The sequence below is a fragment of the Adiantum capillus-veneris genome, chromosome 2 (assembly GCF_014529385.1).
Source record: "Adiantum capillus-veneris isolate H3 chromosome 2, ASM1452938v2, whole genome shotgun sequence".
In the NCBI taxonomy this organism is placed as follows: Eukaryota; Viridiplantae; Streptophyta; class Polypodiopsida; order Polypodiales; family Pteridaceae; genus Adiantum; species Adiantum capillus-veneris.
In genome coordinates, this window is record NC_140932.1 from 105,608,934 (window position 1) to 105,681,022 (window position 72,089).

The 72,089-nt window shown below is 42.8% G+C and overlaps 1 protein-coding gene and 1 long non-coding RNA gene across 5 annotated transcripts; one reads left to right on the plus strand and one right to left on the minus strand.

Annotated features, from left to right (window-relative positions):
* Positions 1–5,158: 5,158 nt before the first annotated feature.
* On the minus strand, positions 5,159–32,786 carry LOC147463328 (calmodulin-binding receptor-like cytoplasmic kinase 2). 4 transcript variants are annotated; one of them, XM_086488089.1, is made up of 7 exons: positions 32,629–32,786; positions 31,556–31,760; positions 31,246–31,478; positions 30,779–30,947; positions 30,533–30,589; positions 5,794–6,092; positions 5,159–5,720 (listed from the first exon to the last, which is right to left on the minus strand). In XM_086488089.1, exons 2-7 carry the CDS (start codon positions 31,638–31,640, stop codon positions 5,496–5,498), a joined length of 1,068 nt encoding a protein of 355 aa, XP_086344215.1. In that variant the 5' UTR covers positions 31,641–31,760; positions 32,629–32,786; the 3' UTR covers positions 5,159–5,495. The 4 variants fall into 4 exon arrangements, with proteins under 4 accessions (XP_086344215.1, XP_086344211.1, XP_086344198.1 ...); XM_086488085.1 differs by lacking the exon at positions 30,533–30,589 and adding an exon at positions 30,590–30,679; XM_086488072.1 differs by having other exon boundaries at positions 30,533–30,679.
* A 31,079-nt stretch (positions 32,787–63,865) lies between these two features.
* LOC147463329 (uncharacterized) lies at positions 63,866–65,133 on the plus strand. The gene is made up of 5 exons (XR_015190190.1): positions 63,866–64,059; positions 64,591–64,670; positions 64,748–64,836; positions 64,933–65,007; positions 65,088–65,133. It is a non-coding gene; the product is annotated as an uncharacterized LOC147463329 (long non-coding RNA).
* The last annotated feature ends 6,956 nt before the right edge of the window (positions 65,134–72,089 follow it).

Consider the following 72,089-nt stretch of genomic DNA (forward strand, 5'->3'; position numbering starts at 1 on the left):
AGAGCTCTTGTGTGATTTTTGTCTGTTAGGTTTGTACCGCCGAGTGCAAAATGGAAAAGGAAAGAGAGAAGAAGCCCCTTGTTTGCAACGCCAAGTAAACACTTTATGGTCTTCAAGTCCCTGCTTAGGTGCCGCTCCACATCAAAGCTACCAAAATCCTCAACCTCCAACTTCTCAATTGCAAGTTGGAAGTGTATTACTTCTGTGATCCATGGAGTTCTCTCAAAATTCCATGAAAATACTTCATTAGTCTCTTTGGGCATCTCAATAGCACCCAACTACCAAATATCTTTCTTTGGTTGCACACAAAAAGATGGGGTGGGAGATGGGTCGACTGAATCTCTTTGTTTGGTTTGCTATAGAGCTTCATTCATAGAGTGACATTGAGCCTCTCTAACCTTTGACCTTTCACTATTTGACACTCATCGAGTTTCAGTGCAAAAGTGACCTTTGTGCCAAGCACTGCAAAATAAGTAGAGGCAAGACCTTAGACTTCAAAGTCTACGATAAGAAGAACACAACCAAAAGAAAAAAGTATATTGTGCACCTTCTTCTGGTAGCTCGTAGAATCTACGCATAGCTTTTTGAAGCCTTCTAAGGTCCACAAAAATATTGTTCCACACTGTGTAAGGGAAGCCCTTCCCCGAAGATCTTATGGAGTTTTTCCTACCTTTTTTCTTGCCTTTGATGTGCATGAAGCATAAAGCGAAGCTAGCATTGTGTCCTCAATGTGTAGGTATGTCCCAATGTGGGAACATACATATATTTTTTTTGTCTTCTATGCAAGGTTGACCTTGTGCGGAACGGAAAATAAGTTCTCCACAATGCCACGCTCTTTGAGGGCATCCTTTAGGGGTTAAAAAATAGCCTTGTAGGCTTTGGTGTTGATCCCAGCTTTATCACAAGCTTGTTGCGTGTCAACTTTACTAACCATATTTCTCAATTTGTGCATAACTTCCTTGGTGATTGCATCCCTAATATGCTTCCCCCCAGGTGATTGTAAGATAGAAATCACATCATGGATATTGAGACAACTAGTGAGAAGGTTGACTCGATCATCTTGGCTTGTTCCACCACATGCCTCCTGGATGAAGTTTCTAGCAACCAATAAGATAATGTTAGCGAATAATGTAAAGTAAAAATGTATCTTACAAGTGAAGAACAAACAACCTTATGGTTATCACTCGTCGTTTGCGTACTCGACCCCAATGTGAAAGGGTTTCGATGGATGAAAACGTACGCTTGCACTCCCTTACACCAAGGGGTGTTTCTTTCAAATATGTGATGGTGTTGGCAAGCTTCACTGTATTGACTTGAAGAGCTTGACAGTCGTGCATTCACAAATGCAAAGAACCACATGCATCCATACACAACTGCTTGCAATAGCCTAACAAGCTTGCTTCTCTCCTCCCAAGATATTGAAGAAACTTTGAAAGGCTATTAAATGATGGATGAAAACCTCTTATACGATCATAACAGTACAAATGGCAATCCCACCCGAATGTCAACATTCGTCTCACCGACGGGAGAACGTTCCTGTGAAGACCTTTGCTCACCCTCTTGTGCAGCCTTAAGTGCAAACGCCATCAGTAAGCAAATATGTATGCTTTTGGTGTGCGGAGAATGTGATGGTGGAAGCAGATGAGTTGTGATTCCGTAAGCACCATGGCAACTGTTGCGTGAGAAAGCAAAGGATGAAAAGAGAGAGGGGGGAGGGAGGGACATGAGAGGAGAGAAGGGGACGGGAGAGAGGGAGACAAAGGGTAGGAGGAGGAGAGAAGGAGACAGGGAGGGAGAGGATCAGAGAACAACGGGTTTTTTTTTTTAAGGGGGGTTCAAAAAAGTGGAATTTCAATGCTTGTAGGTTTTTTAAAAAAAGGTCAAAAAAATATTTTCTTGATATGTATATATGTTGGGAGAAGTTTTAAGTCAAAAATAAGTAAAAATGACTTTTCTGAAAAAAAGTCAAATGTTGGCCCTTAATGACCTACCTTTCTGTTGATGTGGCCACACTCCTTTACTCCCTTCACTTTCAAAAAGCTAGAGAGAGAAAGTGACCTCCTATGTCCACATCCTATATGTGTCTTAAAAAAGGCTAGAAAAGCCTACTGAATGTCCTTGTCCACTTAACGCTACACAACATAGCTTTAATCCCTAAAAATTAGGATTCATTACAAGGCCCATGGAAAGTCCATATTTCTCCTAATGGTGTACATTTAGTGATACGTATTCTTATGATTTTCTTGTCCATGATGCATGTATGTCAGTTTGTTGTAGAGTCACATGTTTGACACTTTGATAGTAGTGCTACAAAAAACATCACTTAGCATCATGGTTTGTTTACCTATGTCGAGGCTATCCCTCAAGAAATACAGTCACTTGTGCCAACAATGTCAGGTCAAGGGAGTTGGAAAGATTGTGTTAACTGCTACGAATAGCAATCCTTTCACACTTGTTGATGCACTTTATATATCAGGGATAAAAAAGAACCTTTTGTCTGTATTTGCACTTGAAAGACTTGGTCATGTTGCCAGATTTGTGCATGACAGATATACAGTACATTATCTCAGTTTTGGTGATGAAATTGTTGCATCTAGAATTTTGTGTCGTGGGTTGTATAAGATCACTTTGTATGAAAAGTGTGGATAGAATTTTACAAATGCAGTTGTGGATTCAAAGGTTGTTTCAGATGCCAAACCTTGGCATGCACATTTGGAACGCGAATTTGGCAAGTTTGTTGCGTTTGTAAAAATTTGATATGATTGTTTCTTTGATGCTTCTTGAAGCATCTTCTAAACATGTTCATGAAGGCTGTATTTTGGGTAAGATATAGTGTTCAAAGTTTCCAAAGGATGGTTCATTAAGGGCTACATGTAGGTACTTGTGCATATTGATGTTTGTGGACTGGCCTATGTAAACTCCATCCTCAGGTAATTACATGTACTTCGTAACTTTTACATGTACTTCGTAACTTTCATTGATGATTTCTCAGGCATACATAGGTGTATCTGCTTAAAGCTAAGTCTGAAGTGTTCATGTGTTTCAAGCAATTTTTTATTATGGCTGAAAATGTCTTTAACTGTACTATAGGCACCCTCAATTCAAATCGGGGGGGAATGTATATGTCTCATAAATTTAATGCAATTTTGGCTAGTCATGGGATAAAACACCAGTATACAATGCCGTAAAACATCAGCAAAATGATGTTTCTAAAAGGAAAAGAATATATTTTACATAGATGGCACGATCTATAGTCAAAAGAAAAGGTTTACCACAAGTGTTTAGGCTTTAGACTCTCATGTGTGCTACTTATATATAACATATGTCCTATCAAAACCTTGCAATCTATTACTCCTTATTATGAAGCATGGCATGATAAGAATCCATCTATTGATCACACGTGCGTTTTTCGTTGTTTAGCTTATGATTTGATGCCATAAACGTAGTACAAAACATTGGATGATAAAACTATCGAATACATTTTTATTGGTTACGATCCTGAAAGTAAATATTAGAGGTTATACCATCCACAAACAAAACATATTTTGGTTTCACAAGATGTTCTATTTGTGGAAGATTCTGTTTAGCCTTGATCAAAGAGAGTGATATGAGCTCATGTGACATTTACGACACTTTGTTGCCTCTTTTTAATGGTGGAAACTTGAATGTAAGTTCTAATGAGGCACATGTATAACCTATGGGGGTTTTTGAAATGTTACAGATCGGCATGTTTTTAATGCAGATGTATTGATGTACTTCATGTGGAAAGGGGTGAGAATGAAGACGCTAGGGGTATGCCAAAATGGCTAGTGCATACTTTGCATGATAGTAAATTGGATGCACCTATGTCTAATAGTACTCCTTCAAGTTCTTGCCATGCATCATAAGCGTGTTATGCTTTGGATGTTTCCAGTTTATGTGATGAAGAGGAGCCTCTTTTTTTTATGAACCAAAAAACTCAAAAAATTGGATGACTGCAATGCAATCAAAATATGATGCATTGATAAAGAACAAAACATGGACTTTATGTGATTTTCCACTAGCAAAAAGACCATTCGTACAAAGTGCATTTAGAACTATATGTAAATCGATGGTGAGATTGCTCATTGCAAGGTTAAGACCTGTTGCAAAAGGTTATGCACAACACAAAAAGGCATTGACAATGAAGAGACTTTTGCTCCCACTTCTTGTTGAACCGTTGTTCATTTTCTACGTGCATTGGCAACTCATTTTGGATGGAATGTAGATCAATCTGCTTTCTTGAATGGTGATATATCTAAGTAAGTAAATGTAACGCAGCCTCATCATTTTGTCAAGAAAGGACAAGAAAGAAAGCTTTGTATGGGCTGAAGCAGTCTCCTCATGCTTGGTATGAGAAAGCTGACACTCTTTACATAACATGTGAGCAATCAAAGATGAAACTTGCTACAATAGAGTTCCATGGATTCAAGAGGGTTGACCTTTCACCTCTATTTTCAGTCGAAAACAAGAGTATTTCTCACGAGCCAATTTCTGCCATAGACCCAATCAAGGAAGAGCTGAAACAAGACCTCTTGTAAATAATCATGATTGTTGAGTGGAAATTACCTCCTCCCTATGTGGGAATGTGCAACTAGTGATCTACAACAATGCGAAAGAAATAAGAGCCAATATTCAAAAAGCCAAAAGACAATTTAAACATAAAAAGATTGGATGCTACGCGCAGCGAATTGTAATGAACAATTTGAAAACCGAAAATTTATGATAAGCAATGAGCTGCAATAATACCAAACATGCAAATAATCGTTGAATGATGCCATTGATCTCATACAGGAAGTACGCCTCGAAAACAATCTATTCGAAGTAATATTGCAAATGTAGTTGTCATCAACCTTTCTTTGTCCTCATGGAGTCCTATTTCAAATAATTACATGAGCAAAATTCAGGAATCTTCATTAAATTTATGAAAAACTCAAAAACTGAGCAAAAGCTTTACTATATCCAACATATCTTTGAAACTAGCAATGCAACCAAATTAGAAAATTCAAATGCATGTAAAATTAATCTATTAATCGAAAGACATAGATGATAATTGTCAATCACAAACTCTTAAACTGCAGAGGGTTCCAGCCTAGCACTAAGAGAGTAAAAAGTGAAGCGTAAGTACAGGATAACCATAAACAGAAACAGAAGTTTTCTCTGATTATTTTAAAGCTTTCTGACGTGTTGCTAGCCAGATACAACAATAACAAGCAGAAATTTCTATTGCTTATTGAAAGTGCTACAATATATCACACATATAAACACCCAGAAATGCACAGATCAATAAAAGAATCAATATGATGTGAAAATTGGTTGTCTCACTTATCATCTCCAACTAGCCCTACACTAAGGCCTAAACAAGCATTATGCTTTTTTTTGCTTTGTCTTACAAAGTATGATCTCTTCAGTCTTCAATAAGTTGTTCAAACCCCGTTAGAGCCCAACTAAGACGGAGTGATTGGAAGCACAAACACTCAGCCCCTCCTGGATCCGCCGTTCTGTGATCGCTGACAATCCTTGCGAACCATCCATAGAAATTCAGAAACCTTTTTCATCGTTGGTCTCTCCTGCCTCGTCGGTGCTACACATTGAAATGCCACCTCAAACATTTTCTCAACAGCAAAAAGAGCATCTGTAGAGACGTCCATTCTAGGGTCCACAAGCTCTTCGACTCTACCTTTTTGAAACTTCCCATAAGCCTGCACATACGTAAAATTGTAATTAGGCACCACTCCAGTAATCAGCTCTTTGGAGTATCCTAGAAATACTAACCCAGCGGAGAGTAATCCTTTCATCAATATGCCTGTCATGCTCAATCGGCCTTCTGCCAGTAAGAAGCTCTATCATTAGGACACCGAAGGCATACACATCGGACTTCGATGATAGTTTATAAGTTTTCAGGTACTCAGGATCCAAATATCCAGCTGTTCCTTTTACTTGAGTTACCACATGTGTGGCTCCTGAATCCAAAGGCCCAATTCTGGAGAATCCAAAATCTGCAACTTTGGCCCTGACACTGTCCGTCAGCAAAATATTCGAGGCCTTCACGTCTCTGTGAATAATGGGTTCACCTATAAAATGTCAATCTCTCTCTCTCTCTCTCTCTCTCTCTCTCTCTCTCTCTCTCTCTCTCTCTCTCTCTCTCTCTCTCGGGCCTATGGGACTACACTCAAAGTTGCTACCTGGAATTGTAATGGATCTATGTGTCTTGATGTAGGTGCTTTTGAGGAGAGTTTTTCCGGGAGAGACATCATCTTCGGGCCCCTGGGCAGTCTATGCCTCACATTAGTGGATACAGATGGGAGACAGCCTGTAGACAAGAGACACGATCGGAGCACAGCGGGCGGGGCTCGGGAGGAGTGGCAGTGTTATTCAGGGAGGAGTTGCAGCCATTGATACATATAGCTCACAGGGATGAGCAAGCTACGTACATGTGGGTGAGATTGAGAGCAAAGACAGGCAGATATCTTTACATTGCTATTTGCTACTTTCCCCCGAGTACGTCAGTATATGCACCACCTAAAGGACAATCCCCCTTTTCTATCTTGGATGATGACGTATGGGAGTTCTCTAGAGATGGTGACATTATCATTCGAGGGGACTTCAATGCTAGGATTGCCCATCATCAGACAGTGTTTTATGATACCTCAGACGAGATGCTGAGAGAGTTGGATGTGGTGGAGACGGGCCTATCTAGACTATCGCAGGATGGGGAATATACTGAATATGGACAGCACTTGATAGACATGGGGACTGCACATGGATTGGCCATCTTGAATGGCCTACAGAGATTTCCCGCTGCGGGAGGTTTCACATACTTTCCACACAAACACGGAGCCAGCACAGTGGATTATGTCATGGCACAACCGAGCCTCATCTCTAGTATCCAGGATCTCACTATTGGGCCCAGACCTGTTGGGGTGGCAGTGGATCATGCTCTTGTGTCGTTGACCATCTCTTTCCAGTTCAGTGTAGCACACAGGCCACGCGCTACACCTTCACGCGGGAGACGGACTCTGTATACATAGATGGGATATACAGACGCTTGTGCACTGAGGAGCCAAGACGACCTCTGGAGGAGCTTACTACTATACTGACACAGACTTTACATGATGCAGCAGCAAAGGCATACCCACACACTCAGCCTGAGCAGAGACGCCGTTCTGGGAGCATGCCCCAGAACAGCTGGTATGATGCGGAATGAAACCGGCCTGTTCAATTCAAAAAGGGCGGTAGACTTTAAACTTAAACCTTATTTGCTTTCACCCATTTAATTTGTCGTCCACTTTACCTGTACTTTCAAGACACAACACGGGGGAAAGGGATACAGGCTGCTAGAATGCACCTGTATGAGAAGACCGACACCAGATTGGCCCCTAACTTAGGCGCCCCTTTCGGTATTTCTTTATTGTTCAACAGAGGGAATAAACGTTGTGGTTCCCTACAAGCTGCCCCGCACACACTTGGCTGAATTTCAACTGTTCCGGCCCGATTTCGACAGCATAACTGTACTAGGACCCTTCACAGTTAGTATTCCCACGCATTGACCGACTCTCCCGACGCATACGGGCACTTTGCAAAACCTGGCGAGAATCTGCAGCACACTGAATTCTCTGTTTTCAGCCCCGAAAATGCGCCAGATCACCTGTACAGCGGTCCCCTCGCGTCCCCGAACCTCCTGGGGATATTAGGGACAACAGGCTGTAATTTACTGTTTCGGGCTCCGTTTCGCCTGCTGGTTGTTGCCAAATTGGCTTTATCTGACAGAAAAATAATTCTAAATGAATTATTGGATTTATAAGTGAGAGGGTTTTCTCGCTTGGAACACCAAGGAAAAATAAGTCTAAATGAATTATTGGAATTTTAAGTGAGAGAGTTTTTCTCACTGGAGACATCCGAGTACAGAATATTCCTAGTGCGTCATTCAGAGTAATGACGGGAGCACTATGAAAGGGAATATCTATAAGGCCACCAGGAACGGGTACTTCTGATGCGTCACATCGGATGGGTGACAGGGAGCATCGGAAAGAAGTATTCGACCATCCGGGAACGGACATCTCTGATGTGTCATAGGATGGGTGACATAGAGCATCGTGAAGGAGATTGTACCGTAAGTTCGGTAGAAAAGGACTAGGTGATGGGTATTCTTGATGCGTCACAAGGTGGGTGACAGGTGCATCGGAAAGGGAATATCCATAGTCGGGAGGAAATTCCGAACTGTGTTAGAATTGTGCACAAGGAAAAGCAAGCACTTGAATGAAGATGGGTTCAGAGGAAACTTTGAGGAAAAACACATGCTTTCTGAGAAAGCGAGATTGCTTTTCGGGAAAGCAGATGCTTTCCCGCGAGGAAGTCTTTGCCTGCATTGCAACTGTGCATGTGATTGCATCCAGGGACGCCTGGGAAGTGTTGTGAAAGCATTGTTTTTAACTTATACGGTTTTATTGAGTTTTTGGGCAGGTTCAGACTATTTTTAAAATACGCCGGCCGCCCACTTAATAAGTGGGCAGCCATCTGATAAATAAGGCAACAGATCAGCCAGCGTTTTCTCTCTCTCTTTTTCTGGCAGAACGGGAAAAAAAAAAAATTTAAAAAAAAAAAAACGGCCGCGATCTCTACGCGAGCAGCTATTCGTGCCTGTGGCTAGGAGCTATAAAAGCATCACATGCCCTCACTCAGAGAGGAGGACCAATCTTTGCAAGGAGGAGATGCTACTGCAGATTTCAGCCATAAAGAAGACGTTGCCAGTGATGCCCATGGCTGCCCCAAGTGTACCAGATGTCGCCAAGACCCAGTGCACGAGTTCCCTCGCGAAGAAGTGCCTACGAACCGTGTTTCCATCGCGACAAGTTGCTGTTTTTCTCTGTTTTCAGCCCATAAACGTCGTAGACGGGGCTGATTTACGAGAAGGAACCCGAGAACACACCTCTTTTGTGTGTAGGATTGGAAGAGAGGATTTTTCTATGTAAAGATCTCTTCCGGGGAATTTCTTTTCGAGAACGGAGTTGCGTTTCGAGCGTCGAGACTTTGAAGGTAACGTTTTTTCATGTTATGATCTTTGAGTATTTGATTGCAGGTGTACTTCCTCTTCGTGAGGGAGTAGGAGCAGAGGAAGGCATGAGCCTCTACAGGAGAAAAGCGCTCTGAGGAACTAGAGCCAGATCAGCCCAAGGGTTTCGTACTCGAGTTTGGGAAGAAGATCCACGGATCGGAGAGAGGTAGTCTCTCAAGTTGCGATCCGGAAGTTGGGATTCCCAAGTAAGGACTTCGTGTCTGGGAAAGCAGAGTTGTTCTGCGGGAAGAGGACTCTGGAAAGAGAGTTAGAAAGAGTTGCAGGGATGTCATGCCCTGAGTCTGGAAGGTGAGATCCAGAGGCGAGAACCTTGGTTCTCAAGGATTTGGAATAAGGAACGGAAGTTCCTTGGAATAGGGTTTTGCCCTAGGAATCGGAAGCTGTGGCTTCCGGGAACCATCAAGTCTTATTCTAGAACGAACGTGGTAATACGTTCGGTTCAAGTGCTTGTATAGACTTCTCCTCAGTAATAAAGATACTATTACGGGGGGGGACCAGCCCATCTTCTAGTCCCCAGTACTGTGTCGATCTTCTCACTCTCTATCTCTCTCTCTATTTATTTCTCTCTATATCCTCTGGCTTCAATAATAAGTGATAAATCCTATTTATCCGAATGTATTTTATATTGTTATGCGCTCCCGTTTGTGACACCGGTCGCATCCGTAGCAAGTCCTCGAGCTCCCGCACCTGTAGGGCTACTTGCCCTTTGAATCGGACGAGATTTCTGGCGTGAAACCTCTCCGAATTCACCTGTACCTGCGGGGGATTAGCCGCTAGCTAATCCAGTACCTGTGCAAGAGGCTCTTGCCTCGGTAATCGCGCATGAACCCACACAACTGTACATTGGTCAAATGAAAAGCCCACTAGAGGGGCATAACATACTGCCATAGGGGAGAGAGAGGGCAGTGCGTAGCGTGCAGGGCATCACTCCTGGCACTGCACTGTACATAGGAGGGAAAGCAAGCACTCCATAGCTCTTAACCTGTGACAGACCGAAAATGAGCCCTTCTCCTCTCTAAAATCAGCGCCCCCTTCTCTTGCATGAGGAAAGTGCACCAGACGGTGCCACTTGGCACATTTATAAGCATTTTCCCGTTTCGGGTTTGCCGCCTAAAAATCTCCCAACCGGTCGGCCAGTTGACTTCACGGCAGAGTAAGAAAATGTTCTCCTTGTCATTCCGGAGGTAATGACGCAAACACATTTTCAAGTCCCAAAATAGCAGTTTCCTAAATTTTAGGAGATGCTGCCATTGTATCTCTCTAGGTCATCCGACCCTCTTTGTACAATGCAGCCACACCCAGAACTGAAATGTAGCCTCTGTAACAAAGGATTCCAGTTTGGCTAGTCAATGACCCCACTTGGCTAACCATAGTCCTTGTCCAACCTTAGTGCTCTCTTGCCCTCAGGCCTGGACTCCCTGTGGACAGTTCCACACTAGCTATGCAATGCAGGGCAGTTAGATTTCCCGAGGGGTGTTTCCAAAAAGTGAAAGTAAATAGATAATAAGAAAGAAATCAACAAAAAGGATAGATAGTAGTCACACGCTGGTGACATACCCCCCTCTTGAAATCTCAAACGTCCTCGTTTGCATCTATGTCGTACATGCTTACTGTCAACACTGATGTATTCAACACCTGTTGACACATATACGACACATACATGCTCATTGTCAACCCTGGTGTATTCAACACCTCGTCGACTCATGTATTGCCTGCGTGTGAACCCTGTCCCAATGACATAGTGGTAGCTTCGCACTCTGCCATTGCTTTGAGTCACTAACTTTCCAATGACAAAATGGTAGCTGCACATTTTGCCACTGTCTTATAGTACACGTTGGATCCCGTAACACTTTCGAGCATACCCAAACCGACAGTTTAAGAATGCAGTTACACATGTAGTCTTTAATAGAAGCAATTATTGTATCCTTGACAAACTGACAAGAAATACTCACTTCTATAGCACTAACCAAACTTTTGGACATTCCATAAGAGCAATTGCCAAACTGACAATCTATACAGCTCTAACATTCATGTAACAGGTATTTCATTTGAGCTCACTTTAAATACCATGTACATCATTTGTTTCAAAAGCCATTGTCACACTGACAATCCATGTAGCTCTGAAACTCAAGGGGTCAAGGTAGGTTGCAAATCGAAGGCTTCCAGGTAAAGTGATAACACAGTTGGTGACTCTGCAAGTTCACCTTCTTCCATCCACTTAGCATCCATTGGTGGATAGTTTCTGAACTTTACCAAGTAACGCCTAGCAACCTTGCCTTTCACTTTTCTTTCCTTATGTGCCAAAATCTGTTCCGGGACCAAGATCTCGTCAAGTTCCTCGACTTCCGGCTGATCTTTAGCTGGCATATCTTCTGGCACATCACCCACATAGGGTCTGAGAAGACTCACATGAAACGCATTGTGAATCTTCCAACTGTCAAGCAATTTCAGCCTATATGCAACATCACTGATTATGTCGCACACTTGAAAAGGCCCATAGTAACGCATGCTGAGCTTTGGAAACAGTCTTTCCTTGCCCTTCATCTTCTTTAACCTTGCCTTTTCAAAGCGCAAAAGCACCCAATCACCAAGTGAAAATACCACTTCACGAAGGTGACGATCAGCTGCTTTCTTTTGCTTTGCCTGAGTCTTTTCCAAGGCCACTTTGACCTTCTTGTACATTTCATCCATGTCCTGAACATACTTATCTGCTTCAAATATCTTGTCCTTTGTATGCAATATGGGAGGAGCTTTCTTGCCACCTTCAACTATCTCAAAGGGTGCCTTGCCAGTTGATGAATGCCTGTATTATTGTATGCATACTCCACCAATGGCAAATACTGCTCCCACTTTCCTTTATGCTCTGACACATAACACTTCAGCAGATCGAGGACAGTAGAATTTGCCTCTTCTGACTGCCCATCTGTTTGAGGATGAAATGACGAAGAGAATTTGAGCGTTGTGCCCATATTCTCAAACAAGCCTCTCCAGAACAAACTTGTCATGCGTGGATCACGGTCGCTAACAATTGACTGTGGCATGCCATGATACTTGAAAATATTGCTCATAAACAAGCGTGCCATCTGATCTGGCTTTATCTTCTTCCTGACAGGAATAAAATGAGCCTGTTTGCTGAATCTGCAAATAATGGTCCAAATACCATCGTTTCCTGTCTGCGTTCTCGGAAGATCAAAGATAAAATCCATAGCAATACTTTCCCATGGTTTATCTGGAATAGGTAGTGGTTGCAATAACCCTGGTGCCTTTTGCTTGTCAAACTTGACCTTCTAGCAAATTAGGCATTCTCGCACAAAGGCATCCACATCTCTTCTCAATGTAGGCTAGTAGAAGAATGTCTCAACCGCTTTAACTGTAGCATCGATACCACGATGCCCTGCATACGGTGGGACATGACTCTCTTCCATAACTTTGCGTCGCAATGGCTTTGTGACACACAATCTGCCATGCATCATCATGAACCCATCTTTGAGAAGATAGTGTTCATGACGTTGTCCATCCATTAACTGCTCAAAGACCCTTGCAAAATCTTCATCATTTGCATACTGTTCTCTCATATCATCAAGTTCATGATGATAAGAAATTGACACAGCTGAAATTTGTGGCTTCCTTGACAAGGCATCAGCCACAACGTTCTTCTTGCCTTCCACATGCACAATCTGAAAATGAAACATGGACAAGATATTTGCCCATCGCATATGCTTCTCAGATAACTTTCCCTGTGTCAAGAAGGATCGCAAGGTCTGATGGTCCGTTTGGACAACGAAATCTGCACCTAGCAGGTAGTGTTTCCAACTTAAGAGCGCATGAATCACAGCCAGTAACTCTTTCTCATAGACCTGCATGGTCATCTCTGGCCCTTGCAAAATTCTGCTCTCATAGGCTACTACCCTGCCATCTTGCATTAGCACTACACCAATGCTACTACCGCAGGCATCACACTGGACCACAAATGACTTCCTAAGATCTGGCAACACAATGACTGGATCTGAAGTCATCTTTTCCTTTAAGAGATTAAAAGCTGAAATCTCTTTCTGTGTCCATCTAAAGGTAACTGCCTTCTTTTGAAGAGCATGTAAAGGTGAAGCAATCTCAGCGAAATTTCGGATAAACCTTCTGTAATAGGAGCATAGTCCCAAGAAGCTTCGGACATCATGCACCGTCTTCAAATCTAGCCATGACTTGATCGCTTCAACTTTTGCAGGATCCATTCTGACACCATCCTTTGAGACAATGTGTCCCAGAAAATGGATCTCTTCCATAAAAAATTCACTTTTCTTTGCATTGATGAGCAACCTATGACTGCGTAGCTCTTCGAACACAATAGCCAAGTGATGCCTATGCTCCTCTTCATTCTTTGATTAGACTATCATTTCATCAAAGAATGTACCAACAAACTGCTGGTGTGGACGGAAAATTCTGTCCATCATCCTATTGAACGTAGCAGGAGCATTTGTGAGACCAAAGGGCATCACTAAAAATTCGTAAAGGCCAAACGTCGTTCTAAAAGCAGTCTTGTACACATCCTCTGATCTAATGCGGATCTGATGGTACCCACTCTTTAGATCTATCCTGCTAAACATAGTTGCTCCTAATTTGTCCATAATATCATCAATTCTAGGTATAGGGAACCTATTCTTGATGGTATTCTTGTTCAGTGCACGGTAGTCTATGTACATACGCCATGAGCCATCTTTTTTCTGCACCAACAACACTGGAGAACAGAATGGAGATAAACTGGGCTGAATCAGCCCCTTTTCTAACAGCTCCTGTACTTGGCCCATTATCTCTTTCTGCTGAGCCGCACTAACCCTGTACGGAGGCTTATTTGGTGGGTTACTGCCTGGCACCAAATCTATCGCATGGTCCTCGGGTCTCTCTGGCGGTAATTGAGACGGTAATGAATCGGAAAAACAGTCACCATACTGTTGTAAAAACATTGACCTTTCTTTATCTAGCACAGATAAATTTGATTCATCACAATCTGACACTTCACGTGCAAAAACCAAGTACGCAGAAAGATGCTTTTTCATTACAGAAGTAATAGCAGAAGCTGATACAGTGGGAATAGACTCCCCTTTAAGCTTTACATCCAGAATGTGAGTCTTTCCCCTACTCTGTACAATGATCTTTTTGTTGTAGGCATCCATGATTCCCTGTACACGAAATAACCAAGGAATACCTAACAACACATCACATCCGTCCAGTGGCATGATGTAAAATTCTTCGACATCTACATAGGACTGGATATGTAGGCACAACTTTCCAATGATGGGTGTCACAGCCTCTGTATGGCCAGGACATGCCAAACCTACCTCTGCTGTATACCCCATCTCTTCAGGTCTGATTCCCAACTTGGAAGCCAATTCTCGGGGAAATGAAGTTGGCTTTGGCACCTGGATCAAAGAAGATAAGCACTCTTTGATCCCTGACCTTTCCCCATGCTCTGCAAAGCTCACTTGCATCTGAATTTGGCTTATCGCCCACCATATCTGGCACTAGACCAGCCATGGGCTTCTTTCCTTTCCTATCCTCCTTGTCTTCAGAATCAGCTGGCCTTTTCTTTGTAGGACAGTTGTAAGCAATGTGGCCAGGCTTCTCACAGATAAAGCATTTGTTCTCTGACCTCAGGACCTTCTTTTGCTCTTCCGACTTGCGAGGAAAACGTCTTTTCCATTTCTTCGTTGGTCCCTTTTCTGATTCAGCCGTAGCTTTATCTTTCCCTGTGTTGGCTGGCTCTTGAGTCCCTTTCAGAGCCTCCTTGGGAACATACTTCTTCGCTGAATTTTTCTTGGCTGATCCTTCCTTGACGCCAGTATTGAATTCACAGTCTTCTCCCTTGAGCAAACCATTGCCAGTGTTTGCTACCTCGATGAGCTGCGTCAAAGTAGTGACTTCGGTCTTCGTGCAGTATTTTCTCAATCCTTTGGGTAGGCCACAACAGTATTTTTCAATCTGTTCTGTCAATGGCACAAACCTATAGGAAGTTACTGGAAGTAGAGCTTTCCAAAACTTCCGATTGTAATCATCCAGATTCTTGCAAGTAGCAGCATTAAGCTGGTGCCATTCTGTCATGACATCTGCTTCAAAGTCATCAGATAACCATGCTGCTGCAAAAATCTGCTTGAAGTAAATCCATGTGGAGGACGGAGCTTGCCCTTGCAGCAATAAAGTTGTCCACCATTGTCCCGCATTCCCTGTCAAGAAAGTGGCTGTCTTGAGGACCTTTGAAGCCTCTGTAAAGTTTCCCCCCGCATAGGCCTTGTCAAACTGCTGGAGGAATGAAAGAGCCTTCTTCCTGTCATCAAACCCTGTAAAGGTCGTGAATGTCACACCTTTGCCACCTTCTTTGTACGGAGTTGGCCTCTCCAGCGGCGTCAAATTGTCATATGGAAGCGACTGAAACATGGGAACACTGTTAGGGTTCATATGTGATCCCTGACCGCAATTAAGTTGACCTGGAAATGCCATATTTGGCTGCTGATTTGTAATTCCAGCCATACCAAAATTTGCCTGTGGCATCCCAAATTGGCCCTGAGTGCTTTGAAACCCTGGTAGCATGCCCGTGACACCATACATGGGGTTAGGCATCATCGTTTGAGCACCCCCAAACACTGTTCCTGGCGTGTAAAACTGATTTCCAGGCGCATGACCAACCATGCTCTGGAATACCGATCCACCTCCAAAATAGCCAGGGTGTACTGAAGGTGGTGGGAAGACCTGTTGCATAGCCTTTAGATTGCTTCCCTGCCCATTAGAACCAGCTATAGACTGTTGAAAAGTGGCTGGCTGAACTGGTACAGCTTGAAAGACTGGCATTTCAGCCACTTGTTCTTGCACCTTAGGCACAAGTTGTGGAGACTGCATGTTCTCCGTCAAGTGTACAGGTGTTTCCATTGACTGTGCGGTATGAATCACCTGTGCTCGTGCCTTAACAGGCTTTTGAATATGATCCAGTGACCCAACTTGCTGAGACGGAACAGGAGGTTGCAGAAAGGCTAAAAACCTCGGATTCTGCATTACTTGTGTGAACATAGCCACAGCAATAGCCAACTGGGTCCTAAATATATCATCATCCGTCTGTGGTGGTCTTGAGGACTCACCCACTTCATGTGTCTGTTGACCCTGTGAAGAGGAAACCTCTTCAGCCACATCATCTGGTCTGTCACCCATAATTACAATTTCCTGTGTCTGGTCTATGATCCCCTGTGTCTTCAAGCCCAAACTGACCAAGGCGCACTTCTATGGACATAAGTGATTTAATCCCGTCGATAGAACCATGAAACCGGCCTGTTCAATTCAAAAAGGGTGGTAGACTTTAAACTTAAACCTTATTTGCTTTCACCCATTTAATTTGTCGTCCACTTTACCTGTACTTTCAAGACACAACACGGGGGAAAGGGATACAGGCTGCTAGAGTGCACCTGTATGAGAAGACCGACACCAGATTGGCCCCTAACTTAGGCGCCCCTTTCGGTATTTCTTTATTGTTCAACAGAGGGAATAAACGTTGTGGTTCCCTACAAGCTGCCCTGCACACACTTGGCTGAATTTCAACTGTTCCGGCCCGATTTCGGTAGCATAACTGTACTAGGACCCTTCACAGTCAGTATTCCCACGCATTGACTGACTCTCCCGACGCATACGGGCACTTTGCAAAACCTGGCAAGAATCTGCAGCACACTGAATTCTCTGTTTTCAGCCCAGAAAATGCGCCAGATCACCTGTACAGCGGTCCCCTCGCGTCCCCAAACCTCCTGGGGGTATTAGGGACCGTTTAGGGCCACAACCCTAAACCTGCAAAAATACACAGCAGGCTGTAATTTACTGTTTCGGGCTCCGTTTCGCGTGCCGGTCGCATCCGTAGCAAGTCCTCGAGCTCCCGCACTTGTAGGGCTACTTGCCCTTTGAATCGGACGAGATTTCTAGCGTGAAACCTCTCCGAATTCACCTGTACCTGCAGGGGATTAGCCGCTAGCTAATCTAGTACCTGTGCAAGAGGCTCTTGCCTCGGCAATCGCGCATGAACCCACACAACTATACATTGGTCAAATGAAGAGCCCACTAGAGGGGCATAACATACTACCATAGGGGAGAGAGAGGGCAGTGCATAGTGTGCAGGGCATCACTCCTGGCACCGCACTGTACATAGGAGGGAAAGCAAGCACTCCATAGCTCTTAACCTGTGACAGACTGAAAATGAGCCCTTCTCCTCTCTAAAATCAGCGCCCCCTTCTCTTGCATGAGGAAAGTGCACCAGAAGGTGCCACTTGGCACATTTATAAGCATTTTCCCGTTTCGGGGTTGCCGCCTAAAAATCTCCCAACTGGTCACCCAGTTGACTTCACGGCAGAGTAAGAAAACATTCTCCTTGTCATTCCGGAGGTAATGACGCAAACACATTTTCAAGTCCCAAAATAGCAGTTCCCTAAATTTTAGGAGATGCTGCCATTGTATCTCTCTAGGTCATCCGACCCTCTTTGTACACTGCAGCCACACCCAGAACTGAAATGTAGCCTCTGTAACAATGGATTCCAGTTTGGCTAGTCAATGACCCCACTTGGCTAACCATAGTCCTTGTCCAACTTTAGTGCTCTCTTTCCCTCAGGCCTGGACTCCCTCTGGACAGTTCCACACTAGCTATGCAATGCAGGGCAGTTAGATTTCCCAAGGGGTGTTTCCAAAAAGTGAAAGTAAATAGATAATAAAGAAAGAAATCAACAAAAAGGATAGATAGTAGTCACACGCTGGTGACACAGAATGCCGCAAGACTAGAGCTAGACTTCAGAGGGAGGTGCTTTTGGGAGACATCACTCATAGGTAGTCACAGATTGACTTCCGACGCCTAGTGCGGCGGAAGAAAAGGGCATTTTTGGGTCGACTAGAGCAGGATCTTTACCAGCTATTCTTGAGTCAGGACTCACGTGAGGCGTGGCGGCTCTTTCATGAGCAATCCCCCCCCCTGCCATTACCTCTACAGAGACTTGGGGCCAGTACGCATCATCTTTGTACACAGTTTCTGGACAGCTGCCCCTGCCCGACCCCCCCGATCCATGCCCACACACATGTGCTTTTTTCACTGCTTAGATGGTGAGGAAGGTGAAACCGGCCTGTACTTTCAAAAAGGGTGGTAGACTTTAGACTTAAACCTTATTTGCTTTCACCCATTTAATTTGTCGTCCACTTTACCTGTACTTTCAAGACACAACAAAGGGGAGAGGGATACAGGCTGCTAGATTGCACCTGTATGAGAAGACCGACACCAGATTGGCCCCTAACTTAGGCGCCCCTTTCGGTATTTCTTTATTGTTTAAAAGAGGGAAAAAACGTTGTGGTTCCCTACAAGCTGCCCCGCACAAGCTTGGCTGAATTTCAATTGTTCCGGCCCGATTTCGGTAGCATAACTGTACTAGGACCCTTCACAATCAATATTCCCACGCATTGAATGACTTTCCCGACGCATACAGGCACTTTGCAAAACCTGGCGAGAATCTGCAGCACGCTGAATTCTCTGTTTTCAGCCCCGAAAATGCGCCAGATCACCTGTACAGCGGTCCCCTCGCGTCCCCGAACCTCCTGGGGGTATTAGGGACAGTCTAGGGCCAAACCCTAAACCTGCAAAAATACACAGCAGGCTGTAATTTACTGTTTCGGGCTCTGTTTCGCGTGCCGGTCGCATCCGTAGCAAGTCCTCGAGCCCCCGCACCTGTAGGGCTACTTGCCCTTTGAATCGGACGAGATTTTTGGCGTGAAACCTCTCCGAATTCACCTGCACCTGCGGGGGATTAGCCGCTAGCTAATCCAGTACCTGTGCAAGAGGATCTTGCCTCGGCAATCGCGCATGAACCCACACAACTGTACATTGGTCAATTGAAAAGCCCACTAGAGGGGCATAGCATACTGCTATAGGGGGGAGAGAGGGCAAAGAGTAGCATACTCCGGAGGTAATGATGCGAACACATTTTCACGTCCCAAAATAGCAGTTCCCTAAATTTTAGGAGATGCTACCATTGTATCTTTCTAGGTCATCTGACCCCCTTTGTACATTGCAGCCACACCCAGAACTGAAATGTAGCCTCTGTAGCAAAGGATTCCACTTTGGCTAGTCAATGACCCCACTTTGGCTAACCATAGTCCTTGTCCAACCTTAGTGCTCTCTTGCCCTCACGCCAGGACTCCCTCTGGACAGTTCCACACTAGCTATGCAATGCAAGGTAGTTAGATTTCCCGAGGGGTGTTTCCAAAAAGTGAGTAAATAAATAATAAGAAAGAAATCAACAAAAAGGATAGATAGTAGTCACACGTTGGTGACAGAAGGCCATTGACAGGATGAGGACTGGGAGAGCATATGATCATGATGGCTTAGTGGTTGAGCATTTCATGCATGCCAGAGATCTACTAGCAGAGCTTCTAGCAGTTATGTTTAACCATGCCATGTGTGAGGGCTTACCTAATACTTGGAGCCTTTCTACGATTGTACCCATCTTCAAGTCAGGAGACCCTATGGAGCCTGGGAATTATCGCACTATCATGATTGGACACACATTGGCACAGTTGTACGCATCCATTCTTGAGCAGCAGCTGAGTAGATGGGCAGAGAGGGAAGGGATACGTGCAACTGGGCAGGCAAGTTTCAGGAGAGGCTTTTCTACTCTTGACCATATCTTGACACTCAGAGCCGTCATTGAGGAGGGCAGATCACATGGGAGACGGATCTATTTTAGCTTTGTGGACTTCCGCAAAGCATTCGACACAGTACCCAGAGCTAGATTGATGCGCAGATTACAGGAGATGGGAGTACCCACAGAGCTCATTTGGGGGATCATGGCATTGTCCAGGTCAGTAGTGGGGCATGTACGCACCTCAGAGGGTTTGTCCGCACCAGTTCACTCCACTATTGGTGTGAAGCAAGGCTGCCCGCTCTCTCCTACTCTATTTGGTATGTATGTGGATGAGGTTGCTGACTACATTGAGAGAGATGGTGATAGAGGTGCACAGATGGCAGGGACATGCTCTTGCTCTATGCTGATGATATTGTGTTGATCTCCGACTCTCCAGAGGGGATGCAACGTCACTTGGATGCTCTGCATAGATTTGCCCACGAAAGTGGTTTGTCTGTCAACCTTGGTAAAACCAAGGTCATGGTATTTAATACCACCCCACAGTGGATCAGGAGGTTAACGCCCGCATTCACATACGGCCAGGAGACGGTGGAGTACACAGATGCTTACACTTACCTTGGAGTGGTTTTTAGTGGACCAGGATTTTCACTGAGGAGAGCAGAAGAGACTAGATTGACCAGAGCCCATGCAGCATTGGGCAGACTGGAGAGGATGTGTTCACAAGTTCAGTTTCAGGAGCATCGGACGAAGCTCTGGCTATTTGACACTTTAGTGGCGTCTGCATTGCTCTATGGAGCTGAGATATGGGGACCTTCATTGGATCATCACGGGAGGACAGGTCGCACTGATGGGTGGGGTGACATGGAGAAGCCTTTGGTCTCTATGATCTCGCGGCTCATAAGAGCCAAGGCTTCAGTACCACGTGCCATTATCCGAGCAGAGCTTGCTGCCCCCCCACTAGTAGTCGAGGCGCTTACCAGATCTGTCTCCTTCATACACCGCATGTGGGAACTTCCCAGAGACAGATATGTCCGCCTTGCACTTGAGTCCTCTCGACAGTTAGCCATGCAGGGAGATACAGCATGCTGGTATGGTGAAATGACATCATGGTTTCAGGCGCATGGGTTCAGCACAGACAGATTGCCCCCCTTCCAGTACTCATTAGAGGCACCCTCTCTGACTCTTACACAGTCCAAGATCACCAGGCTCATCCGACAGGACCTGGCTCAGCTAGACATCAGGAAGACATGGATACAACCAGCACAGGAGCTGGGCACGAAGATGGCTTTCTACAGAGAGCATCTTCTCCAGCTTACAGAGGACGGTTTTGTGACGAGGCCCAGATACATGGACACTCACTTGTCTCATGGGATACGATGTGCTATTGGCCAAATACGCACATCTTCACACCAGTTGTGGATCGAGACTGGGAGATACAGTGGAGTACCAGCAGAGGCAAGGACATGCCCCCTGTGTGGCATGGAGCCAGAGATAGAGTTGCACTACACATGCCACTGCCCCGTCTACTACGAGATACGAGGCCGCTTCCACTGCTTGTTCAGAGAGGGCTTTGGACCACTCTCCAGAGTCATGCAATACGAGGATCAGAGATGCTTGGGTTTGTTTCTACTCGAGCTGCGCCGACACAGAGAGAGCTTGATAAGAGGAGAGGCTAGCCAATCTCAGAGACACATCACAGACTTCTTTAGAGCAGACACTGGACACCCGGAGGAGCCACTACCACAGCAGAGCTCGTCGCTTCACATCAGAGGCACACTGATCGACCGGGCGACCGAGTTGGGGAGATCCAGACGCCCACGACTGCGCAGCGTGGAGGACTACACAGCATCGACGAAGGCTACATCAGAGGCTTCGGATCACTTTGGCCCGACATGCACGACGTCCGGTCAGACTACTGACCATGGAGGAGATTGATGAGATCCGCCAGCGACCGATACTGGATCTCTTGTGATTTAGCTACCCCAGCTAGCTGCTCTGCCCCGTTCACACCTAGCAGTCCAAGATTCCATAGTATATTTGTTTTGTCATTTTGTCATTTTGTTACTCTGACTTTGTATCAGATCCACCACATTGTAACTTTTTGGTCTCATAGGTCACTTTGGCCTTTTGAAGACGTTAATATTCATTTCATCTCTCTCTCTCTCTCTCTCTCTCTCTCTCTCTCTCTCTCTCTCTCTCTCTCTCTCTCTCTCTCTCTCTCTCTCTCTCTCTCTCTCAATGTGTGTGTGTCCGCATGCAGAAAAAAACAGCTTGACCAAGTTACAAGCCCATAGGCAACACATAAAAATGGCACTAGTAGTGAATCTCCCCGAAATATTACAATTACAACAAATACCCACCAGAGATACAGAGTCACAAAAGATGGGTAATACATCCACAAGGAGGCCAAAAACTCCACCACGATAACTCCAATATCAGACTTCGGTGCACCCCAACAGAAGAAACATCACCATTGCACAAACACTCTACACCAAACTCTGGGAGAGAGAGAGAGCCTCCAGCCATCCTAGAATCAACCAATAGGCTATGGCATACTTCAACCTGCAAACAAGCAAGTCGAAGAAGAGGCTGAACCCACCCACACCCAGCACATCCCCAAAACATCCACCAAGTGCAAAGACAAGCTTTCCCTATATAAGTTTATAGCTGACGATGGCACAGTCCATAAGCTGTTCCATAGTGTTCACTAGCTTGAAAGACGATATCTTGGAATGGAGAAGGTAATCCAATGGTATATCGCTCACACTCATCCTCCAAAGTTAGAATTTGTAGAAGGAAAATGGAAGATAGACAACACCAAGATTTTTTATTTGAATCTTCCATATTTCGGTCGCTATCCTCTTCAAGTTACCCCATTTTGCTAAAAATTGTCCTTCGAATAAAGATGTCAGGCAACTATGAGCAAAACTATTCTTGAAGGCTTGCTATGTCCTTGGAGCATGAGGCTTTGTGGACCATTGCATAGCATTGTCCTTGAGAAAAAAGGCTGCTCGGGAAACTTTGGATTCTTTCGTGTAATAGCAGAGTCAATAGATGTTGTTGAGTTGTCAAAGATCTTGTAAAGCTTGCGTTCGATCTTTGACTCCAAAAAACATAAAGAATTTGACTGAAGAACCACCATCCTTGAAAAATCATTGGTTGGGGAAGAGCCGGTACCATTGGTGGTGGGAACAAATAAGAATAAGGGTTCCAACAATGAAACCCAAGGGGTGGTGTCCGAGGAGGTACACGAGAAGGTCCTACAACCATCTAACAAAAACATCTACAAGAGGGATAACAAAATCCGCAAACTGTCGACTCATAAGCTGTCGGGTGTCAGAGGGTCTAGCACTCGAGGCAAAACGGGCGGCATCATGAATTTCAAGAACTCATGAATAGTTTGCAAAACCAGCAATCTGTGCTGAGGATGGCTCAAAAGTAAGTCGTGCAACTCGTCATTTGAGATAGTGGAAGGAGGGAAGAAAGTCCCACCCATTTTGCAAATAAGGACAAGATATTTGAGGCAAACAAGTATGTGCAAGATATGGATGAAAGCTGGAAATATGGCTCAAAAGTAAGTCGTGCAACTCGTCATTTGAGATAGTGGAAGGAGGGAAGAAAGTCCCACCCATTTTGCAAATAAGGACAAGATATTTGAGGCAAACAAGTATGTGCAAGATATGGATGAAACATACAGGAAGATAAAGATAGCTCTTGAGAAAACTCGGGCTAAGCAAAAGAAAGCCGTTGATTGCCACCAACGTAGACTTGTATTTTCACTTGATGACTGGATCCTTTTGCGCTTTGAAAAGGCCAGGTTAAGGAAAAGGAAAGGCAAGAAACGTTTGTTTCCAAAGTTTAGTATGCAATATTATGGTCCTTTTCAAATCTCAGATAAGATAAGCTATGTAGCTTACAGGTTGAAGCTACCAGAAGGCTGGAAAATACATAATGCTTTTCATGCCAGCCTTCTAAGGCCCCTTTGTTGGTGATGTGCCACAAATATCATGCTTGATGAGGAACAACCCGAAGTGGAATAATTGGATGAGATTCTTGTACCTGAAGGCTGAATAGATATTGGCACATAAGGAAAGGAAGGTTAGAAGAAAGTTTGCAAAACGCTACTTGGTGAAGTTCAAGAACTGGATGCAAAATAGATGGAAGAGTTTGAATTGGTCGCAACTATATGATGAAGCCTTTCAAATGAGCCCACTGTGACTTGATGTAGCTCTATGAGCAATGTAAGAGCATGGTTCATGATGCTCATGTAGTTAAGCAATTGTATCTACTCTTTCCACACAAATTTTGAGTGCAAAAGTTTGTACTTGAGAGTACACCAGAAGACTTCTATGTTTGATACATGTGTGGTAGCCAAGTTGGTGGGATTGTTTAATCATCGAACGCTACATTTCTGGAAGCATGTATATCTTTGATTCCCATCATAAGTATATGTGATATCACAAGATATCAACGTGTATTATTGGCATGAAAAGTATTTCAAGGGATGGACATGTCACCAATAGGTGTATTTTCCTTGTTCCCTTCTTTAAACAGATATTTTTTTATTTTATTTTACTTGTTTCCCTTGAAATCCTTGAAAAGGTGCAAGCGGACATTGCATGGCCAGTGTAAAATGGCTGTAGCCAAACGGGTTTCTCACATTCAGAATCTAGGTCGGTCAATCAAGGACTAATCCAACCAGTTAGCACTAAATTCTAATGAGTATGGAAGCTTGTGTGCGCCTAAATAGCATTTGGGCCAATCTGCAAGTCCATGACACCTTTATAAGTCGGGAGGGGTTTGGAAACGGAACCATAAGGGGCATAGTGGACACATGGTTGAAGGAGAGCCACTTGCCAGCTTCACTTTCGTGTATCTCTCTCTCCCTTACACATATGGTAATGCCCCACTAGCTTGGCTCCTCAAACAACTATGTAAGTGCAAGTGATGTATTTCCCATACTTACTTCCACTATCTGATAAGCCTTGAATCAACTGTTCACAAAAGGCACGACAAAGAGTATCAACATTCAAACGGCCAAACCGCCATGAGATGGAATCCCAACTTCGGAGCATAAAGAACCTTGAAGGCGTGCATACCCCTCTCTCGTCTAGAATCCACTCCATGGTAACCCTCGCTTTGAAGAGAAATCTCTGATTTCTTGCCAATGAAAATGGAACTAGAGTGTCATTAAATGTTGGAGAACAGATCTTTTGAAGGTGCCATGTGTAGGTAGCATCTTTACATGAACAAAGGCTACCCTAGCCTTTACTACGCGATGAAGTAGAAGCCTCACCAACTTGCTTTGGACACTTCCACCAACAATGGCCATTTTCTTCACAATCGATCCGCTATAAGCACCCTTCTCAACAACCATCTTGTTGGTATTGTTGTTGCTTTTCGTTTCTCTTTTGCTTCTTGTTGTTATGGTTGTTGAAAGATCGGCCAAGGCTTCAAAGCTTGGCTTCTTCCCTACATTGGAACGCTCCTCCTGGTCCAATACCATTGGAACAATCTCATTGCATGTGATAGTATTCAGTCAACGACTCATAATCAGTGAAGAATAAAAGTTGGAAGGAGGTTGTCACAACCAACATGAAGGACTCACCGAGAGGACAAGCGACTAGAGTTAAAATCTCTAACCTTGAAAAAAAACTGAAGATGTGGCCGTGGGCCTAAAAGAGTTAGGAAATTGAAATCTAACCCTGCCAACTTGAAGAGCACCATCCGAGGGGCCTATAGACAAAAGCGTGCAGCCTGGTTGGCTGACTGCAGCATTAACATGCCACACGGCACTGCTCTACGGATTTCCACAATTTGCACTGGCAGCTTTTGGCACTTTGGGCGCATGCTTTGGAGTACGAGTGCTTTTGGCGTTGAGTGCTTTTGGGTCAAGTGCTTTTGGGGGCTCTGTTTTTGGGCATCCCTTGTACTATTTAAAAGTGTGCCTAGAGGGCCACTCTCGAGGGCATCTGGACACAGACTCTTGAAGAGCCCTCGGGGAGGTGTACCTTTGCGAAGCAATCATAAAGAAATACCAAAAGCAGTGCTAGGGCAGTGCATCTAGGGATGGAACTCCGCCGTTCCATGTCGCATCTCTCTCTCTCTCTCTCTCTCTCTCTCTCTCTCTCTCTCTCTCTCTCTCTCTCTCTCTCTCTCTCTCTCTCTCTCTCTGCTAGAATGGGGCTGTATTTTGTGTACATAAGAGACCTCTAGAGATGCACAATGGCCTCTCACAAAGGAAGTACAAAAGTGGGCTAACAAGGTGTGAACTACATATACATCAACGTGGCCTATATGATGAATGTAAAAGGAACCGCTGTGGGAGTGCATAATGCAATGTGATGTGGCCACGATCTCGACGCAAAAGAAATGACGATCTTGCCCATCTGTGAAGAAAGACGCATTGACACTGCTTCGTTGCCCTTGAGGAGCCTGGTTGTCAAAACAGTGGACGTAGGGGAGGACTAAGAACCCAGAATGTGGGCACAGCGAGCCCTTCCACATGGTCCAAAGCGTAATGCTGCGTATCATGGTGAAAACTGAGTTTTGATGGCAGAAATCCAACTCATGACCTGCATCTGGTATCATCCGTAGAGTATATACCTAGATGAATCCAAGATAAGCGCAGATTCACCCTTGAAGGAAAGTGTCACAAACTGGTGATGTGGCTGCCCAGTACTCACACACACCCCTGGCAAGGACTCCCTAGCAGGCTGAAAAGGGTGACGTGGCTGCCCAGTACACTGAAATGCTGACGTGGCAAGGTTGAAGGGCCACGTGGCAGGCTGTATGGACGTCCGCGTTTGGCGGCGCTTTTTGCGGGCAGATCAGCGGCACTTTGGGCATTGCTTTTGGCTACGCAATGGGAGAGAGAGAGAGAGAGAGAGAGAGAGAGAGAGAGAGAGAGAGAGAGAGAGAGCTTTTTATTGCCTTGCTTTATTCACTCATGCAAAAGAGAGCCAGTAAGAGAGAGAGAGAACCTGTTTGCTTTATTTGATGCAAGAGGTTTAGAGAGAGAGAGAGAGAAGCCTCTCTTGCTTTAATTTCAAAGCTTTTAATTTTGAATGCTTTTGGGAACAGCTTTTGGGGCTCTGCTTTTAGCATCCCTTGTAATCTTTAAATATGCAGGCAGGGCCTCATAACTCAAGGCATCTGGACGTAGAGTCTGAGTGTGAGCGCTTGCTTGTACTCTTGTACTTTGAACACAGATTAATACAAAAAGAAATACCGAAAGGGGCGCCAGGCAGTCTTGGGGCCAATATCTCTAGGCACAGAACTCCGCTGGGCCAGTGTCGAATCAATTGTGAACTGTGAACCGTTTTGAAGTGATTATTTGTGGTGTCGTGGTAGATTCTGGACTTGGAGTGTCCAAGTTTGTTACAGTGGTATCAGAGCAAGGCCGATTTCTCTTCTATGGGAAATCAAATCCCTTTTTTTTTCCGCAGCACCTATGGCTTCAGGCAAAGATCAATCGACTTCCTCAGCATCCGGCGATGCGGGAAGAGACCACAACGAACATTCACGCGAGTATGGCCCGCCTCGGCCTACTCAGGCGGAGCTCAAAGAGATGGAGCATCAACGAGTGATCGGTGATTTCTTGTCACTGAAGCACTTTTCGAAAAAGCAGATGCGACGGGCTACCCTCCTGTCACAGTTTAAAAATTGTCCATGTTCAAGGCCAGAAGAATTTAGTGGCAGATGCATTGTCTCGGAAGCCCTTGGTTCTCGCTATTTCCGCGATTCATCACAGAAGCTTCGAGGATATGGTTAATCAATACGCCGCGGATCCTGACTTTGTTGATATTTTTACTAGGATACATAATTGAGAGACAATTTCAAGCTATTCCATACGAGATGGCTGTTTGATGCGGAAAACGATGTTCTGTGTTACACAAACCCTTGAGGGAAAAGGTTTTGACAGAGTGCCATTGACCACCTTTTACAGGCCGCGCAGCATAGATACTACCTTAGAATGCAGTTAAGCCCGATCATTTGGCAAAATTGTTTGTCTCACAGATTTTCCGAATATATGTCCATTGCTTTGGACAGAGATCCCCGGTTTACTAGGTTGTTTTGGAGAGCAATCTGGAAGAACATTGGCACGTCTACATCGAAAGTATTTAGTCAAGTTCAAGAATTACACCCCTTTAGATGCAAAGTGGATGACTGAGTCCGATCTCAAGGACTACCCAGACATCTTGATGACGAAGTTAAGGTCAAATGCTTAGAACCAAGAGGGATGTAACAATGTCAGACTTTGTAAATAATTAATTATATACGAGGAAATAATTATATGATAAGTTGTGTGCACATCAGAATAGATCTAGCAGTTTTGGGGCCTCAGGTGCGCCCAAATTTGGGCCAGAGCATCTCAAGGAGACCCTAGCAGAAAATACCCTGAAGCCCTAGTGATTGGGAAGTCGAATCTTCAATAAAGGGGGAGATAGTAGCCTCAGATTTCAGGCTCAAACAATTACGCATGTCAGTGCAGGCATAGGAATGAGATGGGGTCCTTAGAACAAGGGTAACCCTAAGACTTGAATTATTTTTACGGGTTTAGGATAAGTCAATTAAACTATTTTAAATGGTTAGTGCCGAACAAAATGGCCGGACAAGTGCGAACATGTAATGCCAGAGCAGTATCGGTACGCCATTGTGCTTGAGAGCAGCTAACATTTCATTAGTAGCATCTGTGTGTGCAGTTGTGAGTTAATTTGCACATTTCATTAATAGCCTAAGGACTTTTTAATGTGAAAGTTGAATGGTTTTAAAGTTATTAAGTGTGCCAAGTACCAATACTAAGTGGCTCTCTCACTCTCACTCTTACCCTCTTCTCTTCTTCTAGCACCCCCTCTTCTAGCGCCCCCTCTTCCTGCTGGCTTGATAAGAGAACCCCCTCCCCCACTTCTCAGTGTTGGCAGTGCTCCTACCCCCCTATTGTGAGTATGCTCTACGCATTGGAGCCCTCCATGGAAGCTTGAGAGCAGCCCCTTGCGACATATGTGGTGGCCTCCTAGAACAAGGGTTCTCATAGCCATAGCCAGCTTTTGGTGAAGTTTCATCGCGAGAAGTTGCAGCAGGCACTCTCTTCGTAGAGTATGGTGGCTGTAAATTCTTTATTTTCAGCCCTTAATCATCTCTTTTAGGGTGAATTTCAGCAAAGCACTCATAGAATTTAGTTCTTCTCTACCTACACTACGCATACACCAAGTTTGGCGCGATTTCATCACGAAAAAGGTCTCTATTTCGGCATTGGAACGTGCTCAGGTAACATTTTCAGGTTATGTGCAGAAAATTACAACAAGCATGTGTGTGTGCTTTTTGCGTGTTTCTCCCTTGTTTTTATTGCAGGAATGATTATGCATAAAAAAAGACTTTGCAAGTTGGTAAAACTTCTTCTGTTGTTTCTAGGGTTTAGGCCCCTCGACCGGGGATCTGCAGGTTGGCTCCGTTCTTCAATGGCCTGACACATAGCAGTTTGTGACACCCTCATTCGTGCATATTGTGCAAACCCTTGTACTTCTCTTGTATATGTAAAGAATCAAGATTGACCTCGAGAGGCTTGTCCTCTCTCTCTCTCTCTCTCTCTCTCTCTCTCTCTCTCACCACACCTGCTATTGCACCCTATATGGGAGAGGGGGACGCCCTCATTCTCGCAAATTGTGGAGAGCCTTGTACCTCTCTCATTGTCCCCGAGGGGCTTGTCCACTCTCTCCCCATCTTCTCTCTCCAACGTTTTTCCTCCTCCTATCCTCTCTCTCCCGAATGTTCCCTTATCGCCATATCTTCCACTGCACTTTGACACATCCTACTTACACAGACACGTGAGAGGCTCGACACGAGATTACCAGGAGTACAGGGCTATGTTGGTAGTATCTAGATTGGAGGTGTATGCTACACAACACTTCAAGGGGCTCAGAATGAGTAGCAATCCTATACACATGAGTTGCATGGAGAATACACATTGTATCACAAGATCCAGAGGACCACTTTATGTGGATCCCACTACAGCTTCATGAGGGGTATGTGCTCTTTCGTATTACGCACCTTTGAGGTTGAAGTTCACAAGTGTTAAGAGATGAGGTGGAGAGGAGAGACTAAGTTGAGGGGGAGGGACACCCCCTCATCATGCACCTACCTTGCAAAGGGGATTATATAGTATTCAAGCCTGGGAGAGGACTCATGGGAGACTTCAACAAGCTCTTCCACCAGCCTCGATAGGACCATATACACACATAAAATCAATCGATGTAGCCACAATCTACAAGAGATCAAATAGCATAATTAAAGATCAAAGTCGCCTCAACCACGCACAAAAAAAATCCATCTATGTCTCACTAACATGAGTTAAACGATAGATAGCACAAATAGCTAGCTCCCGATAAGTATGGGATCACCCCTAGAGGAGCTTCCCATGCAATGAAAGTGAACCAAGGGTAGCTTGTAAGACATCCACATCGCTAACTACATGTCTATGCAAATCCTGATTAAAATGAAGCTTGAAAAGTTGAAAGAGCCACTCGCACTAGCACAACATGCAAATTCATGAGTACAGAAAGAATACACAAGCATTTGAATTTTTTACCGATCAAATAACTACATCACAGATGAGGAGGCAAAGAACAAACGATGTAAGTAAATAAGTGCACAATAGTATGGCATCTCCATGCTTATCTGCTCCACCGTTCTAGAGTACAAATGTTTGCAATGTAAGAAATATGACAAATGCATAAAGCGGTAAATCAAAACAACTTTTCTATCTCAACAAAAAAGATTCGCTTGTTTACTTGCTTACTCCGAGTAGCATTTGCTAGTAACAAGACTTTCAAAAACAGTTTGGAAATGTCCCTACCTGCATAAAGATGGAGATAAGTTAGAGCATGAGAGATGTCGATTGCAATATCCAAACGAGTAAACAGGTCCAATACAGTGCCAAATTCGCCTGCACAAGCCCAAGTGCACGTATCTTTTTTAAGATAAGACATTGCAGGATGAAAAGAACTAGAAAACCGCTATATTGTGTGAAGAGCAAAGCACTCACAATCAAGATGCTGCCGCAAGTTCCCATTTGACACAAACTCTTCCACTAAAATGCGCTCATCACCCTCCTCCAGGTACCCAATTAATTTGACAAGATTGAGATGCTCTACTTTTGCAAGTGTGTTCACTTCACTTAGGAATTGAGAAGTCAACCGTGCTTCAAACAAGTCCTGCATGGACAGCTTGGCCATTAACGATTTCACAATTTATAGAATGTCAACATTTCCTGCAACAACATATTCTCCTTTGCTGATTTAGGACTTAGTCGAAGCATTTTAAGGTCAGAGACTCCCAATTGTAGTGTGAACATGAGAGTTAGCCCTAGCCATTAGCAGTAACAACCAATCTCAACTTGTTTGTGATGATGGCTAGGTGCAGCAGTAGTCAATGGGGACTGTTGCTTGAATCTAGGACATTGAAAGTAAAACCAATCATCCTCGTGTCAAACCTTTTAGCTGAATCATATACCTTTCTAGCACGCTTGATAGCTACAATCCTTCCATCAGCCAGTTTCCCTTTGTAAACAACACCAAATCCACCCTGACCGATCTTACAAGATGTGGAAAAATTTGACGTTGCTTTATTGAGTTCTGCCATGTTGAAAGCAACAGCAGTACCATCATTCAGCATTGTTGGTGTAGAGAGAGGTGACTGAACAGAATCATGACTTATAGAGAATCCCTCTGTAGACACTGAACGCACTGAGCAGCAAACAACTAAATCAAGTCACGTTCTAGTTAAAACTCCATTGAATGTGCACTTACAATATAATACTTACATGGTGCATCTTTATCACTAACTTCTCCCTTGAAACACGGAAACAGGCATGCAAATAGCCTTTTAGAAAGCTGTTTCTCCCCCATTGATCAGATATCTACTTCCTCGCAAGGTCTCTACTTCTGATTTCTTTTACGGCTCAGTCAACTTTCATTAACCTCTTTAAAATGATGTCTGCACATGTTATGGTGTCTAACCATAAGTGACTGCAAGAAAAACAAACACATGTTTGGAAATTAATTAACTGCAAGAAAAATAACACATAGAAGGAATCAACTTATCCATAAGGAGCAAAACAAGCTTCTTCTACTCCTTTGTGTATGTATATACTATATTTAACTCTTGAGTAGACCATCATATATGATATAACACTGGAGATTGATGAGAGGAAAAACAGAGGGGTGAAGAAGCCAAAAAGACGTGCATATGTGTCTGTTTGAGGTGGTTCAAACTTGCAAGTTCTTCGCAAAGGGAGAATGTTTTTGTAGAAATTCAATGCAATTGATCCAGTTTTAGCTTCAACTGATTGTATGACAGTAAATTAGCAGACTTATACTTCTGAATTAGCAGACCGAGTACTGAGCCAGAGAAAAAAAAGAAGAGATCAAACTTTTGCACCCAAATGTGAAATCTAATAGCAAATTCCCAAGGTCTATACTCTTTACGAGACAAATGGTTGCATCATCATCTCTTGCGGTTTACAGATAGCATGCAGTGGACATGTAAAACCTTCCACAGTGTGATAAAGAGACATATATAACACACAGCAATATGTGCACAACACTCTGTATAAGGTGACATACATCACAAAAACCCAAAGCCTTCAGTGGCATGCTTGCTCAGATAGAACATCCGATACACAGAAGTGGCACCCAAAACACCTTGCACTAAGCAATGTATGAACATGCATGCATACATAGACACAAAAGAACGCAGGCTTGAAAAATATGGTTTTCTTCGAATTGAAGCACGGACGATCAGCTGCCTCGTAAAGAAGAACAAGCAGATGCTGCAACCACGCACAGACACACCCGATTGCATCGATCGCAATTTCGTAAACATTAAACAACTTACTTGAAAAGACGAGCTCTGTGATGCTCCACGACAGAGCGAATGGAAGCGCAGACTGCAGAAGACTGTGAGATCGCCATTTGTCTTGCTTTTGCTTTTGTTTGGACAAAAACGTGTGAGTATGACTAGGTCCAACATGTTCGGGGATTTTTTACTTCGTTAGCATAGGAGCCAAAATCAAGAGCCAAAATCAAATCCCTGCCTTCTCGTTAACCCGCGTGGCGTGGCTCCTTTCTTCTGAAAAAAAACCATTGCGCTCTAAACAAAACGACGACGTCAAAAGCGCAACAATTCGATCTTCTCCACGAGCAGTTCGCAGGTTTTCAAAAGCAGCTCGGAGATTTGTATGCAGGTTTGTCTCTGGCCACTGTATGTGAGAGAGAGAGAGAGAGAGAGAGAGAGAGAGAAGGCTCTCAACAGCAACTCGATCTTCTCCACAAGCAGTTCGCAGGTTCTCAACAAGGGCCGGCGGGCCAGAAAGCTGTGGGCTGTTTTCACCAAGTGTGAAGGAAGGGCCTTTCTCCAAACGCTATCACCTACCAAAGGCACCCTTGTCTTTCAAATTCTCAAGATATTATAATTTTCTTGGCATTACAATGTATTTTAAAGGGTAGCTAACATTTTTCACCCTTAGAAAATGGACAAAACTTTTACCGTTTCTGGCGTATTTTGTCCTTTTTATCTTTAAGAGTTAAATTGTAAGCCACACTTAAAAATCTATAAAGTCTCTGAATTTTGGTAGGCAACACTACCTATCAAGAATCAATCGAAGGGACGGACAAGAGTGGGGGAGAGAGAGAAAGAGAGAAAAATGTTTAACGATGTAAAAACAATCTAAAGAGAAATTTAAGTTCTACATGACAAGTCTTCAACAATTGAGTACATATGGGGGGGGGGGGGGGGAGAGAGAGAGAGAGAGAGAGAGAGAGAGAGAGAGAGAGAGAGAGCATGAAACATGAATAACTTTACTCTCACCCAAGCTGTTGGATATATTTGTTGAAGAAGAAGAGAACTTTTTAATGCCATAGGAACAATTTCAAAAGATATATGCGACAGCTTGGGTGAGAATAAAGTTATTCATGTTTCATGTTCTCTCTCTCTCTCTCTCTCTCTCTCTCTCTCTCTCTCTCTCTCACACACACACACACACACATACACACGCACATCTTGATAAGAGGAGAATTGTACTTGAGACCATGGCATAGATCTTTGAAATCTCATCGATTCGTTCCTACAACTCTAATGGAAATGGAAAAGCACTTATTTCTTGTAGATTATAGGTGGCAAAAGCTAAGGGCTATGCGAAAGGATATCACAATTATGGACATTTTATTATATAAGTGCTCTTTATGAGCTATGGACATTTATGTTCGACTGGTTAGTTTGTATTCATTTTTTAGCATTCAAGAAATCTATAAATAAATACGTGCAAGAGGAAATTACTCACTCTTGCAGGGGGGGAGATTGCAGCTAATGCACGTGTCTATTCTTCTCTCCTCTCTTCTCTCCTCTCTCGTCGTGTCGGTGTAGCACTCTGCTCTAGGAGTATGGTGCATATGCACATGTGCTCCTTGTGCGTGCGTGCGTGTGTGTGTGTGTGTGTGTGTGTGTGTGTGTATGTTTGCATATAGCTTCAATTATGTGTTGTGGGATTAGCCAGGTATGTAGATCTATCGTTTTATGCTGTAAAGTATGTCGCTTTCAATTTTTTGTAGGGTCTTCTATGCTCCCCTTGGATATATTAAGCTTTGCATTTCACAAATGCATATATATTGTTCTCAACAATCTATTAGATATATATAGAGAAGTTTTGTGCTTGCTTTTCCTTGAAATGTTAAGTGTTCGATGATTGGAGGTGACAAAATTACATCTCTAAGTAATGATGGCGTCCTGTGAAGCTTATTTTGAGACGTAAGAAAGCTCTAACTATGAGACAAGCAGTCATTTTTATAATATATCAGATTTTTAAAAACACATCTCACTTGTCAAGAAGAGTAAATTGTGTAAATTTCAAATGATTGAATATTAAATTAAATAATTTTTAAATTGAATTAAAGTGTGTCAAATGAGCGTTTGTTCCCTGTATATAAAAAGAGCAAGACATAATTATGTTGTATCTACATTAATGTCATGATACAAGTAATATTGAAGAACAAAGAACCTGCAAGATTTGAGAATCCAGGAAGCAAAAAAGAGGAGAAATCAGTACCATTGAAAACTTTTTTAACGAACGATGAGGAAACCATGTATATATATATATATACACAAAAGGTTATTTAATGCTTGAAAAGATATCGGCTCAAACGTGTTGGAATTAGGGTTGCAATGAAACACACACAGCTTGGAGAAGACGAAGGAAGCTCAAGGCACACAACAGAGATTGTATTACTTAGTGTGCAATGGAAAGATAGATAGCCCTAGAATGAATGGGCATATATACAATGCACGGGAGAAAAAACCTCCTAAAGGAGACAAAAATGTCCCCGGCGGTCCTAAGTGTGTTCACATACATCACTACCACATGTATATGGTAACAAATCCCCCCTGGAGTGATGCAGTGAATGAGATCTGGCACATGAGTAAAGGGAAGTGCCATGCCTTGAGGACATGATCGGTCCACAAAGGGGAGTAAGCCCAAAGCTTTGAACTTCTCATGAGACAATCCCTTTGTGAAAAGATTTGCAAGGTTGTCCTGTGTTGGCACATAAGCCAAGCTGATCTCTCCTGTTGAGAGCCTCTCCTTGACATAGTGGTAACACACCTCAATGTGCTTTGTGCGAGCATGAAAAACTGGGTTCCTCGCAATTGCCAATGTGTTCAAACTGTCAGTGTAGATAGTGTTGGCATTGTCTTGTCCAACACCCAAATCAGCCATAAGGTGTTTGAGCCATACACACTCAACCGTAGCTGTGAAGACTGCCATGTACTCAGCTTCACAACTAGAAGTGGCCACAGTAGGTTGCTTCTTGCTCAACCATCATATACATGAACTGCCAAGCATGAAACAAAAACCACTTGTGGACACTCCCGTGTCCAAACAACCAGCCCAATCTGAGTCCAAAAAAGCAATGATCCCACCTTGGGATAAAACAAGCCAAGATGTAAAGTGCCACTCAAGTAGCGGAAAATCCTCTTGATAGCCTACCAATGCTTGGACCCTGGGCTATGCATAAATCTGCTGACCTGTGAGACTACAAACTGAATATTTGGCCTCGTGTTGCATACATAAATGAGGCAACCAACAACATTTTGATAAGAGTGAAATCAGCAGGATCACCAGCATCAATCCTCAGGTCCAAACTTACATAGCAATGTCTCTATGTAACTTTTTTGATACAAGGAAATACCACCATCACAATGCTTAAAGTGTACGCCCAAGTAATGATGCAACAGCCCCAAATATTTCATCTTGAAAGTAGCATTCAAATCAGACTTAAATTTAGCAATATGTGCCTTATTGGGACCAGTGATCAACAAATCATCCACATAAAGAACAACAATGAGAAGTACATCGCCCTCACGCTTGACATACAATGTGCTTTCTGTTGGACTGTTACAAAAGCCTCGTTTGACCAAATGAGTGTCAGCTTCCTCATACCAAGCACAAGGAGATTGCTTCAACCCATACAAAGCCTTCTTACATCTGCAGACTTTGTCCTCTCGTCCTTTCAAGACAAAACCGCGAGGCTGTGTTACATAAACTTCCTCAAATATGTCACCATTCAAGAACGTGGTAACAATGTCTGATTGATGTACATCCCAACCAAAATGAGCTGCCAATGCACATAGAAAACGAACAGTAGTCATACGACACCTGGAAGAAAAAGTTTCTTCATAATCCATGCCTTTTTGCTCCGCATAGCCTTTTGTAAGAAGTCGAGCCTTATGGCGATCAACCTCACCATCAGGCTTGCATTTCAACTTGTAAAGCCACTTTGTACCAATGCCTTTTTGCTAGGAGGAAAATCACATAAAGTCCATGTGTCATTTTCTATAAGTGTATCATATTCTGATTGCATGGTAGCCATCCAATTTTTTATAAGTGTATCATATTCTGATTGCATGGTAGCCATCCAATTTTTTGAATTCTGTGCTTCATCAAAACCCAGAGGTTCTTCGACATCATGTAGGCTACACATAGCCAGACCATAACAATCTGATGCATAAGACGCATGGCGAGAACCTGAACGAGTACAACTACACAAAGGTGCATCCAATTTACTGTCACTCAAAGTATGCACCAACCATTTTGGTATACCTCTAGCCTGCTCATTTTCAGTCCTTTCCTCATCAAGTACATCATGTACATCTGCATCAATAATAGTCTGATCTATAACATTTTCAAAAACCCCATTGACTGTACATTTTCCTCATTGAAATTTACATTCGTATTTCCACCACTGAAAAGAGGCAACAAAGTGTCATAAATGGCTTGTCAGCTTACATTAATGTCTCTAGTACATGACGGCAAGGGCTGAACGAAATCTTCCACAAACACAACATCCCATGAAATAAGAATACGCTTTGTTTGTGGATGATACAACCTGTAACCTTTACTTTTAGCACTATAACCAACAAAAGTACATTTGACAGCCTTATCATCCAATTTTTTGCGTTGTGTTTGTGGCACCAAAGCATATGCCAAACAGCCAAAAACACTCATGTGCTCAATAGAAGGCTTTCTATAATGCATGCTTCATATGGAGTAATAGATTGCAAAGCTTTCGTAGGACACCTGTTTAGTACATAAGTGGCACACATGATGGCCTCAAGCCAAAAAGAATGCGGCAAAGCTTGACTTTTGACCATACATCGTGCCATTTCCGTAAGTGACTTGTTTTTCCTCTCAGCAATACCATTTTGTTGAGGTGTATAAGGCCTTGTATATTGGTGTTTTGTCCCACGACTAGCCAAAAATGCATTAAATTCATGAGACATATACTCCCCCTCTCGATCGGAACGGAGGGTTCCCATAGTACATTTCAAGACATTTTTAGCCATAGCCAGAAATTGTTTAAAGCACATAAAAACTTTGGACTTGCTTTAAGCGGAAATACCCATGAATGCTTGGAGTAATCATCAATGAAAGTCATGAAGTAAAGGTAATTTTCCAAGGACGGAGTTTGCATGGGCCCACAAATATCAGTATGCACAAGCTGCAACCTGCATGTGGCCCCAACTGAACCATCCTTTGGAAACTTAGAACGCTGCATTTTACCCAAAATACAACCTTCACAAACATGTTTGATAGGTGCTTTAAGAGGCAGCAAAGAAGCAACCATATCAAATTTCAGCAAACACAGCAAACTGGCAAAATTCAGATGTCCAAAACGTGCATGCCACAGTTTTGCATCTGAAACAGCCCTTGAATCTGCAACTGCATTTGCAAAATTTTGTCCACACTTGTCATACAAAGTGAGCTTATACTGCCCATGGCATAAAAGGCCAGATGCAATAATTTCATCACCAAAATTGAAATCATGAATTGTACATCTGTCATCCATAAATTTGACTACAAGTCCAAGTCTAGTAAGTGGAGATATAGACAAAAGATTCTTCTTGATTCCAGGTACATAAAGTGCATCAACAAGTGTGAAAGTGCCATTTGCAGCAGTAAGCACAATCTTTCCAACTTCCTAAACCGGATAAGAGGCATTGTTGACACAAGTGACTGAATTCCCATGAGGGACAGACTCGAGAAAGGTGAACAATTCACGATGTGAGGTAATGTGCTTTGTAGCACCACTGTCAAAATACCACACATGTGCATCTACAGCAAATGACATGCATGCATCATGGACAGCAGGACTGTAAGTGCACTCTGCACTAAAAGCCCATTCTACATCAACATCAACAGCATAGTCTTCTTTTGCAGAAGACTCAACGATGGCTGCATTTGTAGTGGAACCAGCATTTGCAGTGGAACCACCCTCTTTCTTCTTAGCCTCTTTGGCCTTCAGTTTATGACACTGCTTGATCAAGTGATCATTAGCTTTACAATAATGGCAACGTATCTTCTTTTTGCCCTTATCACCAAAATTTCCAGACGAATTGCTGCCAGTAGAAGCATTAGGAACATGTGATTTTTTACTTGCAGAAGAAACATAAGAACTGGTTGCATTGCCGTTACCACCCTCTTTGAGCAGCAATAAAAGCCTATTCAACTGCACGCTGTCTAGTCCTGTTTTTTTTGGAAAGTGACTCTTACAACAACAATGTGCATAATGCATCAAACTTGACAACTTCAGGATTTCCTTGGGTCATAAGTCTCCAAGTACTAGCAAAAGTTTGGTAATCATCTAGTAAGGCATTAAGAAAAGTCTGCACAAGGGAACTGTTTGAAATGACTGCACCTGCAAAAATAAGTTGCTCATTGATATCCTTGACACTAGCATGGAAAGTTTCCGTATCATCTTCCTCATGCATAATCTTTGACTCTAGCTCTTTACGCAGCAATGCAACTTTTGCCTCATTGTGGCTTGCATAAAGACCAGCCAGAATATCCCAAGCTTGTTTTGCAAATTTTGTTGAATGAATGTGAGGAGTAATGGTGCACTTCACAGACAATGCAATCAGCGCATGAGCGTGCCCATCCTTTACATCCCAACGAACTTGTTCTGTTGTAGGCAAAACAACTCTAACAGCAGCAATCCTTGCAGCAAGACTTGTAGCATCCTCAACATCACCTACATTCTTAGAACTAGGACATACATCAATGCCCTGCACAATATTCCATACGCCCCTTGACACAAGGACATGTTGCATCATGTAAGCCGACATAGGGTAATTGTCCCCATCCAATCTATCCTCAGCAGCAAACATTTTGAACACATATGTGTTGTTGTCGGCCATTGTGAATGCCTGCACATGATGTGTAAATTGTCTGAAAAGAGGAGAAACAAAGAGGGAACAACCCGTGCTAAATAGCACAAACCATAGAAGACTTTAAGGGACCTGTTATACAGAAAACGACACTCACATAAATTATGCACAAAATGACGGAATAGCTTGTACAACACTGCATGTAGTGGAAACGGAAGCCGAAATGAGCTCGAATCAAAAATTATTATTGACCTGCAAATGCTCGCATGAGCTCACTAAAACCGGAGAAAGTGAGTAGGCGTGTGCTGGAGCTACCGACGACTAAGCTTAGGAGGTAGCAACCTGCTCTGATACTAATTGTTGGAATTAGGGTTGCAAGGAAACACACAGCGCTTGGAGAAGACGAAGGAAGCTCAAGGCACACAACAAAGAGTGTAATACTTAGTGTGCAATGGAAAGATAGATAGCCCTAGAATGAATGGGTGTATATACAATACACTGGGGAAAAAACCTCCTAAAGAGGGAAAAAATGCCCCGATGGTCCTAAGTGTGTTCACACACATCACTACCACATGTATATGGTAACAAACAAGATGTGGTGACATCTCATAAATAGGTCGTAAGCACTTCTCATATTTCAAATCAAGATTATGTAATCTCTCTAAAAGATCTATTGTTGTTTTTCTATCTTCTGGCACAATACACTTATATTCTATCATCCACTCTTTAATGAATCTAGTGTCGATTTTTGAACGTCCATTCCATTTGATTTTTTAGAAGTGTCTAAACTCATTGCAAAAGATTGTGAACATTTCTATCAACCAAGCCAAAGCTATTGTGGACAAAAATGATATCGCATCACGATCTTCTTTTATTGCGACATTGTAGGCCTCTATTTGATCCCATCTCTCAGCACTAAACCCCAATCAATCAATTCTATTTGAAGCATTCCCTCCTTGGTGAAATCAAACATAATATTCCATGGATGAAGGTCATTGTGGATAACTCCTTCTTTGTGTGTTGCACATACTGTAGCTACCAATGCCATGATTATAGATGGCGCATTGTTAATCAAGCTAGTAATTCTTGCAATTTCTTTGTCCTGTGGTAATTGCTTTGATTTCTTTTTCTTTACTTTTCTCTTGTCTTCTCTCTCATCTGAAGAATGAGGTTTTAGCATGCCTGCAAAAGTTCCATAAGAGCTTATCAGGCTTTGCATGATGGTCCCAAGGTTTCCTCCATTAAAGATGGGGGATAGCAACCACCATGGATCTTTGCGAGTATGACCAAGAGCTTGAACTATTCCTGGATGCGCAAAATTGATCGCTGCTTCATGCGCAAAAGATTTGTGTATTCTTGCACGACTTCCAATAAATTGTTTAGCACAGTATGTAATGGATGCTAGAAAGTACGAGACACCCTGAACATTACATTCAAAAGTCTCGCCGTATGATCCCTTTCCGAGCCTCTTGCCTAGCACGAGATCCTCAACAGACACTCTAATCGTCACGTTACATGATGTATTATATATAATCCGCAATAAATGAATTTCCTTGGCAGCTTCTTTAGCAGCAACGTCCTCTAATCTGTGCACATCTGTAGATGCTCCTTCGCCGCTTTTGTCTGTTGTAGTGTGTATCATCTTCTGTATTCTCTTCCTGAAATAGGATTGGCTATCTATTGCTTTTGCTCGCTTGGACTTTTATTTCTCTACTTTACATCTGTCATAGAAGTGATTAATTTTTCATTGTATCCATCTCTGTCGAAAGTTCACTGCCAAGGTCATGAGCACACTTGGGTAGATTGCCCATTATACTAAGCCAAAAATGCTTTATGCTTTCTCCATCAGTGCTTAAGATTTTTTTTTCTATTGATCTGACAATCTCTTTCACTCGCAACAATCACATCTATATTAAATTAGACAGTGACGATAACACCATCAGAATTTAACATCGGACTCTTTTCTTCACAACTGAATCGAGAATCTTGGTCGACATTGTTTCTTGCAAAAATGTATGACATTGCGCACATAAGTTTATGTCTGTATTTTTTTTTTTTCAATGTATTCGTTACAACAAACTAAATCTCCACGTCAATTAGTAACCGTGAAACATATAAATAACAACATATGCAATCATGACTTAGTGTGAGCCTATATTTTCTGTGGGCTCGATGGTGATGAGCACGAGTCAGAAGAACGATCTTCCATCAAAACCTTGTTTATTTATAGGGGCATAGATTCAACGATGACATATGTAATCTAAGTTGCGTATGTCTCTCAAAGTTTCTTCAAAAGATAGTCAGTGGTGGAAGATGATCAATATAATAAAGTAAACTCACTATACAAATTTAATGATGGCAGATGGAGAGAAAGTGACGACAGTCCACCAAAGTTTCTTCGAGCGATGGTCAATGCAAAAAAAGAAGTCAATTTTGTGGATGAAGTTACGATGGTTCTAACTAAAGCAAAACCAATTACTTTTGGATCTAAACATTGCAGGTTGAATCAAGGAAACAGTCATGTGTCAAAGACTTCTTGAAAGTTCATCAGCATAGTAAGATAAACTCATTATACAGATTTAACGATGACGACAGATATAGTCAAAGTGACAATTGTCTATCAAGGTTGCTTTGGAAGATGAGTTAATGGAATAAATCAATCACTTCTTTGAACAATGAGAAGCTCAATCGAATCAACAATTATCTACTGAAGATTCCCAAAAAGATCAACTAGAAAAAGTGGAAGAGACACGCACTTTTGGATTCAGAGAAGGCAGATAAAATCGAGGCAACAATTATCTGTTGAAGACTTTTTAGAAGATGATTAGTATAGCAAAATGAACTCACCATACAATCTAATTGAGCTAACAAATATCTACCAAAGCCTCCCATAAAGGTCAATCAGGAAAGTGGAAGAAACGATCACTCCTAGATTTGAAGAACGACAGACAAAATCAAGGTAACGATTATCTGTCAAAGTCTTTCTAGAAGATGATCAATGTAGCAGAACAAACTCACTATCTGACAGATATAGCCGAAGTGGTGACTAGCTGTCAAAGTCTCTTCGAAAGATGAGACAATGCAAAAAAAGGAGAGGCTAAGTGTGTGGATAAAATCTTTCTAAAAGCTGGTCAATGCAACAAAATAAGCTCGTTGTATGGATCCAATGATGGCAGGTATAGCTGAAGTGACGACCGTCTGTTAAAGTTTTTTTGGAAGATAGTAAAGAAAAGATCACTTCCCGATTCAAAGAACGGGAGACAAAATCAAGATAACGCTTACTTGTCGAAGTCTTCCTAAAAGATAATAAGCATAGCATAATATAAACTCACCACACGACAGATATAGCCGAAGTGGTGACTATCTATTGAAATCTCTTTGGAAGATGAGCCAATGCAAAAAAAAAGAGGCTCGTCGTGTCGATGAAGCAACAATGATTCCAACTGAAGCAAACACATTTATTCTCGGATTTTAAAAACGGAAGATTAAACCGAGGCAACGGTCATCTGTCGAAGTCTTCCCAAAAGATTATCAAGATAGCAGAATAGGCTCACCATACAAACTCAAGGATGACATATATAGTCGAAGTAACGATTGTTTGTCGAAGTGTCTTTGAACGATGAGTCGATGAATTCAATCGCTCATTGATTTGAACAATGCTAGACCCAATCGTGTGAATGATTATCTGGCAAAGCTTTCTCAAAAGATTGATCAACAAAGAAAAACGAAATGGATAATTTTGGATTCATGGAACGGGAGACTGAATCAAGGTAACGATCCTCTATAAATCAATCATTGGTTTGAGTAATGAGAAGCTCAATCAAATTAATGATTATCTACTGAAGATTTCCAAAAGATCAACTAGCAAAGTGGAAGAGACACTCACTTCTGGATTCAAAAAACGGCAGATAAAATCAAGGCAACGATTATCTATTGAAGACTTTCCAGAAGATGATTAGCATAGCAGAATGGACTCACTGTACGACAAATATAGCCCTAAAAGTCGGATCAATGGAATAAATTGAGAATGGCAATAAATAGATTATCTATCGAAGACTTTCCAGAAGATGATTAGCATAGCAGAATGGGCTCACTGTACGACATATATAACCGTGAAAGACGAATAAATGGAATAAATTGAGGATTGGTTTGGACAGTGGCAAATCCAATCAAGCTAAAGAATATCTGCCGAAGCCTCCCAAAAAGGTCAATTAGGAAGTGAAAGAAACAATCACTCCTGGATTCGAAGACGGCAGACAAAATCGAGGTAATGACGAAGTCTTTCTAGAAGATGATCAACGTAGCAGAATAAACTAGTTGTACGACAGATATAGCTCAGAAGTGGCGACCATTTGTCGAGTTTCTTCAAAAGATGAGATAATGCAAGAAAAGGAGAGGCTAAGCATGTGAATGAAATATTTCCAAAAGCTGGCCAATGCAGCAAAATAAGCTTGTTATATGGATTCAATGATGGCAGTTATAGCCGAAGTGACGACTGTCTGTCAAAGTTCTTTTGGAAGATAGCAAAGAAACAATCACTTCTTGATTCAAAGAACGGTAGACAAAATCAAGATAACGCTTATTTGTTGAATTCTTCCCAGAAGATAATTAGCATAGCTTAATAAACTCACCACATGACAGATATAGCCGAAGTGGTGTCTGTCTGTCAAAGTCTCTTTGGAAGATGAGTCCATGCAAAGAAAAGAGGCTCGTTGTGTTGATGAATCCATGATGATTCCAACTGAAGCAAAAACCTTTGCTCTTGGATTTGGATAACGACAGATTAAACTGAGGCAACAATCACCTGTCGAAGTCTTCCCAAAGGATTATCAAGATAGCAAAATAGACTCACCATACAAATTCAAGGACGATAGATATAGCCGAAGTAACAACTGTTTGTTGAAGTGTCTTCAGACGATGAGTTGATGAATTCAATCGTTCATTGGTTTGAAGGACATACCCAATTGAATCACCAATTATCTGGCAAAGACTCCCCAAAAGATCGATCAACAAAGTGGAAGAAAACAGATACTTTTTTATTCAAGGAATAACAGACTGAATCGAAGTAACGATCCTCTATCAAAGCCTTCCCACAAGATAATCAATATAAGAAAATAAACTCACTATCTAGATTTGATGATGGCAAATATAGCCAAAATAACGACTGCCTGTCAAAATTTCTGTAGAGGATCAATGAACACAGGAGAGGAGAGACTGACTGTGCATATGAAGCCACGAAGATTAAAATCAAAATGAGATTCAGTTTTTAAAGACTCTTCAAAAAGCAAGGGAGAAAAGCAAAAGACAAGCCAAGCATAGAGATGAATCAGTAGAGTCTATGAAGGTGAGCGATTCTTGGCTTTGACAATGACAAATTTAACTAAATTAGGGATTATTTGTTAAAGTTTCCCTAAAAGTTAGGTCAATAGAGTGGAAGACTTAATCACCTTCAATATATATTTCTTCTTCTCTCTTATGCTAGAAGACATCTCCCATAAAACCCCATTTCTTGATCAATGCCTACATTATTCAGTTTAACGAATGCTCATGCCATAACTCAATTATATATCGCATTAATATTTGAATACACCAAAAAAAAATCTTTGAAATGAAAAATTAAAGCTCATTTAAAGTCAAAAGCACAAGGATATTTTGCATGTAGCAATATTGACATATTCTAATTTGTTTTGTATGAGAGTAGCACATCTTAACATGACATATCATATTTAGCTCGAAAGTCAAGTGAGTGATGTTGTCATTCTGTAAATGTACATAGCTTTCGTTTTTTTTTCCCGACTCAAAGTCACTAAAAAAGGCAGTCATCATATGTGCCCAATCAATCTGTAACTCATGAATAGTAGTTTCTCACAAATATTTTGAAGAAAGCAAGTCTTCGTGCAAACTGGAAACGACAAATTCTGTGAAAAAACCAATCTATCTATAATGAGCATGGCACAAATGCAATAATAGATAAGCCCAAAATAATAGAACTAGTCAAATCACACAACAATTTGTCGAGCAAGGCAACAATTCACAATAAATTAAAACTCTCATGATTTCACAGTAATACGCACAGTCAATCAAACGTTTGTGAAGAGTTGAAATATACCACAACCAAAAGAACGGTCCAGAACGTCACATCTATTTCGTGTCGATTAACTACATATACACTTTACTCTGTGTGTGTGTGTGTGTGTGTGTGTGTCTTGGGCATTCAAAAACGACCACTCTTTGTACTTATTATTCTCATTATTACAAGTTTGTCTTAGCTACTAGCAATATTGGAGCATGAAGCCAGTCCAACATTCCTCAATGTGACAATAGTTTGTTGAGTTGTTCTTACTTGTCAATTTTGAGCTTAGCAAGAGATTGCAAGACATTAGGTCTTTTAAGACTGCCAGAAAATTGTCTCCTCTATGCACTTGTGGTCCTCAGTACTATGTTTGCACATTGTTTTCTAATTTGTCTTGATGACCCTAAAGAAAATTGTTGATTTGATCTCGAGAAGCTTATCACATCTGAAGGGTCAACTATGGAGTTGGATCCAAGAGAGACTTGGAGTGTCTAATTGGACAAGCGTTCGCAAAAGAAAGGCAGAAGTAGAGAATACTACTTTCTCATTGTGTTTTTATAGAGTATCACGCTAAACTTTCAAGCCTTTCTACCATCGAAGATCGGCTTAGATTTGCCTTTCTAAATGAGCGTCTGTACCAAACCACATTGAGAAGATGGAACAATTGTTCTTCTAACAGAAAAGTTGAGCTCTTTCGAGGATATCAATTTCATCTTCATGGGGCACTCGACTGCAATGTACATTATTTTCTACTTTATCTTGATTGCTTTATAGGAAATCGCTAACTTGATCTGGAAAAAGCTGGTCTCATATGAAGAATCAACTATGGAGTTGAATCTAAAAGAAATTAAGAGTCCCTCATTGGAGAGTCATCCACACAAAAAAAGACAGAGGCAGAAGTTCAATACTTTTTCAATCTTTTTTGACATGGCATCACAACATACGTTTGTCAATGTCTAGTGGATATAGAAGTCGAGAATAATTTGTCGATAGGTCTCTATTACTTTTTCGCCTGTTGTATCTACGTTTTTCAGCGAATTGGAAACCGAGATTTGTTGTTTTCCTCCAGCGAAGAAATGAATGACGTCTTGGCTACATGTTTGGAAGCTGAATACATCACAAGTGTAGCAGCTCATGGTGAGTGTCTTCATAGATTTTTAGCCAGTCGGTCAAACTATTTTCTGTGGCACGAAAGGCCAACTATGCAACCACCTTCACAGATTTTAGGCCTTTCTATAATTGAAAACCGGGTTAGATCTACTTTCGTGATTTCTTTCCTGCAACCTGATAATTTGACAGGCCACTGGGCCTCTCTTTGAGCACTCGCTCGCTAGCATCAAGTGCTTTTGCTATTGTTCATCGTCAATATCATCAAGATTTTCTTTTTGAGTCTCTCGTTTCTCCAACATTCAGAACGCAAATCAACCCACGATCTACGTCTTGCTGTCTAAAAGAATCTGAAGATGCATCAAAACAACACCGAATCTGGCTTGTCTTCAGAGGTCATTGTATAGACATGTATCGTTTGAAGCTGTTGAGGTAGTGTGTGTATGTACATTCCATTCAGATAGTGCAAAGGACAACAAATTTGCAGTTGGTAATGAGTCTCACTACCTGAGAAACAAGCCAGCCGTCTAGTGTGTGATTGGGAGATCTCGCGGTTGTATGAGGTGTATGATTGCAATAGTTCATACTAAGCATCTTCATAGATTTTGAGGCAGGCTCTCAAAGTATATTCTATGGCATAGAAGACAAATTCCACAGTAGTCTCAACAAATTTCAGCCCTTTCCATACTAATCAACAATCAGCTTAAATCTACTTTCACACTCTCATCCTTGCAGCTTGGTAATTTGCCAGCCCATCAAGCTTCTCTTTGGCTAGTCCCTCACTGGCTTCAAATTCTTTCGTTACTGTCCGTCATTGATATCGTCAAGATTTTTGTTTCTAGCCCTTCATCTCTTTGTCACTGGGAACACAGATCAGCCCCATACCTACCTCTTGTTCTCCAAAATAATCTAAATATACATCAAAACATCGTTGAAGTTGTCATATCTTTAGAAGTCAGCGTGGCGACATTCATTATTTGAGTCCACTTGAGGCATTACGTGTGTGCACATTCCATTTACATAGTGCAAGACACACTCATACAAGCAACAATTTAGCTATAAGAGAGGCCCTTTTTCGAAGACATTGTTGTACATTGTGGTCAGATATATATTACATAGCTATGTAGGCAACAGAATGTAATGGTACTCTTCGACCTGTTGACATCCAAGGTGTCTAAAGATAACTAACTGTAGGTCTTTCCTTTCAATCTGCCACTTTCCTCTATGTCCCTCAAACATAAGCACCGATGACATCAAGTTGATGTTCACATTAGCAGAATCAGAAAGAAAAGTAGCATTGTCAAGGGCATCTTCTCACTCTTGCTGTGAGATGATGCCAAGAAAAACTTGCTATTTTTCGTCCGTGAAACCACAAGCGTGCAGCTTGCGAAGGACTTATTTATCTCATTATGGATATGCCAGCTGGTTAGGAAGACTACTGGCAAGTTATTTTCTTTTAGACCATATCCAGCTATATGATGCCTTTGAAACGTTTTCGATTGCACCTATTCGTTTGGGCTCAGCCTTCGTGATGGCAAGAAGTTAAATTTTTGGAACTACACCTAAGCCTAGGCTGATTACACTAGGTTCGATGAGTATTGTAGCTCTTTGATATCTAGCTCTCAATTGGACTCGTACGCATGTTTTACGGCAGACATCTCAGCAGCGGTCACTTTCTTGAGTAGGTACAAAAAGTTGGGAGACAGCAAGTTTTTGAAACACATTTGCTTGCGCTGCTTACAAAAAGGCAGTCACCTAGGGTTGCAATCGGACAAGGCATTGCAATCGTAAAAAAAGAGAGTTTTTTCCTTGAGGAAATAGTGAATTTGTAGCACGCCTCCAAAGGCCAGATTGAGAAAGTAGCATTTCCATGCAAATGGTTTAGGAATGCCAACAACAAGTCTTCTGCAGCGTTTTTACAAGACTTTCAGTTTGCTAATGTTTTCTGCTTCTGAATCATACCTAGGATTTTTACGCAAGAGTAGCCCTAGCTTTTATGTTCCATGGCGACAAGGCAGTCCTAATGCTAGTCTGTATACCACATCAACCTCACTGTTTTCCAGTTTCAACCCTTTCTGTCACTAAAGATTGGATTAGTTCTATCTTTACGGTCTCTTTTCTGTGATCTGGTGCTTCAGCAAACAATTGAGGCTCTGTTAAAACGCTCCCTCTCTGGAACCAAGTGCTTTCATCATTATCCATCATCCTACATCATCAAAATTTTAAATTTCAGCCCTTCATTTCTCTAACAATGGGAATATAGATCAGCCCCATATCTATCTCTTGGTGTTCAAAAGAATCCCAAAGTACATCGAAACAACTGTGCAGCTTCCTTGTCTTCAAAAATCACTACAACGACATTCATCCTTCAAGTCAGCAGAGTCTCGAGTCATGGTATTTCATGCATGTACATTCCATTCACAATATCTTAAATAAACACTATGTCAGCAATGGTGCGAGAAGCCTTGAGAAGGTTGCTTCAAACTTTATCTAGCGTCTCTCTCTCTCTCTCTCTCTCTCTCTCTCTCTCTCTCTCTCTCTCTCTCTCTCTCTCTCTACATGGCTCTACCGCTCTCTTGTATCTTGTCTCTTGGAAAAGGAGGAGAAATCACCGTTCATGTTAAACAATCATTAATGCAAGAAATAAACCAGACATCACTAGAAGTGTGAAATCTAGATCCTCAGTATTTCAATTCCATTGTAATTGTCAAGATTTGTGTTTTCAGCCTTTCATCTCTTTGACATTGAGAATACAAGTCAGCCACAAATCCACTGCTTAGTGCCCAAACAAATCTAAACATGCATCAAAACAGCCCCAAAGTTGTCTCGTCTTCAGAAGTCACTGTGGCGCGTTCACTGATTGAGTCTTCTTGAGATATTGCGTCTATGCACATCCATTGCAATCATTAAAAAAAGAGATTTTTTTCCTTCAAACTCGAACACGACTGAAATAGCGAATTTATAGCACACCTCAATCGGCTCTGCAGATTGAGAAAGTAGCATTTCCACGCAGATGGTTTAGGAGCGCCAGCAACAAGTCCTCTACAACGTTTTTTTACAGGACTTGAAGTTTGCTAATGTTTTCTGCTTCTAAATCAGACCTAGAATTTTTACGCGATAGCAGCCCTAGTTTTTCTGTTCCATGGCGACAAGGCAGTCCCAATGCTAGTATGTACACCGCGTCATCCTCACTGTTTTCCAGTTTCAACCCTTTCTATCACTGAAGACTTGATTAGTTCTGCCTTTACGATGTCTTTTCTATGATCTAGTGCTTCAACAAACAACTGAGGCTCTATTTGAATGCTCCCTCTCTGGAACCAACTGCTTTCATCACTATCCATCGTCGACATCATCGAGATTTGAAATCTCTACCCTTCATTTCTCTAACAATGGAAATACATATCAGCCCCATGTCTACCTCCTGGTGTTCAAAAGAATCCCGAAGTACATCGAAACAACCCCGTAGCTTCCTTGTCTTAAGAAATCACCGCAGCGACATTCATCCTTCAAGTCAACAGAGTCTCGAGTCAAGGTGTTGCATGCAGGTACATTCCATTCACAATGTCTGAAATAAACACTATGTCAACAATGGTGCGAGAAGCCCTTGAGAAGCTTGCTACCAACCCTATCAAGGGTCATTCTCCTCTCTCTCTCTCTCTCTCTCTCTCTCTCTCTCTCTCTCTCTCTCTCTCTCTCTCTCTCTCTCTCTCTCTCTCTCTCTCTCTCTCTCTCTCTCTCTCCATCTATATAGCTCTACCTCTCGCTTGTATCTTGTCTCATGGAAAAGCAAGAGAAATCACCGTTCATGTTAAACAATCATTAATGCAAGAAGCAAAGCAGACATCAGTGGAAGTGTGAAATCTAGATTCTAACTATTTTAATTCCATTGCGATCGTCAAGATTTGTGTTTTCAGCCCTTCATCTCTTTAACATTGAGAATACAAGATCCACTCCTTAGTGCCCAAAATGTTGGAATTAGGGTTGCTGAGAAACGCACACAGCTTGGAGAAGACAAAGGAAGCTCAAGGCACACAATAGAGAGTTGGGTCCAAAATAGTCTACAAAGGGAAGTTTTTTTTAATGCTTAAATGGGGAGGATTTGGGCATGCCACATGGAATTCAAAAAACGCATATGCAATGGGGAGCTCATGGATAATGAGTACATATAAATCAAAATAGGAAAACCTCCCATAAGCCATGGCTATGGCATTCTATGGGCAACATGCGTGCGCAAGTGGAACGACAACATTATCACGTGTGATTGATAGTGGCGGTGCACCACTGCTAATGGTGGTCTGGAGCCAGTGGTGGTTACCACCTTTGGTGAAAATTTCATACTTGACATGGGTGATCGTCTAGTGGGAGGCCCTCCCTCATATGGGAGGGTTCTCCCATGCTCACCTTGAACACTCATAGTACCACCACGATGCGTGAATGTGGTGGGTGATATTTGGGCTTGGTCCGTAAGTATTTGGTTTGTGATTGATGAAATGCCAATCAATTTAGAGCAGTGGGGATACTGGTGATCACACTACACCATATCAATTGAGGATAATCCTCTAAAGTAAATACAACCCTTAACATCTTGCAAAATGTATGCAACATAGATCCTTGGACTTACAGAGCCCTTAATGTGCCTATGGTATTTGAGTAATATCAAAGCCTTCTTTCTCTAGTTTCCTCTCCTCTCTCTCCTCTCTCTCTCTCTCCTCTCTCTCTCTCTAACTTTTAAATCTCCTTTTTAAACAGGAGAGAATGGCATGACAACCCATACTTTCCTATACCCTCAATGATACACGCGATTTTACATTCAAGGTATGCAATGGCTTGGTTTGACATCAAATTTTTAACTATTTTCACATAAGAAGTTTCTTTTAGATTCTCCACTATGGAGGGGCTCTGTATCAAGGATTGTCAGATGTATATGTAAAGCATAAACTTGAATTGATATGACATTGAACTAATTGTTATCTTAGACCACCTAAATGGGCCACTATCTCTATTGCAAGCTTCAATATTATTCCATACATTCTATTATGGCATTGTATAAGGCACATTGTTTTAGAATCATAGGCTATTACCATATAGAGTTAGACATGGACAATGCGTGAGTCATTGTACAAGAATTAGGTATAATTAGGTATGCAACGACCTATAAACTGTTGAATTTCATATGGTCCCTATGGTTTCAGTAAATGGATATTTAAGTGACACTCCTCAACTTTGAAATATGTAAGTACGTAAAGCATGAACTTGAATTAAAATACTATTGCTAAATGTTGCAGCACCACCGCTTGGCCTATCGTACCTATGTGATCACCAGTAGCTACCCTAGTCAAGGTCTTGGTTCTGGTCCTGGTGACCACCTTATTATTTCTTTTTGTTTGTCTAGTTGCTAGTGGTGTAGAGCTCTCTCTCGCTCTCTCTCTCTCTCTCTCTCTCTCTCTCTCTCTCTCTCTCTCTATGACACACATGGTGATGGTCACACACACACACACACAACACACACACAGTGCACACGCATATGCATGCACACACACGCAAGTTGTCAGGCGTACAAGGTCTTGGTTTTGGTCCTGGTGACCCACCTCATTATTTCTCTTTGTTTGTCTAGTTGCTAGTGGCAGAGTGCTCTCTCTCTCTCTCTCTCTCTCTGTGGCACACATGGTGATGGTCACACACACATACACACAGTGCACACCGTATGCGTACACACACACCCAAGTTGTCAGGCGTACAATTTTGGGTACTATATTTGCACGTTGCTGAGAAAGGGTTGATTTGCACAATCTCCCTCTCTCTCTCTCTCACTCACTCTCTCTCTCTCTCTCTCTCTCTCTCACACACACACACACACAACATAGAGGTTAACACAATGTCAGGTGTATGATTTTACTACTTCAAGACATTGAAAGAATAGATTTTGCATTGAATATGGACTACTTCATGTAATTTTTGAAGGCTCTTTAATGCGTCTATAGCAAGAGGACAACCAGCATGGACTCAATAACTCAATTTCATTGTTGATCACATGTCATGCAAATCAACCAGAAGGCAACGCGTGGAGTCCCTCTAGCAAAAAAGTATTGTGTACACGAGCGGCTGAGAAAAATATAGGTTTAGTGTAATCCCACTACAAATTTCCTCGACTATATCTAATGCACCTTGGAGGCCCCTGCCATGTCACATAAGGAAAGGGCTTGGAGGGGATGGGAGTTGGAGACCAAGACAAAGCAAGAAAGAGAGTGGATTGGGTGCCAAGAAAAGGATCTCTCTATGAGTCTCCCCCCCCCTATCCTCTCCATCCATAGGATGGGCCACACACTCATAAGAGTTTAATTTGAAGGTTAGGACACCCACAACAATTGGACGAAAAAACCTAGGTTTATTATAATCCCACTTACAAATTTTAAGATTTACCTCTAATTTTTTGAAAAACTTTGTTTTTACCAGCACTCACTTATCACTTGTCAGAGTGAGTTGTAATGAATTGGAAACATAAAAGATACAACATCCCCATGCTCCAAAAAAAGCCATGGATGCAAAAAGGCTAACAACCAAGCATCACAACTTTAAATCTTAAATTCAAGGTGAGAATATCTCCAAAGTTCAAAGCACCTATATTAAAGTTTAGAGAATCTAGAAGTTTAGTGCAAAAGCCTTCAAATAAATTAAATTTGCCTCTAATTCTTTTGGAAAAAATATAGGATAGTTAATTGAATGATTGAAAATTCCTCCGTTTAGTGTAATCCCACCTACATATTTTGAAATTTATATCTAAATGTTAGATTTGAAGGTGAGAAAACCTACAAAGTATAGAGAAATTGAGTGTAATAGTTTTCAAATATAATAAAGTTGCCCCTAAAATTTCTCATATGTAAGTTTTTCAAGTTTTTAGGAGAAAGTATTGTGCCTCACCTCGATTTAGTCCAACCTAGCACTTGGAAAAACCTAGGCTTAGTGCAATTCTACCTATGAATTTTGAGATTCACCTTAGAATTCTGAGTCAATCCAAAGGCAAGAGCAAGAAATCTAGCATAAAGACCTTCAAAAATAGCCAAGATTTGTCAAAGTTTCCTCCCGTCGTCCGCCTTTGCTATCAATTGAGGTACGCTCTTGCCTTGGGCTTGCACGCCCTCTGCCTTGGATTCATCGGATCAAAATTTTTTAATTACATCAATTCTCGATTTTGTCGATTCTCGATGATTGTAAGACCAATGCTTACTCTCCCTCCCCTCTCTCTCTTGTGTTGGCGTGAGAGCGCTCTCTCTCTCTCTCTCTCTCTCAATAATTCCGACTCAACCCGAAGGCAAGAGCAAGAAATCTAGCATAAAGACCTTCAAAAATAGCCAAGATTTGTTGGAGTTGCCTCCCGTGGTCCGTCTTTGCTATCTATTGAGGTCCGCTCTTGCCTGGTTTGAGATTCACCTTTGAATTTTGAGTCAACCGGAAGGCAAGAGCAAGAAATCTAGCATAAAGACCTTCAAAACTAGTCAAGATTTGTTAGAGTTGCCTCCCGTCATCTGCCTTTGCTATCTATTGAGGTCCGCTCTTGCCTTGGGCTTGCACGCCTTCTATCTTGGATTCGCCTGATTAAAATTTTCCAAATACATCAATTCTCGATTTTGTTGATTCTCACTTTTGTAGATGTCGATGCCAATTCATGATTCTCGATTGTGGATTCCGTTGGTCGTCGCTTTGTTGATTGATGATTGTAAGACCAATGCTTATTCCTCCCTCTCCTCTCTCTCTTATGCTGTGTGAGAGCCCTCCCCCCCCCCCCCCCCCCCCACCTCTCCCTCTCTCTCTCTCTCTCTCTCTCTCTTTGAATTCTGAGTCAACCTAAAGGCAAGAGCAAGAAATCTAGCATAAAGACCTTCAAAAATAGCCAAGATTTGTCAAAGTTGATTCTTGTCATCCACTTTTTTATCTGTCGAGGTCCACACTTGTCTAGTTTGAGATTCACCTTTGAATTCTGAGTCAACCTGAAGGCAAGAGCAAGAAATTTAGCATAAAGACCTTCAAAAATAGTCAAGATTTACCAAAGTTGCCTCTCATCGTCCGCCTTTGCTATGTATTGAGGTCCACTCTTGCCTTGGGCTTGCACGCCTTCTGCTTTGGATTCGTCGGATCAAATTTTTCCAATTATGTCAATTATTGATCTTGTAGATGTTAATTTCGATTCCTGATTCTCGATTGTGGATTCTGTTGATCATCACTTTGTCGATTGTTGATTGTAAGACCAATGCTTATTCTCCCTTCCCTCTCTCTCTTGTGCAAGTGTGAGAGTCCTCTCCCCTCTCTCTCTCTCTCTCACACACACACACACACACAGATGAATCACATGGACCATTCTCTATTTCTCAGCACACACAAAATCTTGCAATCAATAATGTCACAATCTCTCTCTCTCTCTCTCTCTCTCTCTCTCTCTCTCTCTCATACACACATACATACATACAAAACACGGATACATGCTGACGGGAGCAAAGCGAACCCCGAACCCCGATGGCCTCTAAATCACCGGGACCGAATGGCGCGCCTCGAGCTTGTCATGGTAAAGCAAACAGGGGGCACCACCTAGCTTCAGCGGCTAGGACGCAAACAACACACCACCATAACAAAGTTTTCATCCAAGAGAGATGGATGCTTGGGAGTAATGATGAAAAGGAAAGGGAATGAGATCAAGTGAGAGAGAGAGAGAGAGAGAGAGAGAGAGGGAGGGGTATAGCGGCTTAGTACTTAGGCATCACAAAAGGATAGCGAATCCGCACACCCTTCACACATACACAAGCTCACTCCAAAACACAAGACTAGGTGGCGATTCCGCACACCTCACATGGGCAAAACATTGCAAGAAAACATACTCACAAAACCTCAAGCTTTATTTAGAGAATTAGGCGATGAAATGGGGAGCATAGGGTAGGGAATGAGAAGGGAGAGAGTGGTAGAGCACATGGCGGATAGGTGGGAGTTGATGGCGAAGACTCGCACGAGGATTATGGCCATCATCCTTCATTTAGTTGCCCTTCATCTTCCATAGCCAAGGGTGTAGAGGTCATGCTCAAGACAAGCATGGTGATTGCGGTGATGGTGATGGTGTGTGTGTGTGTGTGTGTGCACTAGGCACACACAGTGCATAGTTTGTTCTTTGGTGATGTTGTGTGTGTTTAGTGTGATGGTGACCCCTCTTTATATAGGGGAGGAGGGGGGAAATTTCTAGAATTTAGAAATGAAGAAATCATGATCTACATAGGCCATGTGACTGTGGGCCCCACTTGTCTGGCTGTGTGTATATGTGCCAGAACAGCAGTCTCATGAGAGAGAGACTAAGAGAGAGAGATGGGTTGATGAAAAAAAGTGAGAGGTGACATGGAGAATAAAGTAATTACAAGAGGGGAGTGTGTTCAGAGGTGAATCTGTGTGCAGATGTGTGTGAACACAAGAAAAAACAGGTAACCACTGGGTGGGGATGGGTCTGTGGGCACCTTTTTCAGTGAAACTGAGTGTGTGTGAGTGTGGGGAGGTTATTTAGCTACAAGACAAGAGACATGGCGCCCTTTAGAGAGAGGGGGGGGGTATTTAGGTCATGGATATGATAGGAGAGAGAAAGAGGGGGTGGGGTATATTATTTTGGAAGATAGGGTAAGTTGCATGTGAGTTAGGGTGCATTATTGGTGAGTTATAATGCATTATTGGTGAGAGGTGGGGTAGCTTGAGGGGAGAGAAAGGAGAAAGGACAAGGGGAAGAGAGAGGGGGTTGACCTTTTGAGTGGAGGAGAGGGAAAGGGACACACGACGGGGCAACAATGAAGAAAAACGAGGCAAGGTGGGGATGGGCTGCCCCGCAGGCATGAGGTGGCCTATTTTACCTTTCTTATATATTTACATAATCATACTTTATTTTTTTTCTTACTTTTTTCCAATGCCTTTTATCACTCCCTCCCTAAGAGGAGGTTTTCATGGGGTGGGGACGAGAGAAGAGGGGTATGGGAGCTTGGCTTGTGAAAAGCCCCCATCAATGCATGCAACTATTGAGCTTTGAGCATTAAGGTTGAAGATCATTTACGACATGGAAGGTTCGTGCAAGCCTACAAAGGGAGGTTCATTAGGGCATGGTCACGCGAAGCTTAGTTGTCTGTAAGCCTTGACAATGTTAACTAAGCCAGGAACGGCAGTTCAAAATGTCACGGGGAGCAGCAAGTAATATATATATATATATATATATATATATATAAATATAAGAGAGAGAGAGAGAGAGGAACTGGCCGGCAAGAAACCGGCATAGTTTGAAAATTATGATGTTTTAGGTATAGTAAGCCGGCAAAAAGCTATACACTATCGAAAAGTGTCAGCTAATGTAACGGGCAACTAAGCGTCGTATGACCATAGACTTAGATAACACATGGAGAGAAGTTCTTTGTGGCCTTCAAAATGCAAAGTAAACCCACCCTTCAAATGGCTCAATAAAGCAAAAGTAGTCTCGGTGGTACTAAGTTTTTTACTTTACATTTCTAAGACTCAAAAGTTTTCTCATTTTCTACCTTTCACTTTTACATTTTTTAAGGTTTTCTTTTAAATGCAGCAAAGTGTGACAAGTGGATGCCTTCTCCTTGTTCAAATTTTTTTAGCTCCACTATATATAGTATAGATTTAAGAAAGCATGAAAGTAAATATCTTTCAAGAATGAGTAATAGCAACATAACCTTACTTTAGTGTGTATATTGTAAGGTCTTCTCTCTTTGCTTTGAAAGAGTAACGACGAAGTGTATTGACGTAGCCGGCTCTTTCCTGCTTCACTTCGCTTGCAGACCACCGATTTGGCCATTGGAAGAATGGGAAGTTAAGAAAGATTCAAGCTATGAAAAGCTTGAAGGTTAGGAGAGAGAAGATGAAGAGTGTAATTATAAATTTGATTCTGATAATGGACATGGTTTCTCTTGGAGAGAGAGGTGTGTGTGAAAGAGGATTAGCTTTGGCTTTCACAAGTTCACTCTTATATAAGGGGTATGAGCCTCCCGAGAACGGCCACGGGAGGGGACCCCCCACCTAGACACTGTAGCCTCACTCCACGTACTCGCGCACCGTGGGGACTCCACGCAAGGTTCCCCGGGCACGCTATGACCCTTCGTCAGTGCGGCGGAGCCTGAGGCTACGTGGGGCTAGGGACCCGGAACGCAAGACCCGCGAAGACCCGCGAAACGCAAACGGCCGTCGACCCATGGAACGCAATCACGCCCGAGCCGGTCCCGTCTGAGCCGGGCCCCTGTGAAGGCAACTTGACCCGAGCCGGTCCCGTCCGAGCCTGGCCCTCCTGAGCCGGTGCCGTCCGTGCCAGGACCCCTTGAAGAAACACCCCGACCCGAGCCGGTCCCGTCCGAGCCGGGCCCTTGAAGTCCCCTCCCCGACGCGCCCAGATTCTGGGGCGTCACACTTGGTATCAGAGCAAAGGAAAACGGTCCCTCCCCGACGCGCCCACATTCTGGGGCGTCACACTTGGTATCAGAGCTCCAGAAACGAGCTCCTGGAAACGAGCCGAAGACTGACGTGCCCGACGCGCACGATCCTCACGACAACTCCAACCGCAATGGCCCGGGTCGTCAAAATCTTGGTGAAGAGAGCTCCAGAAAGCAACCTCACGCCCTCCGTCCCCGTGACGCGTCCCTGAACACCGGGCCGTCACCCGTGACCCGCGCCGGCCCCGATCCGAGCCGGGCACCTCCATGATAAAAAGGAAAGATGCGAGCCAGACAGGGCTCTTCGTGACGCGTCCAACCCGCGGGCCGTCACCCGTGACCCGTGCCGGCCCTGATCAGAGCCGGCACCTCCAACACACAAAAAAAGCAAAGATTCGAGCCAGACAGGGCTCTCTACATGAGAAAAAGGCAAGATGCGAGCCAGACAGGGCTCTCTACATGAGAAAAAGGCAAGATGCGAGCCAGACAGGGCTCTTTATAACAAAAACAGAGAAAGACCAAAAACGCGATGAACCAAGCCAACGGTGTTCGTCGCAACCCCGGCCACTTTTGTGGCCCATGCTGAGCTGAAGACCCATTCAAGTCTACAAAGAGACCACAGGGCCCCGAGCTTGCCCTCCAAATGACGTCCAAACAGGGACCAACTCGCAAGTGCTGCATTGCGACGGAACGCTCTTTCAGATTCGGCTTTCAAGAAGCCTCCGCGCGGGCCAACGCAGCAGGTGGCTCCGCGCACATCGGGTTACCTATTCGGGGAATGCTCAAGTACGGGGAATTCTACTTGGGTGTTCAAAGCATACTTTTTCAGCCTTCTGTCCAAAAAGCCAAAAATACACACACTCACTTTATTCAAAAGTACAAAAACAAAGCATGCCTACTTACTTGCATTTTGGGAACAGTTTTGCTCACTTGCACTTATATGCACCCCTTTCTCCCCACGGCCTCATGCATAGCCAAGCACTCTTTTCCCACGTTCGACGCGGTCGTCGAACTCTCTTCAACCGGGGGTGTATATAAGGGGTATGAGCCTCCCGAGAACGGCCACGGGAGGGGACCCCCCACCTATACACTGTAGCCTCACTCCACGTACTCGCGCACCGTGGGGACTCCACGCAAGGTTCCCCGGGGCACGCTATGACCCTCCGTCAGTGAGACGGAGCCTGAGGCTACGTGGGGCTAGGGACCCGGAACGGAAGACCCGCGAAGACCCCGCGAAACGCAAACGGCCGTCGACCCATGGAACGCAACCACGCCCGAGCCGGTCCCGTCCGAGCCGGGCCCTCCTGAGCCGGTGCCGTCCGCGCCAGGACCCCTTGAAGAAACACCCCGACCCGAGCCGGTCCCGTCCGAGCCGGGCCCTTGAAGTCCCCTCCCCGACGCGCCCAGATTCTGGGGTGTCACATCTTAAGCTTACTCTTTTGAAAATAAGAAAGGAAGTGTTAAAAGAGTAGAGAAGGCCTCCTTTTATGCTTAATTTGATAAGACCCTTAACTTATCTTGATAGATTACTTTTACATTTCTTGATGGATTTTATTCATTTTTAAAGCTTCTTCAATAAGCTACTTTTTTAACAAGTGATTTATTTAACAATCTACTTTTTCACCTTATCCTTATCCTTTCCTTGACCAATTTTTTCTTTAGATAAAACTAATTTCCCATGCATTAATTGTATCCACGTTCGCATGATGTTAACCGAAAGCGTCTCGTGAGTAACTAGGATGTTGGACTTAGCCCAAATTTACTCGATTTTTTTTTTTCGTTTTCTAAAAGATGATGGCTTAGATATGTCGATCAAGAGTAAGGGTCAGGAGGAGGACCTTACAAGAAGCAAGACAAAAGTGGCTTTGTTAGGACCATCAAGTAGGATTTTCACCCGCCTTCAGTCGCAAAAATAGAGAAGCTATATACAAAACCAAACCATATGCTTAAACCAATTTTACAACCATGGCCCTATCATCTCCAGCTTTCTCTACTTTTCAACTTTTGACTTATGACCTACTTTATGTATCCCATACACGTGCAATGCAAATCTTGAGAGTCTGAATGTAGCCTATCATGAATTGGCCCAATAAACGCATCGTTGCAAGCTTTGCTTTTGAGAGAGAGAGAGAGAGAGAGAGAGAGAGAGAGAGAGAGAGAGAGAGAGAGAGAGTATCTCTAGTGTTGTGAGGTTGAAGCAGAGTTAAGTTCCAGGTTTCTACCTCCAATGGCAGTCTGAGGCTAAGAGTCTCAGCATGAACTACTTTCCAATGTCAATTGCTTACATATCACCAATGCCTCCAAGATGGTTAATATAAGGCTAAAACTGGTCTTTTTTTATAGCTTAATTTGTATGCTGGTGCACTTGGATCTGTATTGCGTCCAATAGTATAAAAGCCGTAAACTTATTCACGATGAGAAGCTAGGTTTTTATAATCAGGTTATCATACACACAAAGAGAGAGAGAGAGAGAGAGAGAGAGAGCTTAGCATCAAGGCCATCCCTATCATCTATGTGCTTATGCATTTGCACCATAACCTGACCACCTCCGCCATCACGTTGGGATCGACTTGGCCCCACGATAGGCCAATACCCGTTCATGCCAACATCCAATGCGTAATGCCAAATAGCCCCGCTTGTTGTGGTAGCAGCTTCACACCCCACCACGCTCTCCCTCTCACTCTCTCTTACTCACTAAGATCTTCACTTCTGTAAGATATTCGACTTCCATCACTGCCTGACCGTCCAGGAAAATATACTTTCCTCGATAATGCTCTACGCGCTTCCTATCGTGTTGGCGATAAGATGTTTGCATGTAGCTCCACTTGTACAATGTGCCCTATCCCTCATGTAAATGTTGCACACTATCGTGAGAAAAGCCTGACACCACCATTGCTACATGATGTCAATGAAATGGGTGGGGGATAACAACAAAGTTTGTACGTCAGTGTGTTATATTTGTAGATTACAAAAAATACTAAGTTGCATTCAAGCTACGGCTTAGGTCTCATTTGCTTATGGATGACCTTACTATTAAGGAATGTGGCTTTCCTGGCGGTTGTTGCTAAGGTGGCAACAATCCAGATCCCCACCATTAGAAGAAGACAAACAAAGAGAAGAAGAAGAAGAAGAAGCATATAGATTACAAAGAAATGCTAGAGAAAACATGAGAGAGATAATAATCTATATACCACACCAACTCCTTATAATTTGCACACATGTAAAAACAAAAATGCATTGTCAACCTCTCTCTCTCTCTCTCTCTTCTTCAAGTGCTGACAAGTACCATACCCCAAATCAATAGAAATACATCATCGTCAACTGAAAACCTGAGCGGTTATACATGCTGTAAGGTTTTGAGAGAGAGAGAGAGAGAGAGAGAGAGAGAGAGAGAGAGAGAAGAGACGTCTCAAGAGCGAAATAGAAAAGAAGAAGAAGAGGAAGACGTGGAGACAAAAGAAGAAGGAAGGAGAGAGTAAGAGAGAGAACAAGAAGAGGAGGAAGACATGGAGACAAAAGAAGAAGGAAGGAGAGAGAAAGAGAGAGAGAAGAAGAGAGAAGCATGGGGCCTACCTCCATGAGAGAGAGAGAGAGAGAGAGAGAGAGAGAGAGAGAGAGAGAGAGAGGCACTTATGGCCATTGGCCTTGCAGCGCCATTGGACTCTGGAGGAGCATTAATTTGAAAAGCTTCCACTTGGGGCCTCATCTTGCTTGTAGCGGAAGAAGACAAGGAAAGGCAGACCATCGGCCGTAGCGGAAGAAGAGAAGGTAGGGGATATTGTTCATAGCTCTATGCTGCCCGAGACATTGTGCTGTGAGAGTGTAGTTTGTGTTGCGCGAGGAAGCAGCTCGTGTGTTGCCACGCTTGAACTCCTCTCGCAGCTCGAGGCTGCTGTTGGTGCCGTGGATGAGACCACCAGTTCATCATGGTGCATCGTGGCCATCGGAGCATGGATTTGGAGCCGGTTGCTTGAAGCATGCGAATCTTGAGGTAGGGGAAGGGTCTCAAAAAAGTCAACGCATGGACAACAACTCGAGACTTGAACCCACAACCTCACGGTTGGGAAGGCTGACGAGCTAATCACGTAGGCGCATGTGGTTTGTTGAAACCACTTAAAGCGCCCTTGATGATAAAGTGAGTTTACGTTTACCTCCCCCCCACCCCCCCATGTCCTTGTTTATTTTTTATGTCATTGTTTACTTTTTTAGCAATAGATGTCGATGTGCGCCTTTGTTTTCATCCCTTGTTGACTTTTCAGCAATTGTTGTCGACGCGCGTCTTTGTTGTCGTGTCCGCACTTCTCGATCGTTGATCCCACTTCCTTAGCTTCATTCAAGACCCCGTGTTAGATAGTGTTGAGGAGAGTGGGGTACCTCAAAGGGGTGCAATTAGTGGAGATAGCAATGGGTAACACAAAAACAAGTACCCCCTCTCGTGCGCTGGTGTCCCCTGAGACCTTTGCCTCTTGTAGACCAATGAGCAAAAGGAAAAAAAGAAAATTTAATTAAATATCTAAGGATTGTGTGTGTCTTCTAGAGAGGTGTTTAACAAACTAGTATGGCTGGCCGTCGAAGACGGCCTCTCTCTCTCCCTCTTTATCGTGCGCATAAATTTTTTGGACTGTAACCTTCATTTCGTAGTTCTCGACACGTGTAAAATGCACTCTCTTTGCCATTATAGAATACATATAGATGAGCGAAGGTTTAATGATGAACTTTGGTTTTCTCAAGGTAAAGGTTTGGCATTAAAAAACAAACAATGATTCAAAAGATCACCACTTAAAGGTATCATTCCCTTATCTTCAAAACCTAAAAAAACACAACCATAAGTAAGGCCTTTGACACATGATGGCAAAAAAGCAAGAGGTCCCAAGTGTTATCCAAGCTTAAGGGTTGCAAGACCAGCTTGGACCCCTTTCGCACGTCAGATGGTAAGAATGGAAATGATATTAGAGGTTGTGAGACCGCCTAAGAGCTCTTTGGCACATTCAAGGGTAGTGTTAGAGGTGACACGAGCTGCTCCAAGACCACCTAAGAACAATTTCGCTCATTGAAAGGTAGGTATAGAGGTAGCGCATATGTTTTGCTTTATGCTATTGTGACATGTTGCAATAGTAGGTGGGGGGATTTTTTTGCTATCAATCTATAACTAAAGCCAATTCATTAGAGTTACAATGAGAGGGCGTGGGTCAGAGCATCTTAGGAGGAAGCCAATTCTGCTTGTTACCATTTTGACATGAACACATACAAAGACCTTTCATGACAAAAAACACAAGCTTTCTCTAGATATTCCAAAAGAAGCTTTAGCAAGTGCGAGTCCTCATGACTAATTTATTTTTGACCCTTTTTTCGGGGGGGTGGGGATCCACTGCGTTCCATTATCTCATAGAACAATCCGATCTAATTGTAAATTCGGCCAAGGCCCGTGTAGTTCTATTCTGGCCCTTCCCCCGGACACATGTCAACACCTCTTGCTTCAGGCGAGTGTGGCACGCAGCTCCTGAAAGGAAGGGGGAGAGAGAGAGAGAGGGTCCGGTGAAGGCCGCAGACGAAACTAGTACCTCTAAGTTGTGTGTGTGGTTAAACTATCAACGAGGGGGTTAAACTATCAACGAGGGGTCTGGAGTTCAAAGATCCACTCACTTGTGAATTAGTGATCGAACAATGACACCTTAACAGGCTACGGACCTTCTTTCATTCATGCAAATGTAGCCTAGTACGTTCCGATACTCTCCCGGGCCCTTAAACCCCAAACCCTCGCGCGCGCAATCTCTCTTTCTCTCTCTCTCTCTCTCTCCTCTCTCACACACACACACACACACGCGTGCGCGCGCGTCTTGCAGCTTCCATGGAGAGCTACAAGCGAGTGGCCTCGACCCGCACGGCGGCTCCTCCTTCTTTGAAAGAAAATGAGATCCGCATCACTGCGCAAGGCTTGTCCGGTACTACGTTTCCTACGCAACGTCTCTCTTCCAGGTATGCTCAAAGCCTTAGCATCCCTGTGGCAAAGCACACACTTCGTGCATGTCTTGTGCACGCGGACACACATTGTTTGCACGGCATGCTCTTTCTTTCTGCTTTTCAAGACAATGACGATATGTCGTGGTTCGTTGCCTGATAGTCATTCGTTGTTTTGCAAGCCGCAAGTTTACACAATTCACTTACTCTTTTAAAAATCTTTAAAGTTCTTCCGATGTTACAAGAGCGGCGAGCCTATAGCTGATGTGGTAGCTGTAGGTGCACAAAGCAAAAGCTCGTCTATTTGATAAGAGTTTGTACTGATATACGTTTTTTCCATCTCTGCACCACCTATGTTTTGATTAGCTCAATAATTTGCTACTGAAAATTACTTTTCTTTAGGGAAGAGCAGATATTTCATGATGTTTCTGAGAAGCCGAGTGTTAAAGGGATTTCTGTACTAAGATTGTGTACCAACTTCTGAAGATGTTACTACAAAAATGCTTGAGGAGTTTGCTGGAGCTTTAATTTGCATCTGTCAACCTGCAGGATAACAATGTTACGGAGGTAGTTCTGACTGCCATGGGAGAGTAACTAGCAAAGCTGTATTGGTGGCAGAAATTCTGAAGGTATGCATTAGGTGTTACATGCCAACTGCACTTGTTGCACTTTGTATTTACCTCAAACCAGGTTTTACGTGCAATAGAAAAGAATCAGAGGCTTGCATCAAAATATATCTTTGGGCTCTAGTGATGTGAAGGATGTATGGGAACCTTTGGAAGAGGGTCTGAACACGTGAGTATATCCTGCCCCCACAACTCAAATAACTGGTTGCTGCATGCAGTGCAAAATGAGTTTTCCCTTTGGCCTTATTGTAAAAGCTTCTGGCAGGTTAGAAATGGTAAGACATGTTTCTATGATTTCCATCACTTTGTCGACAAAGCAGCTTGATGTCTCCTCCTATGGGTAAGTGCACAGCAAGACAGCTTTGTACTTGTGTGCATGTGTGTGGCTGGTGAGTTTGAACGTTTTTGAATTTCTAACAGGTATCAACCACCTTCTTCAAAGCAGGTTCGGCCTCTGTCTGTTACGTTAACTCTCCCTGGCTCCTACATACAGCCTTTGGAAGCGTTCCAAATCAAAGATCAGAGTGTCATCCTCAAAATACTGTCTAGTAATATGAGATTGCTGATGCCTTAATCTCTTATTTAGTGTGATGAGTTGCAAGAAGTGTTGTGCATCAGTTTCAAAAGATGCAGCCATAGTTGTGGCTTTTCCTTTGCCGTCTGGAATGTGCTATGACTGGTGTACTGGAGGTTCTCCAACATTGCCCTTATGGTGCTAGTCATTGCCTTGCTGTTGTTGATCATCCGACTACTGGTTTTGCTGGTTCTGAGCAATACCCGGCTTGCCTTTGGTGGGTCCACTATCCCCAGTTGCAGTTGATCCTTCAGCTCTAGAGCCTGAGGGTGGGGAAGGAGGAGAGTCATCATCATCAGGCTTGTCGTCCTACGTGTCATCCTCTTCTTCCTGCTCAGACTCCTCGTCAGCATCATCTTGCTTGCTAATATAATCCATAATATCCTGATTTACCATGGCTATATTATATTCAGTGATCTTATCTTCCAGATCACTCTGAATAGTCGCAAGGAGTGCCTTCAAATTATCCATATTCATTGTTACATTCCCCTGAGGATTTTTTCAGTATATCAGCAAGATTATTGTATATGTATCTCTCAACAATAGAATCTCTTAACACATTGTGGTTGTTGAGCAGTTCTTTGAACTCTACACGCTTCATTCGTAACATGGTTTGAAATCTGTTAGCATCTCTCCTTCTCTTCATTCAGACACCTATTTTAGGCTTCTAGCTTCAGCATCTTTGTTTGCAGCTCCTTAATTGTTCGTCTTGACTGATTCTCAGTAATAGCATGCCTGAGAGACTAATCAGCCATTTTTTGTTGAAGTTCATGAGCCTGATGTTGGTTGCTTTCCAGTTCTTCTTTCAGCCTAGCCAGTTCTGCACTGAAAGCTGATACATCCATCATCTGTCTTAGGGAATGCACAATGGTGTTCCATGATGCTTGGATGATCGCCAAGCAGCCATCAACTATTGTAGCTGCATCAGATTCAACTGGCTCATAAACCATGACTAGAGCCACATATGGCAATGCTGCCAAGTTTGGTTTTTGAAGTATCAATCTGTCCTTGAGAGGGTGATTTTTTAATTGTTGTAACCACTCCTTCTTGGCTACTAATAGAGCCAGTTCACTAAAAAGAGTTTTGGTGACCGAACTCGCAAGTGCCAGGCTCTTTCCTTTGCCAGTATTAGCTGCCACCTGTTCAGTTCTTGCTTTTTGCTGGCTTTTTCAGTGCTGGCTATTGTTTGAGTTTGCTCTTTAGGAATTGCTGAAGTCTGGTCTTCAAAAGATTTCCCAATGGGCAGGGGCTAGACCTGACTTTCAAGTTGCTTCAGTAGAGCAGTACTCTTTTCTAACAGTATCTTGTATTTCTTTGAACTACTGGCCTCGGCTAGTGCAGCCTTCCTTTTCTCTCCAGTGATGACGGCCACTTGATTACTTTGGTCCTCTTCATCTGAAGATAACTCGACATTGTCAGTTAATGGAATAGGCCTAGGACTCCAAGCCCGCTTTACCTCGGAAAAGGCCTCTGGAGCAGTAGCCCAATACAAAAAATTTCAAACATACCAAGCTTTGAATACACTTTGTGACTTCAGCTTGGCAGTCTGCTGTAAGACATTATGAGACAAAATCTGGCAAAGATTGATTTTGGCTTTATCATCTAGCCTTTTTGCCAATAGCATTGCAAACAATTTCACAGAGACATATGTCAGGTTGTTTTTCAAGCTAACAACTTCTGCAATAAATCTGTAGGCTGAAGGAACATCCAGTGCAGCTATGGAATCCCTTGCCCACCAGCATTCCTTTTCTTCTTGGCGGCCTCATCTTCCTTCAGATCATGACTGATATGTTATGCACATGCTGTGGTGGGCTTTTTCTCATTAGGTAATCTGAAGGCATAAGCAACAGCTTCAAGTGTCACCGTTATTTCGATTCCATTTATAGTGGCACTACCTTCATCTGTATCCAAAAGAATCGAGGACCTGTTTAATAACATCTGCAATTCAAAGTCAAACCTCGTAGCCTGTACTACCACATCCAAACCCCATAGTTGCAGCAACGATTCTGTCTTCTCATTAAACACATATCTGTATATCTTGCTGTGTGGAATGAGTGTAGGGAGGCGTGAATAGAAGCGATGACTGTTGCAGTCTCACCCATTGTGTCCTACATCTTCTCTGACACTTTCTTGGGACCATACCCTGCGATGACTGCAAAGCTGTAGAGGAAGAAGACTTACTTATGTATGCTAACCCAGAGTGAGGTGTATCAGGTAGTGTTGGATATGGACCAGCTGCCAGCAGTCGACGAGGAGATTTTAGGTTGGAGCAAAGAATTCTCGGAGCTTGGTGATGGCGAGTGTGTGATAGCAGGTAGGCGTCGTGCAAGAGACTTGTGAGGAAGAGTGTCCACACACCTCACTGTTATACATGTACGCGTCATAAAAGCTCCATTACTTATTGTTCCTAGAGTTGTGTGCGTCGATGGCGACGTGGCACACATGCATTGGCCATGTTGTTCCATAATCACCTTAATGATTACCACATTTATTACAATTGACCCTTTTCCGCATAGAAACTGGTACTGATTCTGAAACTCCTCTGGCTCTGTTACTAGTACTGGTTTGTCATACTGAGCTTTTACTGGTTCTGATACTGGATTGACATGGAAAAGATTTAAAATAGCCGAATCGGACAATCCCTGGTCATCAGTTCCTGGAATAACAGTATCATCACCTCTGGAAGTCTCCTTGTCATTAGAATAATATAACTTGATCTTGTCCCCATTATAAACACATGGCAACAGTAATTCGGATAAGTCTTTCAACCTTACTGTGCCATTTGAAAATACCCAATCAACTTCAAATGGACCAGTCCAAGCTATCTTTAAATTCGGTTTTTTAGGCCCTAGTTTGGACTGATATAGCAAAACTAAGTCACCCTTCTGAAACTCCCTAACCTTTATCCTTCTGTCATGCTAGTGCTTTTTGCATTGCTAAACAATCTCCTATTCTAGCATGGCTCTTTGTCGTAACTCACCCAACTGCAATAATTCCTCCGGTCTTTGTTTGAGATTACAATTAAAATCTAATCCATATGCAACTACCATTCTCAAACTGGGAATTACAAATTCAATAGGCACCACAGCTTCAGTACCATACACCATTTTGAAAGGTGTCATTCTAATGGTGACTTTATAAGCTATTATGTAGTCCCATAGAGCGGTCTAGAGCTTGATATCCCACTTGTATCGCTCCTTCTGGACAATCTTGGTCATAATATTCTTGATGGTTTTATTACTGCTCTCTACTTGACCATTGCACTTGGGATAATACGGAGTCAATTTCTTGTGCTTAACTGAGAGCGTCTCCATCAGAATTTCCAATTTGTCATTAATGAAGTGTGTCTCTTGATCAAACACAATCTCAATGGGACATCCATAGCGGCTGATAATGTTTTCAAATAGAAAAACAGCATTGGACTTGGTAGTATTATCCGGAAGAGCTTTGGCCTCTACCCATTTAGTGACATAATAGGTAGCCATCAAGATATATCGGTTCTTCCTTGGAGTGACCTTCTTGAATAGTCCCATAAAGTCCATACCGCATTTCATGAATACTCCCAGTGGCTGTACTGGAGTGAGTGGAGTCATCAGTTGTTGTTGGTCTGCCCATTCGCTGATATATATCAGAAGTCTTATAGAAACTTCGGACATCCGCTATAAGGGTTTGCCACCATAATCCCACTTGGTAGAATCTTCTTGTAAGTGATATCAATGGAGAAGTGTCCTCCAGAATCCCCATATTGTGCTTCAGAGATGACTTCCATCCTCCATTCCATTGGCACACACCTTCGAAGAACACCATCTATGCCCTATCTAAAGAGAAATCCTCCTATTATGGTGAACTTCAGACTTTTAATGATCAGAGCCTTCTTCTAATTCTGAGTCTAGTTGACTGGGAATCCTCCTCTAGAAAGGAATTGATATACATCATACCATTCGGGATCTGAATTTTTCTCAGTTGTCACCTGAAACAGCTATGCATCTACTGGCTCATCTCTCGAGGATACTTTGGAGTAGCCTTCAGTACTTCTAGAGAGAAAATTAGAACCACAATGAAATCTACCAAGCTTGTGGAATATGCGGAACTCAAACTCCATCAGGAACATCATCCATCTGATTAATCTTCCTTGGATAATAACTTTGTCGATCAGAAATAGGAGTGCCTCATGATCCACATAAAAATAAAATAATTTGCCGATAAGTAATGCCGAAACTTGATGGCGCTGAAAACCATACCCAGTGCTTCTCTCTTTGCGGTAGTATATCCTTGTTCAGCTAGATTGAATCTTTGACTGGCAAAATAAATTGGATAATCCGTCCTTCCATCTGGTTGAGCCAGTATTGCCCCCATTGCCAACCCCGAAGCATCGACATGCATATGGAATATAACATTCCAGTCTGGTTGTCAGAGTACTGGCTTACTGATAATGGCATTTTTGAGACATTGAAAAATTTCTTCTCATTCAGAAGTCCAGATGAACTTACTAGTTTTCTTGTTAAGTTCATATGGAGGTAATGCCTTTGTAGCAAACATGTGAACAAATCTTCTGTAAAAATTGACATACCCCAAGAATGAACTTAATTCAGACGTTGTGCACGGTGCGGTGCCTTGGCCTGCTGGACACTCTGGACTTTATCATTGGCCATCTCTATGCCATTTCTGAACACTATATGTCCTCGTAATTGTGCCTTCCAGACCAAAAAAGCAAACTTGAATAGATTCAAGCAGATTCTCTTCTCTTGACATTGCTGAAAAAACATTTTCAAAAATAGTAGATGCTTCTCTTCGGTTGAGAATACAATGAAGTCATCCATGAATATAGCTAGAAATTTGTACAAGAATTCACTGAATATCTCCATCATGCAACACTAGAATGTTGTTGGAGCGTTACAGAAACCAAATGGAATGACTAAAACATGAATGCATCCCATTTAGTAACAAAAGTTGTTTTTCTCCCTTCTTTAGGAGCAATCTTTAACTTAGCCATCCATAAAACTATACATATCATGGCCTGCAATCTCATCAAGAAGCATAACAATAAAGAGTAGTGGAAAGGGATCTTTGATAATCTGAGCATTCAATTTTCGGTAGTCCACACAGACTCTGAGTTTCCCATTCTTCTTCGGTACGACCACTATAGGGAACAACCAATCAGTGTTGGCGACTTCTGTGATGAATCTGGCTTTCAGAAGATTGTCAATTTCCTCTTTGACCTTCTTAGCATAGTTTGGATTCATTCTGTACCTCCGCAGACGTATTGGTCTGGCATTGGCTTCAGAGGTATTATATGCTAGCAAACCTTTGGATCTACACCTTTCAAATCAGTGTGTTCCCATGCAAATACATCTTTGTATTTCTGGAACATAAGTCTGGCTTTTTCCTTCATTTTTGGGTTCAGATGCTTATTCACCTTGATTAATCGAGGACTTTCTTCAGAAACTAAATTCCACTCTTCAATCTCTTGATCATCTGGAAGCAACCAATTCGGACCATCTCCTTTCCTTTTGGTTGACTCCTCAACATAATCCCAAGACGGATCTGTTAGTTCTGAATTCTCATTATGAACTCTAGTGACTTGTTCAGTGTGCACTTATGTATTGGAATCTGAATATCCCTCTTTGGAGTCAAATGGTTCCTCTGGCCGTCCAGTCAATTGAACTGGTCTCTCTTCAGGATTCAGTTCAGTGAATTGACCTGAAAACTGCTTTCTCTGTTTCTCAGCTTGACCCTTGTCGAATAATATTGCATTCAAATCAATTTCAGCTAACGAAAAAATGTTCATGGCTACAAGCATCCTTTCAATCTTCTTTATCCCATATTTTTGATAAAGTTCCTCAGATCGAAGTGCTTTCTTCCAACTTCTGGTGTTATTTGTATGGAGCTGGATTCTCCCACTGGCTCCCTGAATAGTTAAGGTCTAATTTGCATAATCATGAACAGCCTGCACCATTCGAAGCCATGGACGTCCTAGTAGCATACCATATGCTCCTTGAACATCCAGTACCAAAAAGCTGGTTTTAAATTTCTCTTTTCCCACCCGAATCTACATATTCTTGATCATATCAGTTGCCTGAACAACTCTATGATCAGCCATTCTGACCTTAAAGGGTGCTGGCTTTAAATTAGTGACACCAACTTGTTGCTAAAGATGTGTCCCCAAAATATTCACACCAGCCCCTCCATCCAGTATAACACCGAATAGCGGCTCCCATTGTTTCATGACCTTGTAATCCACCTGGATTACTGGCACCTCATCATCTCTAACAGTCGACAAATCAACTGCAATGGTATTCCCTTCAGCTTTTCTTCGTTGTTTGATAAACTTCGTTGTTTGATAAACTTCGTTGTTTGATAAACTTTGCTGCTTCAAGTAAAGTCTTTCTGATATCCTCTAATTCGACCGTCAATTTCTGAATTTGTTCACAGATTTTGACATGGATCTCTTCTCTCTCCTAGTCAAAATTATCATCAGAACTCAAGGAATCGGGACTATCTTCACATTGCCAATCCTCTGTTCTGGCGTCTGTGATGAGCCTTGACTGACACTGAGAAAGACATTGTGCTTTCCCCAATAGTGTTTTCTATTGCAGTCAAATCCAATTTGACCTGGCCTAGATCATCCACCAGTCCTTGCACTGTAGCAAGCATGGTCTCAGAGATTCCAGAGCCTGACTGATCTAGCTATCTTTTCTCAGAAGACTGGGTTGGTATCTTCTGAATAACACGAGCATCAGAACTGTCTGACTGTTCTAGTAGCTTCTTAGCTAGATCCTCTGTGATCTTAGCTGCCAGTTCTCGCTGCTCTTGCCATTCATCAATTACCTTCTCCTTGCCCTTAGCCT

Coding starts and splice junctions, on each gene's coding strand:
- LOC147463328 (XM_086488072.1), bottom strand. CDS start 31,640: ATGGGGGAGAAACAGCTTTCTAAAAGGCTATTTGCATGCCTGTTTCCG. Junction 31,479..31,555: donor TAGTGATAAAGATGCACCAT/GTAAGTATTATA, acceptor TTTGCTGCTCAG/TGCGTTCAGTGTCTACAGAG. Junction 30,680..30,778: donor CTTGCGGCAGCATCTTGATT/GTGAGTGCTTTG, acceptor GGGCTTGTGCAG/GCGAATTTGGCACTGTATTG.